The following is a 72,089-nucleotide window of genomic DNA, read 5'->3' as shown; positions in this document are numbered from 1 at the left end:
GTTATTTGTTTTATTTTGGATATTAAATGTAAACTCAAGTCCAGGGCTTAATTTGTAGTTTAGTTAGTACTCACGTTTTGTGTTCAAGTGTTGGCTTGGAAAGATGTAAGCCCGTAGGGCATTTACTTTCGTTATTACATGTAATGTCTTTTAATAAGATTACTCTGGTGAATGGACAAATGTTTTGTTTTTCTTAATTAATGCATGTCAATATTATATATATTATGGGTTTATTTTGAGGGCGTTACAGATTATTTATTTGGTTCTGCTGGCGTCAGGCTGACGTCAGCGGCTCAGTCAACGGCTCGGTCATCGTGGCTCAACTTGGTCAACGACTTTGTCTTGGGCGGCTCGACTCAAGTGGATTTACTCAAAAAAAATTTATTATGTCTTGTCTCCAAGAAGTTTTGAACTCCTAACTTCCAACAGCAACACTTCGACTTTAGCCACTACGCCAACACGGCCCTTTCGTTTAATAGCTTCACCAATATGTATTTATTACATAAAACAGAAGGGTCGTCTTCTTCCCTGGGTTCGCGCATGAAGCGCGTACAGACAGTCGCCGGCGCATGAGAACGACGTCAATTGCGCGTGTGGTGCGTGCGGCATACTCCGACCTCCATTTTTGACGCGGCTTTTTCCTGTGTGCTCATCTTGTCGAGGGCTTCAAGTTGGTGTGATCAAAAGTGGATTTCGACCACTTTGATTTCTGGGCATTTCTGAAAAAATGCACTCTGTTTTTCTGAAAAAGACTCAACCAGTGCTCTGATACCACTTTGTTAGGATCAAACACACTCAGAAAATTATCTCAAACACACACAGAACACAATATTTATGTGGTTCAGCCCAATGCCTACATCCAGGGAGTAGAAAAGAGAATTTCACTAAAATAGAGCAAAAATACAAATACAGAGGAGGGGATAAATTACTCACTCAACTCACAGCTTTCTCTCTCTCTATTTTTTGATACCATACATCCTCTCTCCCCCATCTCTATTTATACACAAAGAGAGGGAGAGAGAGATACCAACCCACCAAACAATTTCTACCCTCTTTAATGGTGAATGGTGAAAATCAACAAGGAACAACAACGTGAATAGAAGAGAAGGTTGATCTTCCAGATGCCCAGCTCAAACCTCCTTCTTTGGAGGTGGAAGTCTTCTCACGCCATCTTCTTTGACTCTCTCATTTGCATGGTTTTGCATGAAATGAGGATCACCCCTTTCACATGGGATGACCTCCAACAAGTTCCTCATATGTCGTTCCCATGTCCACTTCACCTAGCTGTTCCACACCCCCTAAAAAAAATGTAGCTCAGATTTTGACCTATATAACTCTAGAAACTTCTTTTGATTCTAGATGATAACCAACAAAAATGTAAACTTGAAAGAAGCTTTGCATGTCAACATCAAGAACAACAATGCATTAATGAAATAAAATTTGATAGCAGAAGAAATACACATACAAGAAGAACAAAATATGAAGGACAAGAATATAGAAATGTGCTTAATTCAATACCTGGTTGTAGTTGGACCGTATAGGCTCCAATTCAGCAGTGGGGGAAGCAGCTTCAATTTCTGCTAAAGATGCATATCCAGGATGGGTGGCAGCCCATCGCAAAAATCTACGAAGATCATGCTTACTAATATTTCCAATTGTTATATCTGCTGAACTGTAATCATATTTGTTAGGTTTTTATTCTTGGCAACCCCATTTGACAAAACTCCTTTCAGATGTATTTATTTTCGCACTTTTATTTCAGTGAGGCTATGAGTTTATTAGATGCGAATCCAAACCCGAATCGAACCATGCAGAGAAGTTTGTGATGTTAATACTTTCAAAGATTGCCACTTCGCTGATTATTACGGGGGTCGAAGCAAAATGCAAAATTGCATTCAAAATTGCATGTCCGTCGTTGCTCGCTCGAGCCAAGGTGTTCTCGCTCGAGCTAGGGCTTGCTCGCTCGAGCCAAGGAATGCGCGCTCGAGCCAAGGATTGTGTCCATACAAAAGCCTGAAAGAGTGTATTCCTCGCTCGAGCCAAGGATCCGTCGCTCGAGCCAAGGCACTAGTAGAAATCATGAAAAATACACTCCTCGCTCGAGCCAGTAAATCTTCGATCGAGCGAGCCTCAGAATCCGGATTTCTCAAGGAGTTTGTTTTCTTCCCAATCTAGAATTACTTTTGGTTCTCTATAAATACTTGGTTTTCTCCCAAAACTAAGGGATTGATGGAACTCCTCCAGATCTTCTTTTTGGTTCTTAAGGATTATATCTGGGGATATTTTGTTAGTTTTCTTTGATGTTTTTATTGAGTATTCAACTCATGATTTAAAGAGAGTACATCAAAGGTTTGGTTTGTTATACACAAAAGAGAGAGTTGTTCTTCGGTGAAGTCTGAAGAATTCGAGCCTGAAGCTTCGGTGGATCCTGGAGTGGCTCTTTGGAAAGACAATTCCGAGGTGAAGATGGGGTTGGAAGAGGCACATAGAGGTTGGTTCAATTAGGCGTTGTGGATTCGCTAGGTAATTGAGAGTATACCTGTGTAATTCCTTTAAATCTTCTTAGTGGATTGTTCTTGTGGCTGTTGCCCGTGGTTTTTTTATCACAGTTGGAGGTGTCCAATTGTGGTTTTTTCCACGTTAAATCGTTGTGTCTCTTTGTCTTGATTGTTTGATTGGGATTGTTATATTCTGCTTAAAATTGATACATAATCACAAATCAACATCTAGGGGATTTCTAGATTTTTCAATATTGAACCAAAAAAAAAAGAGTAAATAATAATAATAATAATGAAGTTCTCATAAGGAAAACAAGTAAATTATAGATAAAGGCTACTAACGAAAGAAAGATGGAACCAGATGCAGTGGAAAAACATAAATTTGCGTACAAGTTCATCGATCTTTCGAAATTGATACGGCCATCTCGCATTGTATAGAAATTGGCGAAGATCAAACCTGTTGTCCTCTGGTGAATAACTCTACATACCGAAGTTCACAAGGGGCCAAAAAAAAAACCTTCACACCGAATAATTTGAATTTTGCATCAAACAAAACATTATCTACAAAACTAAAATCTCTGTAAACCTTGTTACAATTATATAAAAAATAAAAACCCATATCTATTTCATGGATTTGTAACAGACCAAACCCAAAGAATAAAATTTGAACTCAATTTTGAACCCCACAAAAATTCATATTTCAGTCAAAGAATTTTCACAAGCAAAACTTGAAAATTAACAAAAAGTTCACAAGAATAAATAAGTAAATATGAAAATGAAAATAACCCTTCACACCAAATAACATAAATTTTACATCAAACAAAACATTATCTAGAAAATTAAAATCTCACTAAACCTTAAACCCATATATATATATATATTTCATAGATAGACGAAAATGTAAATTCATACCTCAACCATCTCCACATTTCCAGCTCGTTCAAACAACCCAGCAAAGTTTCCGACAAAGAGTTTGAGAGTAGAAGAGAAACTAGGTTCCTCTGCATCACTCAATAGGTCCTCTTCTTGCTCGTACCCGGATGAAACCGCGACATTTTGTACGAACTTGGAAGGCGAGGAGGTTGCTCGATGCCGTTGTTTGTCGCTCCCCGTTGTCTGCCACTGCTCGCCGGAGAGAGAGAGAGAGCCGTAAGAAGAGATTAGGGATTTTTGGTTGAAGGGGATTTTTGGTTTTTGAGATTGGGGATTTTGGTTCAAGAGATTGGGGAGGGAGGGAACCTGAGCGGGAATGGAAAAAAATGGGGGTGGAAAATCGAGTGGGAAATTTTTTTTGGTTTCCATCACAAATAAATATTTAAACAACACAAAATGGCTCTTTTTAAAAAATATATATATATATATTTTTTGTTAAAATAATTTTTTCTTATAGTTAATGAATTTTTTTATTTTTTTTAGTTACTAAGGTTGAAAATTTATTTGTTTCATTTTTATTTTAATGAATAAAAATTTATTATTCTTTTTAAATTTGGTAGAAGTAGGGGTAATATTTTAATGAAAAATATTTTCCATTAAAATAAAGTTAATTTTTTGTGGTCAATGAAAAATATTTTTCTGCGACCCATTTTTTTTTTTTTTGTTACTAAAAATCAAGAACTAATTTTTTGTGGTAGAGGAGAGGGAGTGGCAGTAGTGGTGAAAGTGGTGGTGGTGGTGATGGCGAAGGAGATTAGTGGTGAAGTTGTGGTAGTGGTAGAAGAGATAGAGTAGCAGTGGTGGAGGAGAGGTAATGGTAGTAGTAGTGGTGGCGATGGTAGTAGTAATGATAGTCGTAGAGGTGGAGTGGCAACAGTGGTAGTAGTAGTAGTAGTAGTAGTGGTAGTGGAATGACATTTGCAGTAGTGGTGAAGATGGTAGAGGAGATGGGTGGTGTGAGAGAGATGAGTGAGAGACAGATAGAGAAGAGAGATAAAGAGACAGAGACAAAGTGATAAGTGAGAGAGAGACAAAGTGGTCGCTAAAAGTGCGTTTTCTTGTAGTGTCTTAATAAATCAAGAGGGAGCTCGGTAAATAGAAAAGAGGGGAGGTGAAGAGTGAACAAAGCAAACACAATAAGGGAGAGAGAGACAAACAGACAAATAGACAGGTAGACAGAGAGAGAAAGAGAGAGAGAAGAATGATGAGTGAGAGACAGAGAGAGAAAGAAAGAGAGAGAGATAGAAAAAGAGAGAGAAACAAAAGATAAGCGAGAGATAGACAAAAAAAGAGAAAAAGATAGCGAAAAGAGATGAACGAGAAAGAGACATAGAAAGATAGAGAGATAGAAAGAGAAAAGAGATGATCGAGAGAGACAAATAGAGAAGATAGATGAGTAAGAGAGATAGAGAGATAGAGATAAAACGATGAACGAGAGAGGCATAGCGAGAAAAGAGATGAGAGAGATGAGCGAGAGAGAGATAGAGAGATAGAGAGAAGGGAGATGAGCGAAAGACACACACACACACACACAGACAGACAAACAGACAAAGAAAAGTGATGAATGAAAGAGAGAAAGAGAAGAGACAGAGATAGAGACAGAGAGACAAGAAGATGAAAAAATAGGTGAAAAGAGAAATGCTATATCAAAAGAAAAAGAGGAATAGTTAGGATATGTGTCATCCCAAAGTCAATCTGACATTGAGACTAATCTAACCATCTCAAACCCAATCCTAAAAAAGTTCAAATTCCAAGTCCGGTCACTTAATCCAATAAATATAAACTATTATTTTCTTGAATGTATATTAAATTATTTAAATCTTTTTATATATCATTGAATTCATAATGTTAATAAAATTAAATGGTAAAATGACAATGATTTTTAACAAGTGTCTTAATTTAATTCATACAAAGAAGTATATATATGTTTTTTTTTTTTTGTCTTATATATATTTTTACTCTGTCTTATAATTAAAATGTTATAAAATTATAATTACTATTTATATAAATAAATGAACTTGGTTGTAACTCTATCTACAGTTTTTTTTTTTTTTTGGGTACATCGGAAGATAAAAGAAACACACAAGGACTACATCCTAGATCCCTCCATAGAGACGTGAACAATGTCCTCGACTAACAACGGCCGAAGTTCTGCAGGTGGGTCTTGAACAATAAGCAACTCCGCCGGTTGATATTCGCCTAATTTCGCCATTGCATCATCACAAATGTTGGCGTCCCTGCGAATATGCTGGATGGTGCAGTCACAACCGTGCATGATAATACGAGCATCTTCCACAATGCCTCGAAAAGGGCATCTCTCTCCTATGTCTTCACTTAACAGCTGAACCACTTGCTCCACATCCGTTTCGATAATCACTTGATTGAATCCTCTCTGAAGAATGATGGTGAGCCCTTTGTATACCGCCCAAAGTTCTGCTTCAAGGCTAGTGCATATCTCCAACTTGCCGTAAAACCCACTGATCCATGACCCTCTTTCATCACGAAATACTCCACCAAATCCGCCACCACCGCTAGACCTGCGAGTGCTACCGTCTGTGTTCAACTTAATTTTTCCTGCATTTGGGCAAGACTACCTAGTTAGACTCTTAATTTTAATATGAGCTGTGACATCAAGTTTAAAAGCATGAAAAATCTCTTTTCTATAATCTAAAATGGATTTCACACTCTCATAAATGTTCATAACTTTATGTTCAAAAACCCTTTTGTTACGATTTTTCCAAATAGTCCACAATGAAATGAGAAATAAGTAAGGATTTTTGTGGTTCCCTTTCATATTTTGAGTGATCCACTCTTGCCAAGGTAGAGATAGCATGTTAGAATACCATTCCATGCCAAAGACTTGATACCATATGTGGAGAGCTTGAGGACACATCCTAAGCAAGTGTTCAATGGTTTCGATATTCACACAGTACGGGCATTTGGGGTCATTTGTGAGCCCCCTCATGGCTCTCTTATGATTAGTGAGGAGCTTGTCGTGAAGAACAAGCCACAAAAAACTCTTAAGTTTGGAAGGGGCCTTAAGTTTCCAGATCCAACCCCAATCCCCCATATGGTTTTGTTGATCAACAATTAAATCATACCCACTTGATGTAGAAAACTCTCCATCAGAGGATTTAATCCATCTGGGAGTGTCTTCTCCATCCTTGGTTTGGGGGGGTTGTACTTGTAAAATGCCAGCAACCATATTCGAAGGTAAGGAAGTATGCATAGAATGCAAATCCCATTCACCATTATCATCTAGCAGTGAATCCACAGTGATATCCTCAAAACTTGGAATTTGATTGGTGGGTACTTGCAAAATTTTTTCAAGTGTCCCATCACCACACCACCAATCCTTCCAAACTCTCACTTTAGATCCGTTCCCCAACTTCCATCTAATCCCCTTGATTAGGAGATCCCTAGTACTCAAAATACCTTTCCAGATATGTGATATTTTCTTGCCTTTTCTCTTGGATAGAAAGGACTGTTGTCCCAAAATTTCAATCTACAGCTTTACTCCAATATTAAATGGGTGCAAAATTTCAACCCAGCCCAGTACTATAGGCAAAATAATTTTTTCAAATCCTAAAAATATTGGCCTGGGTTGAGCGGGCCATTAAGCCGATGGCCACCCCTAGTGTAATGTCACAATTTTTTTATTTATCCAAAATAACCTCGCATAATTATCACTTGTAACTAACATGTGTCTTGCAAGTAATTAAAATTATATTACAATCAAAATTTTTGTTTTTATTACACACCCATCGAGCGACTACACACCACTAGTTATATATACCCAAAATCATTTTCCAACAGTTATAGAACACATATGTGTGTACAAATTGAAAACAACAAAACTTTTTGAATCAATACTTGGGCCAAAGGTTTGTGTATGCATGACATTAATGTGAAGGAACTAGAGTTTCGAGATAGATGCATTTAGTAAATATAGAAATATCACCATCAATATAGTTGAAGTGGACAGAGAGAGCAATGACGAGCTCAAGGATCTTGTACAGAGACACAGGAGTAGAGAGAGACAATTGAGGTTGAAAGAGTAAAAATCCAGCGAGAAAGAACTATCAATGTTGGTCATTTGATAATTTGAGCGAAATAAAGGAGTTTGAGTAAGAAATAGAGAGAGCTGAGGCACAACTAGGCCAAATCGAGGGAAAGAAAATAGAACAGGGAAATAAAAGAGGAAAAGTTTGGAAAAAAAATTTAAGAGCACAATGATTTAGTATAAATAAATAAAATCACATCGTAGATAAAATTTTTCAACACATTTTTTATTAAAATTTAGTCAAATTATTTATATGTATGTCTATGTGTATATAGATATTTTATAATGTATATTGTTTGTATATTACCCTTTTTATTGTATTTAGTAGACACTATGACTAAAATAAATCTAAAATAGAGATATGTGATCAAAGTTGGTTATGAGATATGTGGTTAGTGGTTCTGAGTTGGTTATGATCAAAGTTAGGGGTTATGGGTGAAAATGATGTTAGTTGTAAGATGTGATTATGAGATATGTGATGATGGTTATGATCAAAATGGTATGGTTACGAGCCAAAAGGTATTGGTTATGAGATATGTGATTAGTGGTTATGAGCCAAAAAATGTTGGTTATAAGATATGTGATTAGTGGTTATAAGTAAAGTGGTGTGGTTATGAACCAAAGAATGTTAGTTATGAGATATGTGATTAGTGGTTATAAGTAAAGTGGTATGGTTATGAGCCAAAGAGTATTGATTATGAGATACATGACTAATGGTTATGAGATATGTGATGTTAATTATGATCAAAGTGGTGTGACTATGAGCCAAAGGGTGTTATGAGATATGTGATTAGTGGTTATGAAATATGTGATGTTAGTTATGAGCCAAAGAGTGTTGGTTATGAGTTAATGGGGGATTGGTTATAAGATGTGGTTATGAGCTATATGAGTAGTAGTTATGAGATATGTGATTAATGGTTATGAGATATGGGATATTGGTTATGATCAAAGTGGTGTGATTATGAGCTAAAGGATATTGGTTATGAGATATGTGATTATAGTTATGAAATATGTGATATTGGTTATCAACAAAATGGTGCTGGTTATGAGATGTGGTTATGAGATATGTGATGAGAGCTCATAACTAAGTTATGATTAATTTGATTCTAGTTATGAACAAATATGATTTCGGCTCATAACTATAAAAAGTGACCTGTTTACTAGGTCACTTTTAATGATGTGGCTCAATCTGAGCCATTGATTTTCTATGTACCATACATTTTTTAAACAAAATGTACTATAGACTTTCCCTTAACGGAGCAACTTTATTATTTATATCTCACTACAACAAAAAAGGCCTTTGGTGACAAACTGATTTTGTCTCCAAACATCAAATTTTTGTCACTAAAGTGATTTGCGACGAAAAAAATTTGTCACCACGTTCGTGGCCTATACGTCGTCACTGAAAGTACCTGGTGACGAAAAATAGTTTCGTCACTAAATGTTGAATTTTTCGTCCCCTATAACATCAATTTCGTCGCCAAAATTAAATAATATTTTATTTTAATTGTTTTTCGCAATGAAATATTTCGTCACCAAATAGATTTTAGTGATGAAAATTTTCCTCACCAATGATATGGATTAAGGTGACAAAAAAATTCGTCACTAAAATGACCAGAAAAGAAAATTCTTCAATGACAAAAAACATTTTGTCATCAAATATTTCAATTTAGCGACGAAATATTCAGCAAATATGACGAAATTATTTGTTTCATATTATATCATTAGTGACAAAATTATTCGTCATGTTTTTGAAAACTAATAGTGACATTTTTTATTTTGTCACTAATAAAAATTAAAAAATTTGAAACTAGGGGTACTATTTTCTTCCAAATTTTTTTCTTTTCAATAACAATTCCCTACGCATTTCAATAACCTGTTCAATAAAATATCTATTACAAATCATTACAAAAATCTGTTCATTTTTAGAAACATCACAATCGAATTTCAGCACTATTCACAAAAATACAATATGAACTGCATGCGGATTATAAATATGTCTCCTAATATCCACAAAAAAACGTCTACTAATATCCACAAAAATATCATATCAACCGCATGCGGATTACCAAACACATCTCCTAATATCCAACGACAAAACATGTCTACTAATATCAACAAAAGTAAAATATCAAGGGCGGATTAGCCAACATGCCCTGTAATACCAACAATAATATAAAATTTACAATGCAACCAAAATACATGTAAGGTAATATGAACAAAAACACAAAATGAGCTACCATCTGCCCTCCAAATTACCAAACATGTCAATATCAAATCTTGAATCTGCAAAAAAATGAAACACAAAAAAAAAAAAATGCAAGTTAGACAATTATTATCTTATCCATAAAATATACAATTTAACATGCATTTTTCGAATTAATTTTCAAATTGGGAGTCCGGTGCAAGTTTCGTAAGTTTCCACAACTTACATTGGTTCCACCCGACGTGTTTGAGGCGTTTCCCGGGCCGTCCCGTGGCTGTTGCACGATTTTGGCCCCCCGAAGGTCTATTTTCAAGCTTAAGTGTAAAAAAGTGCAATTTTGGACTTAGTTTTCAAACCGAGAGTCCCGTGCTAGTTCCGTAAGTTTCCATAACTCACATTGGTCCCTCCCGAGGTGTTTGAGGTGTTTCCCGGGCCATCTCGTGGCTGTTGCACGATTTTGGCCTCCGATGGCCTATTTTCAAGCTTAAGTGTGAAAAAGTGCATTTTTGGACTTAGTTTTCAAACTGGGAGTCCCATGCTAGTTTCGTAAGTTTTCACAACTCACATTGGTCCCTTTCAAGGTGTTTGACATGTTCCCTGGGCCGTCTCGTGGCTGTTGCACGATTTTGGCCTCTGATGGCCTATTTTCAAGCTTAAGTGTGAAAAAGTACATTTTTCGACTTAGTTTTCAAATCGGGAGTCCCGTGCTAGTTCTGTAAGTTTCCATAACTCACATTTGTCCCTCCCAAGGTGTTTGATGTGTTCCCTGGGCTGTTTTGTGGTTGTTGCACGATTTTGGACCCCGATGGCCTAGTTTGAAGCTTAAGCGTTACAAAAGTTCATTTTTTGACTTAATTTTTAAACCGGGAGTCCCGTGCTAGTTCCGTAAATTTCCACAACTTTCTTTGGTCCCCCCCGAGGTGTTTGAGGTGTTACCCGGGCCGTCTCGTGGCTGTTACACGATTTTGGCCTCCGATGGCCTATTTTCAAGCTTAAGCGTTAGAAATGTTCATTTTTTGAGGGATTCATGTAAGTGCAACTGTTTAATGACTAAGCGTTAGAAACTTTGGAGTGTCACGATTCAAATAAATTGATATGCAATTAATACAAAGAATTTAAGGGATTCATGTAAGTGCAACTGTTTAATGACTAACTTGGTTTGACACGAGTACATATACCATGCACATCAAAATATGTAAATTTCTTATGAACTTAATTGTTGAAATACTGTATTTGAACATCTAATAAGCACAAGGTGTAATAAAAAATAATGTGGAACAGTAAAGCATGTAATTTGATTAGTATAAAATTAGTATAAAGTCCTATAACAGATTTATATTGAATGGGAAAAAAATATTAAAGCCATAAACTTAAGAATATTACATTTTGAAGTCTTTCATACCCCTACTGGCTAAATTTTGTGATTTCTGTTTGCTCACCAAGAGCTGCTTGAAGTCTCCAAACCTGACATGCAAGAGAATCAAGATCAAAACAGGAAAGAAATACAATCAAACTCGAGCACTGTGTAATACAATAATTGTAATGAACAGAGAGACTTGATCATTTGGGAGACCCCTAAAAAAAAATTATAACGAAAACCAAGAAAATAATGACTTAAAACAAGTAAAACGTTAAAAGTTAAGAGTACAAATCAAAAAAAGTATAAAGTAAGATCAGGAAAAAAAAATTCTTAGAATTTGTTTGTTTTTAAATACGTGAAAGGATAGTAAATAACAACTCCATAATGTTAAAAGTTTTCTTCATGGAATTCATCAATGAATGAAATTCAATAAGTAGACTCACAAAGTTGTGGGTGAATATCTGCTTTGAAAAGGTGATAGTCAACGAATCAGAGGAATTAAATAAAGAGAAGTGCAATGAATATATGCTATAAAGAGGAATTAAATAAAACTTACATGGCCACCCAAAAGTTACATATGCATCTTAGTCAACCTTAGTAGTCCCAAAGACTCGTTCATAGACAGTACGACCATACTTAATAGATATAAAATGGAAAGGGGATACTATGAGATATATGATCACCTCCTCTACAAGATCCTTCTTAGGCATTTTCTTCATTATTTTAGGAGGATAGCCACAAAAAGTGTTATAACTGCATATATAGGACTTAAGAGTGAAGGACGCCTATTACAAACTACATAATGACTCCCATCTAAATCCCCATAACTGACAGATCCTTAAAGAACCCATCTAAATATTACAATAAGGAACCAAAAACCTACAGGAGACTCGAGCAAAAAAATATGGATAAATTTAAGTTGGAAAAGTATACAAGGACAGCAAGATATGGCAAATAAACTAGAATATTTGGATAACTTCCTAATAGCCAATCTCCATCAAGAAAACATAAATACACTGTTAATGAACAAACTTAATTCAGGGGAAGGTCAACAACAAGAAGTTTAGGGACTAGGTAGATTCATTGCTGTCAGAAGCAAGAAGTTTTCACTCAACAACATATCAAAGTAGAGAAAATCTGATTAAGTTGGGGACTTGGGTCACACTAACCATGGTTGCAAATAATCACTATGATCAAATATGATACATATATATATATATATATGGAGAAATTAGACTCCTCAATTAGCATGACTACTGTCAAGAAAATTGCCATGTATAAAAAAGCACGAAAATCTGATGCTCTTCCATGCACCACGCATTTTTTCTTTCATCATAAATTCAGCTACAACTAATAGTGATAATAATCAATTGATGTATCATAAATATTTCATATTTGAATCTGCAATCATATATCCCACAACAATCATAGCAATCTACACATAGAATGATATCACCAGGTCCAATTACATCAGACTCCATAATTATTTAACAATAAATAAATAAATAATTCACCAGCCAATCAATTTCCCACTCTATCCGTTAACAGTCAATGCATTTACACACGCATAAACATACCAATGCAAACATACATATGTAATATTCGACTTCATTAGCCAATTTCACAATGGGAAAAATTAACAATTAGCGATCAAGTTGGGAAAATTAAATAGGAAAACCCATCAACATTGAGCATCAAACTCACAAAACTTAAAATTTTAACTCACAAACTTCAAGATCGCTGCTGCAGAACTCATCGGTGCGACTGAGACAAGCGAAGAGGCTGGAGTCCCACTGAGCTCGACGCAGAGGTTCGCCCATAACGCTGCCATGCCCTAGCAGCAATCCGTCGGTGGTCCAATAGGGGTTGCCGGAAGCTGCCGGCGGAGAATGCTTTTCCGCCGCCGCAGCAGGCATAGGAGGAGGAGGAGGAGCTGCGATTGGCTTGGTGGCTCTCTTCTCATCGTCGTCTACGCTGAGTGCCTATGAGTAAGGGGGCTCGATTCCTCTGGATTTTCCATTGAGAAGTAGAATGAAACCCTAAAAAATATAAATTGAGAGAAAGAGGGAGAGGGGTTGAGAAAATAGAGAAAGAAAGGGTCAAACGCTTTTATCCCCCTAAATATTTTATTAAATTTTTTTTAATAACTGAAAATTATTTTTTGACAATAAAAAAAATTATTTTTAATTCGGCGACTAAATAATTTTAGTGGTCAAAACTCATTTTTTGGAGACTATAAATTTTTTAATAGCTGAAAATAAATTTTTATTTTTCATTCGATAACTAAATAATTTTAGTTGCCAAAAAATGAGTTTTGGCAACTAAAAATTTTTTTAGTCGCCAATTGTGGCATTTTTAGCTATTAAATTTTTTTTTAGTGGCCAATAATCAATAGACCCCGACTAAAAAAAATAGTAACTGGAATTTTTTAATATTTTAATCAATTAAAAAAATATTTAAAATATTAAAAAAATTAACAAAATAAGGATTGAAACTTGAAAAATAGTTTTCGAAAACTGAAACCAAATGAAATTGATTCAAACTCACCTATTTAATAAAGGGGCTTAAATGGGTTTGGTGAAGGTAGAGTGCTAGTGGTGGTGGTAGTGGAGCGGCGACGGTGGAAGTGGAGTGGAGTGGCGACAACGGTAGTGGTAAAATAAAAGCAGTGGTGGTGTAAGCAAAATGGTAGCGGCGGCAGTGGTAATGGTAGTGGTGGGGCAGTGGTGGTGGTGGAAGTAGTAGAGAGTTGATGGTGGTAGTGGTGGTGATGCAGTGGCCGGGGCAGCGGTGGTGGAGTAGCGGCGGTAGTAGAGTAGCGGCGGTGGTGGTACTAGTGGTGGTGAAGCAGTAGTGATGGTGGTGTAAAGGTGATGGTGGTGGTGGTAAAGTGACAGTGGTGGTAGTGGTGGTATTGGTGATAGAAGAGAGTTAGTGGTGACAATGGTAGAGTAGTGATGGTGGTGGTGGAAGATAGGTGGTGGTAGTAGTGATAGTAGTGGTGGAGTGACAACGGTAGTGGAGTAGTGGCTACAGTGGTTGTGGAGTAGTGGCGGTTGTGGCGATGGAAGTAAAGGAGAGGTAATGGTGGAGTAGTGGCAGCAGTAGTGGCAGTGGTAATGGATCCGTGGTGGCAGAGATGGTGGTGGTGTTGGAGTGGTGACAATGATGGTAGAAAAATCCATTTAAACAAGTACTCATGCCTAACCCAAAGAGGGCTTTGCAAAATAGGAACTGATTTAGGCAAACAAAGAAGGTTTCTCACTTATAGGATGAAACTACGTCGTTTTGCATAATAAAACTATAGGAGACGAAATTATTTCCTCACGGAAAATTATGTACAGTGGTGACGAAAATTTTCGTCTCTAAAATGGCGCCAAATATCCTGCGAAATTTTCCAAGGGCGGGAATTTTTTTTGCGATTAAAAATAAAATATAGAGACGAATAAAATTTTCGTCACCAATTGTTTTATTGATTTTAAGCATTTGGTGACGAAATTTGGTTTTTCTCTCTAAAAATACTACAATTGGAGACGAAATCTTACTTTTATCTCTAAAACAAGTATATTTGGAGACGGAATTTTTTTTCGTCATGCGTTTTCCTCACCAAAGACCTTTTTTGTTGTAGTGTTTAACATACATTTCAATATTAAATAGATGCTAACATTATTTTTTTCCTTTTTTGTTCACAAGACTTGTGAATTATTGATAAAAGGAGGTCAAAATATTATGTGAAATAAAATCTTAAATGAGCTCAATGTAACTATGTCAAACTTATGGGGCTTGATGTATTTTCTTCAAACTTAAAGAGGTTAATGTAATAGAGAGGTTTCTCTCCAGTTCGTGATCAAACTTGAGGGTGTTGTCCCATTTCGATGATTCAAATCATTCAATTTTTAGAATCCATTGAGTACATCATCTTTGCAAAAAATCACATTGATCCGATAGAATATAATACTTGCACTTGTTTGGCCTACTTATGGAGAATAATCTAGCCAGGTTTGAGAGGTCCTATTGAGGATATAAGTAATAAAGTTATCCCTCTACTAGCTTAAGCTTTTAGATGAGATGATCGTTGAAATTTTAACAACTACAACAGAAAAATAAAGAGAAAACGGAAAAAAGGAATTCTCCATGAAAGTAAAATGAATATTCAATCCACGTATCATATTGACTATTCCCAAGTTATTGCCTCTTGAGGAGATGACAAATGAGAGGTGGGAGGGAGACAAGAACCAAAACAAAAAATGGTGGAGGTAACATATATTTTCCAAATATATAGCATTACCATTTCAAAGAACTAGTTTTCAACTTTAATTACATTTTTTTTAGATTATGCATACTTAGGCCTTGTTTGTCATATACTAAAAAAGCCAAAAGTTAAAGAGTCACTATCCTATTTAAGTCACATCACCTCTCTTCCACATCGCTTCAAACCCAACCCATATTTTGTAAAAAGTCAAAAAGTGCACTTATTTAGAACATCCCAAACAATCCCTTACAAGGACATGTCTGTTAGGAATTAACTCTTCCTATCTAAGATCGGTGAGACACGAAATAACAAATAAGAAAGATAAAATGAATCAAACAAATTACACACACACACAAGAACACAAGGATTTACGTGGTTAACCTCAAAATAGGGCTACGTCTATAGCTGTTCTGGTTTTTACTATGATCAGAAAACAACACAACTCTTAACGTAAAATACAGGCCCCCTTTATAGGAAAATGTTTGGGACCCCTACAAAAGATGACCCCCACTAATGTATTGACCATTGATGTGTTTAAATTTTTTTTGGGAGTTGTGTCTGACAGTGATATGAATGGTTCAGATTATTTTGGGGGTTGTGGGGGTTGTATTTTGTGGGGGTCTCTATTGTTTTTCCAATCTTTGCTTTTGACCACCATGTCATCTATGTAAGCCTCTATTGTTCTGCCTAATAATGGTTCAAACATTTTGGTGACCATCCGTTGGAATGTAGCCCCTGCATTCTTTAGACCAAAGGGCATGACCTTGTAACAGTATAGTCCTCTAGGTGTTCTAAACGACGTGACCTCCTGGTCTGGTTCGTACATAGCAGTTTGATGGTAACCCCGATACGCATCGATGAAGCTAAGTCGGTTATGCCCTGCTGTCAGGTCCACTAGTTGGCCTATCCATGGTAGGGAAAAACTGTCTTTTGGGCATACTTTGTTAACTATTTTGTAGTCCACGCAAACGCGCCATTTGTCGTTCTTTTTTGGCACAACTACAGTGTTAGAGATCCACCTAGGATAGTGTACTTCTCTGATTGCTCTTGCCTCTAGTAAGTTTCTCACTTCCTCCACTACTATCTCTGTGTGGTGGAGTGCCGATCGGCGAGTTCGCTGTATAATTGGCTTAGCAGTTGGATGGACATTAAGTTGATGGCAGATGAAATTAGGGTCAATGCCAAGCATGTCGTACGGTGTCCAGGCAAAAACTTCAATGTTAAAGGTTAAAAATTCCATGACTTCTATTCTCTCAGTGCTGGACAAAGACGAGTAGAGCAAAAAGAACTTTTCTGGGTTCTTTTCATCTATCCTTACCTCTACCAAGTCTTCCATTGCCTTATGTTCGGATGCTTTGCCGACATTTGCAAATAGTTCATTGTTTTCTGGCTCCTCTACCATTTGTACAAACCATTTTGCAGCACGATTGTCATTTACCGTGACGAAGCACTATTTCGACATGATTTGGTCTCCTAAGACATCTTCAATTTCGTTAGGGAACCGTAGTGCCTGATGATAAGTTGATGCCACTGAATGCATGGCGTGCAACCATGCTCTTTCCAAGATTATGTTATAAGTGGAAAGGACCTTCAATACCCAAAATTCCACCTATTTTGTCATTGTTCCTGCCTTGACTGGCAGAATTATCTTGCCCACTGGCCATTCTGACATTGAGTTAAAACTGACGAGGGGAGATGTCGCAGGCACCAAGTCTTTGTCCTCCAATTTAGTTGTTTAAAGGTCTCGTAGTACATTATCTCGCATGAGCTTCCTTGGTTAATTAGAATCCATTTGATGTCAAAATTCTTGATGCGCAAAGTGACCACCAGTGCGTCATTGTGAGGGCAATGTAGCCTTGCTATATCCCTATCTGAGAAGGATATGGCATTCGTTGCCTCCGTTTTTTCCCTTTTGACGAGAGGTTGTGCACTTAGTACCTCCCTCAAGTGCTCAGCCTTTTTAATCATCCCTCTGAGCTCACATACCCGCTCAGGTTCGAAAATCCCATGTATAACATTGATTATGCCTTGGGGTGGACCGTCGATCGGCATCCCGCTCGGCCTGCTGTGGTGCTGGGGGGCTGGCTATGTTCCCCCTTCTATATACTGGTCCAGGTGACCAACGACCACTAACTCCTCCAAATGTTGCCTCAATGGTGTACAATTTTCAGTGCAGTGCCCCTTTTCATCATGGAAGGTGCAACGGTACCTCTTATCGTAACCTCTTTGTGCTTCTCCCAACTTGGCTAGCCGCCGAACGAAGGGTTCATCGCGTATCTCGCTAAGAATCCGGTAGATAGGTTTGTTGAATACTATGGTAATGGCAGTACGGACTCTCAACTTTCTTGTTTGGGGGTCCTCTCTATTGGCTCGTCTGCCTCACCCATTCTTGCTTGGCTATTCTGCCGTGTTGACTTTTACTACAATCTTTTTATTCGGCATCGCTGTTGTGCCAGATTTTGCTTTAGCGCGGGCGCTATCTTCTTCTACCTGGATATGTTGATGCACTCTCTCTATTAGGGCCTCCATCGTAAGGGGTGGCATCATCGCCATTGAATCCCTCAACTTGTTACTGACTGGTAAAGCCCGTTTGTTCTGTACGATGGCGAGGTTTGTAGGGCAATCCCCAATCTGGTTGAAAGTCTTCTAATCTCGACTGTTGTAACACCTTAATGTTTCCTTCTCACCCATGTCAATAGAGAGTAGCTAGTCAATCTCCACTGGTGTTTAGGTATTTGTTCTGAATCTAGTCACAAACGCCTCTGCCAACTGCACCCATGAGGCTATGTTGCATTCTGGCAACCTTTTGAACCATGTTAAACCCAGGTCACCAAGTCTAGAAGGAAACAGGATACACATTAGAGCCTCGTTTCACCGGTATACTGCCATAACCTGGCGAAAGTGGTTTAAGTGCATGTAGGGATCTGACTTCCCCTCATAAGTAGTGAATTTGGGTTGGTGGAAGCCTGAAGGTAGCGATGCGTTCTCAATTTTCGGAACAAACGGCGAGCTCTGTAACCTTGCTAACACTTTATCTGCTGGTTCGTACGCAAGGCACGGCATTGGCATCCCTACCTCGACACTCTTATGTGTCCTAGGGGCCAATTGCTGTAGGGTTGAAACCCTACGAGGGTCGTGAGCCCTGGCCTGGTGTCCTCCTTCCATCGGGCCCTCTCCTTAAGCATTGTTCGCAGGTCTGCTGACCTAGGGAACTCCGTGTGCCTAGATGTCATTTGGTGCATATGTGAGGGCCGATAGCTACTTCCTTCCATATGCGACCTTTTAGTCCTTATTCTCTCAGACCTGGAGTAACGAGTCTTGGAAGTCCTTGATTGAGTGTCACTTGTTCCGAGCTCCTACTTTCAGCTTGTGATAGTGTGACTAGTCTGTCACGATCTTCCGAGTGGTAAGAGAGCGTATTGCCTTTGTGCCCTCTTCCGTCGCCACCCCTTTACCCTTTATCTGGCGCTTCATAGTCTCCATGTTTGCCGTCATCCTCCTTATTAATTCGTCTTGCTCCCTCACGCGATCCTCCAGAACCTGAGGATCCAACTTCCACCTCTGCCTTTCAGGACTTTGAGAGCGACGAGGACCGGTGCCCCATCTCTCCTGTGTGTCCCTCTGGGAGTTCCGTTGCTGGGGGTCTAATTCTGCCATGGGTGGGATAGAAGGTAAACCTTGGCGCCTTCCGCCCCCCTCCAGGCTTTGCCCATCAATAGCAGATTGTGGCAAATCTTCATTGTACGCCATTGATTTCAACTAATGAGGAAAACTTGATCAAAAGGTCTTGTTCTTTGTTCTTCTCACAGATGGCGCCAATTCTACGAGCACAAAATAATCTTCTCGTATAATCCTGTTGATCAAGTTTGCACTCCTTCAAATGTCGTCGCTTTACTACATGAAAACAAAAGCGTGAGCTAGCCGGCGGGTGTGTGTCGGAAACCTGTCCGATGCCTAAGTCAGCAAATAGACAATAGACACAAAAACTCTGTGTATTTGAGAGTAAAAATTGTGATACCTGTACATAAGTCCTGTCATGAGCTTTTATAGATTCCGCTTGGCACAATCTTAGTATGACTTCAACTCTCTTTAGTAGAGTCCTCCTAGGAATCACAAAGATAATGCTTATCTTTTTACACCCTCCTCACCGCTTAACCATGTGAGACGGTTTAACCATGGTCTGGTAGCAGTACAACCGAGCTATCACTGCCTTACTTTACACCAGTTTTAATTGTGCTCACTTAGCTCGGTGTTACCTTGGGCATACAGCTCGGTTCTCCTTCCACCTATATCTCGGTCCAGAGCACCCAGACTAGGCTACTAGCAAACATCCTTGACCGAACTAACGGGACCAAGGACAAAGCTATGCAGGGCATTACCTCGGCCCATAGCTCGGTCCATTTTCCATTTGGTTTTAGCTTGGCCCAAGTTCACACAAAAATTACCCTCTCATATAATAATGGTGTTGGGTGATATATAGAAAAATCAGACCTCTCTAAAAGAGGATAGGTTAGTGGAGAAGCCCTGTAAATAGAGCTTGATGTGCTCACATTTTCTATGTAAGAAATCTAGACTTGTAATCATTTGCATTAAACAAGTTTTATCATATTGGCACTATTATCCTACTTTTCTTTCTAAATTACCTTCCTAGCTTGCCCAAACTCTTATCAAATATACTTTGCATCCCAACAGAAGGTGTATATGAGGTCTCTCTCTGAGTTTCATACATAAGCACAAATTTTTTTCTTTCTTTTAAATTTTTTTTGTAATTAGTCTCTTAAATTTGTCCCCAAAAAACACATGGCTTTTTATTATTTAGATTGAGAAAAGAAACTAGTATAATTTACTTTGAGTTTGCTACAAGCGAAATTTTGATAAAAGTGTAAAAAGCCTAATTAACAATAGAAAATCTTAACAATAATGCAGTACACCTTGATTCTATTGCCAAATTGGAGTTAAATCTTTTAAGCTTGTCTAATATAGTTAAACGTGATTCAGATTCAACTAAAAAATAATGGGATGCAACCCATGGATCATCAGAATACCACAATAGGTGACAACCAAGAGAACAATACAGATGCAAACAAAACGATCCTCGTCACAAAACAAGTTAGGTTAGTGGGATTCAGGGATATAGTGACAACTACTATATTTGCAGCTCTTTACGCTTTGCCTAATCAGCATGCTGGGTATGAAAAGCTCATACTCAAAGTTAGAGATATATTGCACCGTAACATGTGGTCATCTCATTTCTTTTCGTTCATATTGTTCACATTTGGGTTTTCATCTGGTTTTCTTGCGGCAATGATTCCACTATGGAAAATGGTTATGGAATGGTCATTTTATTTCCGAGCTTTTATGCTTGTTACTACGATTGGATTCTATGTCATTTTTTGTGTTATATTGAATGAGAAGTTGCCAAATTTCACCTTAGGCAACATTCTAGATTTCTTGGTGGTGTGGCTGCTTGGCTGTTCTTTGGTCTTCTTGGAAGTTGCAACATATGCTATAATATCGAAGGCCTCCGGTCAAATTGTTTCTTCATATTGTCAATAAGAATTGGAGCTAGCTTTTCTCCTTTTGGAGTGAATTTTGGTTCAGTTTAGATCTAACTAGACTGACACTAGAGCCCCCACTACAAAAGGTATAGAAAAAATGTATGTGTTAACACTAGAGTCCCTACTATAGAGGTATCCTAATTGACTAAAGGTAGCACATTGTTTTCACATGGGTCCTATTGTGCTCACATAATGAAGAAGATAACAAATGACCATGTTTTTGTTTTGAGAGAAAGAAATGCAGCTGATGATTTATTGGCTAACCTTGGAAGCCTACCCCAGTCTAGATTTGGAAATTTATACTTTAGTCATTTGTCCTAGTCAAATATTGCTCTTCTGTCTTGTTTGTTTGTTTGTTTGCTTTTGTTGCCCATGTACTGGGGGAAAACATTGCAATCTTCACTTGATGTTTGAGTAATTTTTTTGTTTGGCAAACCATATAGTGCACAGGGTATGTATCATATGCCATATAAAGATTTATGGTCTTAATAATCACTCATGTTAGTCTTTGGTTATGTGATTTTGTGGTGTTAAATCTGTAGTATAACTCGTTATGACACTTTTGCAGTAGTTGGCTATGATACTTTTGTGGTCTTCTTTTGTTATCACCCAAATTTGTTTTACTTATACCACTTTGTAGTATTTGTTTATGAGACTTTTTTGATGTTTTTGTTATGAAATAATTTGGTTTTGTTATCAGATACAAACCATATGTGTCTTTTCAGGGGTGTAGTAGTTGAGACTGTTTTTGTTTTGTAACTTCTTTTGTTTTCAGCAATGTTACAATCCCCCCAAAACAAAAATGATGAGTATTCGTTTGAGTTGGTTTTAACTGTCAATGACTAGGGTTGGCTTAAGCCTAAATTAAACAAAGTAAATGTGATGTTTTTGTAAGTAAATTGAGTCTACCATTTTTTTTTTTTAATAATTTCGAAGGCCCTCAAGTTTTAACTCTCTTATTCTCAAGGCCCAAAAGATATACTCCTTATTTAAACTTTGTGGTGATTGATATGAGATTTTTGTGACATAAATGATCTAAATTAGTTTTAGTTATAAACCCAAGTCATTATAGTAGGCTTTGTGTCGTTTTGTTAAGAATCAAAGTTATACATTAGACTTTGATAATTTCGTTAGGAGGCTTGTATGATATTTTGTTATGAACTAATTTGATTTTAATTAAAGTTTTGAACCATCTACACATTTCATAGGTGTGTATAATAGCATTTTTCAATATCTAATAGAGAGATAAAGAGAAAGAGAAATATGTATACATTACATTGAATGAGACAATTGACAATACAATAGAAGAGACTTATTTATAGGTTGAGAAGGAGTAACCTATAAGAAAGTTAACTATGGTAATGCACAATATATGGCAACACAACTATGTATAGCTAACACCCCCCTCAAACTCAAGGTGATAATGTAAATATCAACTTGAGCTTGGAAATAAGGCAGAAAAGTGTTCTGGAAGATAAGCCTTAGTGAAGATAGATATTATTTTATAGATTTTGATGATAGGATTCTAAAAATACCAATTTTATTAAAAATCGATATTTAGATCAAAAGTTATATCATTTTAAGTTTTTAAAATATTAAATTAGCCACTAAGAATATTCTGATAATAGTGATGTATGCTGAATTTTTCAAGATTTTTTTTTAATATTTATCCTTAATGTATTAAATTTTATTATAAGGGGATTTGAACTAAATTTTCCAAACACTTTTGGCACTAGGTTTTAATAAATATGTATGTAAAGTTTATCATATTAGTATACTACCATACTAGGTAATTATGTGGATTGAGTTAAAAGAAGTTGTAAAATTATAAATTGTAAATTGCAAAAAAAAAAAATATCTATATAATAAAACAGAACGATTTTTGAAAATATATAAAATGTATCAAAGATACATTTCGGTTGAACAACTGAGATGAATCCTAAATTTATATTAATGGTTCTGATCAACAGTAGTTCCCTCCCAAACATTTCTCTCCTAAGCTTCCCATCTACCCACGTCTCCTCACATTCCTTCTCTATCTCTCTCTCTTTCTCTGTTCTCACCCACGTCTCTTATCATTCCCTCTTTATCTCTCTCTACCTCTCTGTTCTTCTTCTTTCCTACCCTCCATCTTTGCTTGCTCCCGAAACTGCTCTCCAGTCCTCGATCCCTGCCTCTCGAATTCGTCTCGCAAGGTAAGATTCTCTCTGGTGGGCTATGTTTGTTTTTTAATCGAACCCTCCCTCTTCGCTCGCTCCTAACGCTTCGAACTCGGCTCGCAAGGTAAATCAACATAATCAAACAGGTTATTTTAGGGTTTTGTTTACGAGTTATATATTTGTAATTTCTACCAAATCTTGTGAACATATCTGTTCATGTTGTGGTTATCTTCATCATAGAATGCTCTATTCCAAGCATAAATTGGGGTCTCTCACTCCACTACAACCAAGACAACAATACAAGTTGAAAATCTTTCTTCGTTAAGTCGACAGCTCCGAAGTGAAGGAGATTCCAAGATTCAAAGTGAAGAACCCTAATCGTGAGTGAACTAAAACCTTAATTTCACTTAATTTTGAAGAATCCTTGACTACTACTAAATGTTTGATTGCTAATGAATAGAGTTTGTTGATTCTAATTTCATGATTGGCATATATCAGCTCTCAAATTATATTCTTATATTCTTATTTTTTTTTAATCCATAATGGTGGTTATCACTTGGCTAGTGATGTTTTTGAGTTTGTTTCATGGTTGCTCATGGTTGTTCTGATTCAAAAAATAGTATAATGATTTTGTTTTTTTATAGATTGGGGTAAATAGTATAATGATTTCTTAATGGTAATGTTTTTTTTTTTTCCAGTTAAATTCTCAACCTTAGAACTTTCTTTATTTTTTTAGAAAATTTGTGTTAGAATGTTTGGTGCCACTTCTGCCAATAACTTATTAGATTTTGCTTAATTCTATTGTATGTGTATTTTTTTTTTGGTTCTAATTTTGTTTGCACATTATATCATTTAGTTTTCACTACTCATGGATTGCAATGTGCGACATGGAAATTGCTCTCATTGTTGTTATTATTATTGTTTTATTTCGTTTCAGGTGTCGTCTGTTGGTTTTAATCGCAATCTGAATTCTGCAAAGTTTCAATCAAGCATTTTTGGTACTGTTGTTCTTGGCAAGCCATCTTCCTGTTTCTTCTGTGTGCAGTTGAGTAGTGTTTGCTTATATTGTTATGAACACAAAATGATTTGGTCCAAACCATACAGAAAATGTATTGCTAAGAGTATGCAGCCTATCAAAGCAACTGCAATACCTTCTACAGTTGTTCTTCAACCAACATCACGTACTATTCTTTGTTTCAGTTGTTTATTGACTATGTATGTAATTTATTTTCCTTCGATAAAAATTTGACCTTGTAAGTAATTGTTGGTGTATGATCCATAGCATCCTTGCTAGATTAAGAAGTTATTTTGACTAACAAAACCAAACTAACTCAAATTGCTTACTTTTTCAGGTTTTGGTCAGATTTGAAGATTGGTATTACGGATAGCAACATCTAAGGATGACATGGATGTTGTAGCTGTCAATGATCCTTTTGTTGATGCTAAGTACATGGTAAGAAATTGTGCTTTGCTTCTATTTTCTTTGGGTTCCTCCCCAGACATCTTGAATTGTTTTACACGTAATGTATTTTCAGTAGTAACATAATCTCCTTCCAGTTGTTGGGCTGTAAGCTAAACTTAGCAGTTCTTGGCAAGCTCAAGTTGCTAAAAGATAATTGTAGCTCATTTGATGACCCAAGTTTGAATCTGAATTGTACATGTTGTTCTTGGTGTATGATCCCAAGCATCTTTGCTAGATTAAGAAGTTTTTTTGAGGGATGAAGGATGAGAAATTGTTTGAGGAGGTTTTTTGGGTTCATTAAATCATTTGGAATTTTAAAGTTTTTTTGAAGGATAAGGATGAGAAGTTGTTTGGGTAGACATAACTAATTAAGTTAAGAAACACAAATCTAATTAATTGTATCATCTCTCTCTTACTTTGGTTTCCATGAATGGGTGTTTTCTATAGGTTTATTTTCTCTGGTGTATCTTTATTTGGGGTTTTATGAAATGGTTCTTTTAATACATTTGGGGTTTTATGAAATGGTTCTTTTAATAAATTTGGTTCAATTCTGGGTAACATCTACTTTCGGTGCAATGTTTGGTTGCTAAGAATTTAAAGAGAAAAAAAGGGAAAAACAAATAGGGAGAGTAAACAAGTTATCGTTACCAATTTAGATTTTGGGTAACAGTAAAAAGAATTTAATCACCGAAATTCATAGTGATAAAGGCATTAAACGTTTGTATTTGTAACTAAAGGTGTAATGTGGTTGCATGTGCTTCAATTTATTATAGTAAATATAAATTATTAGATGTTATCAGTTGAAGTTTCTAGCGTATTTTTGTTGTTTTATTTTTTTTATTTAAAATTTTTCCCTTCAATTTTTTTTGTTTAACTGTTTCTTGAATTCTTCTTTTCTTTTTTTGGTTTATTTATCTGCTTGCTAACCACATGTTTTGTTGTTTCAAAATAAGGTATTCGTGCATATTTATGCATGAGAAATGTCCCATCCCAAATTTCTCTTAGGCGAATGATTAAAGGTAACCATAGAGGAGAAATTCTCTTAGGTGATCATAGAGGAGATATTATATAAATTTTTCTTTCATTTCATTATTTTTTGAAAACCAAACAAAACCCAAAGTAATTGTAACTAACAAGTTGTGATAAAATGTATATATCTATTGTTACTATTTGGTTGTTACTGCCAATGATGTCATGATAATGCTAGCTGTTTGGTAGACCCAACTTAATGATGGCCACACATGAGATCGCACAAGATCACTTCGATTATGAGTCGGGGGATGCGAACATAGTAGCTTTCTTTGTACCATCTTGATTCAAATATCCTAACAAAAAATTAGTTATAGAGAAATTGTGTTGCAAGTTTGTTGACAATGATTGAGGTAAGTTTCATTAAAGAGCTGCAATCAGTGATGGTTGTTGTGAATTTACAGTAGATTACTGCCTTCGACAAAGTTGAAACTTTTTATTGTTGTTTTTTAATAATTTTTGGTGGTATTAATATATTGAGAGCCATGAATTAGAAACCTAATTGTTAATGCAACTTGTGCAATTGTTCCTAAACCATGGGTCTCCAATTAATGCTTATGTTTGGTTATATTTGGGTGGTAGTGGGCTGCCAAAGGAAAAGTTCTTGCAACTTCTCAAATAAATTGTGCACAATTTTAGTTTGGGTATCATTTTAGTTTTCCCTTATTTTGAAGTTGTTCCTTAGCAAGGATGCTTTTATTTTTAATTTTTGTGTTGATATGAAATTTACACTTTAGAGTCATAAAGTTTGTTAATAAAATCAAAATGTTTATAATCGAGTTACTTGTCGTACTTTAAATAACTGATTAGGAAATGTTTATTTTTAAAATATACAATTAATCATATTTTCAACTTTAAAAAAAAAAATCTTTTCAAAATTAACCAGGCCTTAATTCATATTTTGACTTCAAATTTTTAACAACAAATTGGATAAATTATATTTTAACTCAACAATTTTATATTTAATTACATTTTGATTTTATCATTATTTACGTCGTGTCTCTACGCACGAACATACGCTAGTGTATCTTTATATTTTGTTGTAACCAAATCAACTCACTTATATTCATCTTATAACCCACCAAATTCAATCTATCAATTATCTCAGATTATCTGCCCGGTTAGATTGGCGGATTAAAACTTATTATAATAAAAACATAATAAACTTGTAAAAATAATATTAGATCAATAACTTTTTTTTTATAAATTTTAATAATTAAAATTATAAATTTTTTATAATAATTATTTTGAACATATTTGACTGGTATGTAATTCGTCCTATTCTAATTATTTTTTATTCCCCTAGTGTGTTATAATTTTTCCAAGGTCTTGTTTGAGTTTTCTGAATTAAATTTTTTAAAAATTAAATTTTTTATTTTTTTTATTTTTTTTTGTTTTTAGTAAATATTTTTAAAATTTTAAGTATTTTTTAATATTTTTTTTAGATACATCTTACTTAGATGTGTCTAAAAAGTAAAATATTTATAAAAAAATATTTTAAAAAATTAATAAATACACAAAAATATGAAAAATATACTAAATTTTATTTATTTATTTATTTATATTTTTGGTATTTAGTAAATTTTTAAAGATTTTTTTCATAAAAATTATACTTTTTAAGTATATTTATGTTAATTGTGTCTAAAAATTTTAAAAATTACTTAAAATATTAAAAAAATTCAGTAAAAATAAAAAAAATATGAAAAAAAAGTAAAAAATTTTAAAAAGTATTTTTAGAAAACTCAAAACAAGCAAGGTGAATTTTATTTTTAGTTTTTTTTTTTTTTGTAAGTTTCTTCCTTTATTTATTTATTGGGCAAATTACATATGCCCCTCGAAATTTAGCAAAATTACAGATATTCCTGAAGTTTGAGAAATTACAGATACCCCTGAAGGTACTATTTGCATAACAAATTAGACGACAAATTGTTATGAAAATATAAACTTCATGGGATAATTTATTATAAAAATATAAACCCCAAGGCTATCTATAATTTCTGAAACTTCAAGAATATTTGTAATTTAGCTAAATTTCGAGGGAGATATATGTAATTTGCCCTTGTTTATTTGATAAATTTTCGTTTTCCAGCTTCATTGTACATTTTTTTTCTTGCCCTTTTTTCTTCTCACCTATTTTTTTTCCTTTGGCAAAACCCTAGGCCACCATCACCGGCATGGCAGCTGCACCACCAGCCTCTAAAAAACCCTAGAAGGAGAAGGAGAAGGAGAAGGAGGTCCTCCTGAGGGGGTGAGAAACCAAATCAAGCGAAGATGAGGATCATGATAAAGGGTGGGGTGTGGAAAAACACTGAAGATGAGATCCTGAAAGCGGCGGTGATGAAGTATGGAAAGAACCAGTGGGCTCGCATCTCGTCCCTCCTCGTTCGCAAGTCCGCCATGCAGTGCAAAGCTCGCTGGTACTAGTGGCTCGATCCTTCCATCAAAAAGGCGTGTCTTTTCTCTCTTTCTTCTTCATTCAATTTCACTACATTACTTGTTACTTGCCAATTCTGTTGCTTGCGTGTATTGCTGCTAGCAAATTGAAGGTTTCAATGTTGTTATTTCATGTTCTATAGTTCTATAAATGTGATAAACTTTCACATAATATACTGTAATATATATATATATATATATATATATTCGCAATGCTATTGCGAAAGCAATTCAAACTTCCAAATTGCATGTACAACAAGATTTAGAAATATTAATATCCTATTGCTACAACAAAACTGAAAAGAGTGAGACTGTGATTTTTAGGCAATTGAGCAAAGAGAGCAATGACATAGACAAGAATGAGCATCTGCCATTTTTAGGATTAAAAGTACAAATTCAGTATAACAGTGATATCGATGATGCGGTATCAGTAACACACAATAAACCCCACATGTGGAGGCTCAACCCCCACTTTCTAGGTGCCACATATACATTGGAGGGTAAAGGTGAAATTATTGGATGGTGATACCGATGACGTGGTATCACCGTTGCATTGAAGTTTTTTCTCATTTTTAGGCCATTGAGCACAGAGAGTGAGAAAATAGACAAAATTAGTCTTCACATTAGGGTTTTAAAAAAACACCTTGTAAACACATAAGAATCCTGTACTTCAATAAGGGTGACTCTCAACAAGGTTTTAATTAATTAATTTATTTTTTTAACAATTTCAATGATGTCAAATTATTAAAACCTTCTAAAATTTTTACATAATATACTATATAATCCTTAAATAAATAAATAAAATCAAAGTTCAATGGGTTCGAGGAGCTCTGGCCGTGGAGATAACGCTCCGTCTGGTTGATGGAAAATCATGTGTACCTTGCTTTCGTGCTCGAAAACTTATCACTGTTCTTGGACCTTTTCTAGGATGACTTGTTATTTGTTTTCTTTGTTGGTTTGGTATTTATGGGAAATGGGAGGTTTTTTGCCTATGAGACTGCAGTAATGCTTTGTTTGGTTGCTAAGATAGTGTAAAATGAAAGAAGAATCTTATGTTTGAGAGAATAAAATGTCTTTTTGGTACAGTTTACATTTTCAATGTTTTTGTTTTTCGTTTTTCATTTTTTAAGACAAACAACGAAAAGAGACTGAAAACACCCATAGCTTTAACCCCAAGCGGTTGGCCTGGTGGCACGGCCTTGTGTTTTGCGGGTGTGCTCCCTCCAAGGTTCAGGATCTAAACCTCTTAGGTGCTAACAATTCCTTAGGGTTGTCAGACTGGAAGAAAACCCTTGAATTAATAGTAGTATACTTGTGGGAAACTCCTTGCTGAGGGTCTGTGCACCTCTGGGGATGGGATTAGTCAGGCTTTGATCCGAACACCCCGGTGTCAATTAAAAAATGAAAAAAACACACCCATAGCTTCCAGTTTTGTGAGAAAATAATTTTTAAAACAAAGTTCAAATTGTTTCTAAAAAAATGGGGTGTTTTCGAAAAAGTTTCTTGGAATGCTTGGAAGTTGAAATCACCCTCATCATTATTGTTGGACATTTGTATTGGTTTGTTATTTTACGATTATTCCTCGACCATGAAGCACGGATACCTCTCCGATGGCTATGTATTAGTTTCCAGCACGTGTCGGACACCAACACATTAGCCCAATCTCTTCTTTTTTTTTTTTGGGTTCTGGTATGCAAATAAATGAGAAACTCTTTTAAAGCAAGCATAATAGTTGTCCTATACCAAATTTATTTATTTTTTTAATCTTTTTCTGATATGCAAATAAATGAGCCCAATCACTTTCATAAGCCTTTGGTTTGTCTCCATGATTCTCGACTAACGAATATTCTAAGTTGTGATAAGCTATTTGTAAACTTTCTTCTGAAAGTGAAAATGAAACTGAAAGTAGGAAAGAAAATCATCGAAATATTCTTTGTCCATTCCATTGCTGCATTACATTGCTACATCATCTGTATATATATACATACAATGTAAGAGCTCTAGAAAGATCTAAACTAGCTAACGTACTGCTCTAACTAACTGCTAGGTGCATGACAAAAATTAACTACTGGACTTTCTGTTGCAGCAGATCTAATTGGCTAACAGTGTCTTGAGAAAGAAGGTTGATTTCTGTATAGATATTAGCTTGCTGAATTATTTCTTTTGCCTTTCTCCCATTTTGTGCAGCAATGCTGTGAAGGACATCAGTCAACATTTTCTGACATTTTATTTGTCTTCTGATTTCTGTTCTAAATTACAGTGCAAGCAATTTTTTGTAAGTGAGAAAACTAAAATTTGTTTTATATTATGTGTAGACTGAGTGGACCAGAGAAGAAGATGAAAAACTGCTTCACCTTGCTAAGCTCATGCCCACACAATGGAGAACAATTGCCCCAATTGTGGGTCGTACTCCATCTCAATGCCTTGAACGCTATGAGAAGCTCCTTGATGCAGCCTGTGCAAAGGATGAGAACTATGAAGCAGGTGATGATCCACCCTTGGAGAGATTGATCCAAACCCAGAATCGAAGCCTGCGCGTCCAGACCCTGTTGATATGGATGAGGATGAGAAGGAAATGCTTTCAGAAGCACAAGCTCGGTTAGCCAACACTAGGGGCAAGAAGGCAAAAAGGAAAGCCCGGGAAAAGCAGCTTGAAGAGGCCAGGAGGCTAGCTTCTTTGCAGAAAAGGAGAGAACTAAAGGCAGCTGGAATTCAAACTAGGCAAAAGAAGAGGAAGAGAAGGGGTATTGACTATAATGCTGAAATTCCCTTTGAGAAGAAGCCTCCTCCAGGCTTTTTTGATGTCGCTGATGAAGATCAACCAGTGGAACAGCTCAAGTTCCCTACCACCATTGAAGAACTTGAGGGTGAAAAAAGAACTGATAGGGAAGCAAGATTAAGGAAGCAGGATATTGCAAGGAATAAAATTGCACAGAGGCAGGATGCCCCATCTGCAATACTGCAAGCAAACAAACTAAATGATCCAGAAGCGGTCCGGAAGAGGTCAAAACTGATGCTTCCTGCACCACAGATTTCAGATAATGAATTGGAGGAGATTGCGAAGATGGGTTATACTAGTGATCTCCTTGCAGGGAGCGAGGAACTCATTGAAGGGAATGGTGCAACTCGTGCTCTACTTGCAAATTATGCTCAGACACCACGACAAGGAATGACCCCACTACGGACCCCTCAGCGAACACCTGCAGGTAAGGGTGATGCTATTATGATGGAAGCTGAAAATTTGGCCAGGTTGAGAGAGTCTCAGACACCGTTACTTGGAGGAGAAAATCCAGAACTGCATCCTTCAGATTTTTCTGGGGTCACTCCTAAGAAAAGGGAGATCCAAACGCCAAACCCAATGTTAACTCCTTCAGTGACTCCCGGAGATGGTGGTATGACACCAAGACTTGGCATGACTCCATCAAGGGATTCATTTGGTCTTACTCCAAAAGGAACTCCAATTAGGGATGAGCTTCATATTAATGAGGGCGTGGATATGCATGAAAGTGCAAAACTTGAGCTCCGTAGACAAGCTGATTTGAGAAGGAACTTACGTTCTGGTTTGAGCAACCTTCCACAGCCCAAGAATGAGTACCAGATAGTTATCCAACCAGTCCCTGAAGATAATGAAGAACCAGAGGAGCATATTGAAGAAGATATGTCTGACAGGATGGCTAGAGAGGAGGCTGAGGAAGAAGCGAGGCAACAATTGTTACTTAAGAAGAGATCGAAAGTGCTGCAGAGGGAGCTCCCTAGACCTCCCGCTGCTTCATTGGAACTAATTAAAAATTCTTTGACAAGAGCTGATGAAGACAAGAGCTCCTTTGTTCCCCCAACTTTGATTGAGCAGGCTGATGAAATGATAAGAAAAGAGCTTCTATCCTTATTAGATCATGATAATGCAAAGCTAAGTTACGCGGGTGCAGGTGCGAGTGTGTATCTAAGGGTCGGACACTTCAAAATTAAAAATGAAGGATACGTGGATATGTATCCAAATTTGGATACGGGTACGGGGATACGTTAAATAGTTTGTTTTAAAAAAAATATATTTATTATATGAAGATGAGTTATATTATATAAATAGCAAATAAAAATTATTTTAGATATAAAATAAATTATATTATATATGATAAAATAAGTTATTTTTTATTTTAGACATAAAAATTATATTATTTATGATATATTGTATTATATAATTTTTTTGGATGAATAATATTATACATTATTATATTAATGTAATTTATACTATACGTTAATATAAATGTAATATGAATAATGGATGAATAATATTATATGATATGAATAATATTATATTTGAATAAATAAAAAAAAAGAATAATATTATATATTATATTATTATATTTATATTATCTACTAATATTATATACTAATAAATATATTATTATTATTATATACCAATATATTATTATATTATTATCTACTAATATATTACATTATTATATTATCTACTAATATTATATACTAATAGGGGGAGATCGAGAGAACAAAGAAGAGAAGAAAGAAGTCGGCGACCGAGAGAGAGAGAAGGGAGATCGAGATCGAGAGACGAGAGGAGAGGAAGAGAGATCGAGAGACGAGAGGAGAGGAAGAGAGATCGAGAGACGAGAGACGAGAGAGAAGACAGAGAAGGAGATCGAGAGACGAGAGAGAAGACAGAGCAGGAGATGGAGACCGAGCATCGAGCATGTCGAAGCAGTCGAAGCAGCGACCGATGTCTTCGCCATTTCGACAGGTGACCAGGTTCTCTCTTTCTCTCCCTCTTTCATCTCTTTTGCTGTCTGTAAAGAGCCGTGTCCAAGAGAGAACACGCGAATCCGACACAGATCCCACACCCGCACCCGTGTAATGTCGTGTCGACACGGGTATTTCGCCCCAAAGTGCCGAGTCCCTGTAACACAGATGCAAAGTATCCACTTGACGAAAAAGCGGACAAGGATAACAAGAAAGGAGCCAAGCGGGCTGCAAACAGAAGATCTGTTTCTGTCCCTGTGATTGAAGACTTTGAAGAAAATGAGCTGAAGGAGGTATGCTTTTGCTACATATCTATCTATTAATACTGTTAGTTATTCTTGTCTGTCATGAAATCTTTTTCTCTTTGTTTTCTTATGGTAGTTTAATCTTCAACCACCTTAGCATACCTGTTCATATTTGCTTCATATAAAAAAAAATTTGCTTGCTGATCAGAGCTGGTCATATGTTGATGCAATCATAAAACGTCAGGGTAAGTTAATTGTTTTAACTTTATGCAAGTTCTTCAAATTATAGATAAGTGGTGATGCTCCTCTCATGGTGCCATAATTTCATTATCCTAATTATGAACTTTCCATAAGACCCAGTTTTTTAGAATGAAAAAAGTTAGTAGAATGGAAGTACAAGAAAGTAGAGCAAATGAAAGGAAAATAAAAGCAAAAGTAAAAGTTCAACATACATATGGTTAAGTAGAAAGTTTTCAGAAAGATACAAGAATAGAATATTATTTTAGTAATTATTTTACTCAGTCAATTGCAATAATTAGCATGGAATTAGAATAATTATTTTAGTAAAACGCTTTGTGTACGTTCACAAATTCACATGGGAATTTTGGTTGTTGCCATATGCCATATTTGGTTTTTGAGTTCCATGATATGCCATTTTGTTCAATTCCTTTTACTCTGGAGATTTATCTTTAGTATTACATTTATTTCTAGTACTATACTTAAATTTCAGTAGTTTAGTCTTGAAGTACACCTTTGTATCTGACATGTTCTCGAGTCATCTTCATATCTCATTTACCACGCAGGAAGAAGTAAGCTGATTATTAAACGAGCAAACACTATAGGAATAATGGATGTTTGCTCGTTATATTTGGCCAAAAGTATATGGATTATGGCCTTTTATAGCAATATGATGTTCTTGTGCAAACATTTATATTATTCTATTGGCCTTTCCCTCATCATTGTAGTTCCAATTCTTGAAACAAACATGACCATTGTGTCTTTTCCCGATTTATGCATTACTTTTGTTTCCTGAAAGTTAGAAGATTCAGAGCTCATACTTGTTTGATCTTGAACATCAAATACGTTATTTTGTGGCATACTACTGCCTTTTGTTACTACAGTCCTTCAGGTGAAACATGTCATAACTTAATGTGATTTCATTGACATTTGATAGATGATACACTATCATAATCTATAAACCCCAAAAAAATAAGGGTGCCTAAAAGTGTTGTTACAAGTCAAGAGAAATAACCTCCTCTCCTTACCTCTTGTGTTTTTGCAGGTTGGTTATTTCATTAAGGAAGAGGTTCAGTTTCTTCGCTTGGCAATGGGGCATGAGAATGAGTCCCTTGATGAGTTTGTTGAAGCACATAAAACATGTTTAAACGATATCATGTATTTCCCTACTCGTAATGGTTATGGTCTATCTAGTGTTGCCGGAAACATGGAGAAACTTGCTGCCTTGCAGAATGAATTTGAGAATGTAAAGAAAAGGATGGATGATGATACTAAGAAGGCACAACGCCTTGAGCAGAAGATAAAACTTCTTACTAATGGTTGTCAGGTATGCAGAGTTTCTTGGTTGACTGTCAATTTATCATTAATATTAGTTCTTTTTCTTTTATAACTTAAAACATCATAGCAAATTTAAAACATTGAGATTGTAGTACAAGTTTACTTAATAATTTCCTTCCTTTTGTATTTAATTGGTATTTGTTGCTTTTATGTCCACAGCGTAGCAGCACATTAAGTTGTTCCTTTTGCTTGCTTTTTTATCCAGGACTTTTTTTAAAGATGAATAAGATAGAGTTCCTTTCCAATTGCCTTAAATATTTTTAAGTATTTTTAGTACGGATTTTCTTTGATCAACAAAAAGATACATGTGAAGGTTTTTATGTTTGCACAGTTAGCACAATTGACTTATTAATGCACTATTGCTTGTTGCAACTGCCACTAGTTAAGTGAATAGATCTTGACTATGATTTGATGCAATGAACCTGTTTATATGAGCCGCAAGTCATGATGCAAGAAATGCATGGAAGAACATACACGTGTTCATGCATACACAAACAAATTCACAATTCTTGCATTTTAATGCAAGAATACTCAAAATTTACTTTATTTAATGGCATATGAATTTTTATATCACTGCAAGTGATGGATTAGTTGCTGTTTGTTTTAGATTCAAGTTGTAATGGTTCTGATAGATGGACATTGTCAATGATCAGATGCGAGCTGGGAAACTTTGGTCACAAATTGAAGCAACTTTTAAGCAGATGGACACTGCAGGAACAGAACTCGAGTGCTTTCAAGCTTTACAAAAGCAAGAGCAGCTGGCAGCATCACATAGGATCAATGGCCTCTGGGAAGAAGTTCAGAAGCAGGAGCTTGAGCGAACTTTGCAGAAACGCTATGGGGATCTTGTAGCAGAGAAAGAAAGGATCCAAAGCCTCGTGGATGCTTTCAGAGTACAAGAAGAAGTTGCAGCAAAAAATTGTGCTCTTGAGTTGGCCAATGCTGCAGCAAATGAAACTGCTGAGCCTCCAGCTGATGAAATTCCAAGCCAAGAGATAGATGCTGCTCAAGTACAAGCTAATGCAAGTCCAAAACAGGACATGGATGCTGATGGAGTGGTCGAGAATGCAACTCCAGTCGTGGATGTGAGCTCATCTGACATCATGCCCTCTGTTTCTGCTGATGATGCTACTCAGCTCAAGAGTGTGGATGAAAATCACTCTAGTGACATTCCAGATCAAAATTCTGCTGCCAAATTGAATATTAACTCTGACCTTACTGATGGAGACGAGATTAGTATGTGTGGTGACACTGTCAATGGTACTATTGGTGAGAATTTAACGAGCCCAGAAGTTGCTGGGGGGAATTTATCAGCTAAGGATCAGCAGAATACTGGGGAAGATGGAATCGAGGATAGTATCCTGACCAGGCCAGAAGACATTGTCCCAGAAACAGCTGAAGATGGTAATGCTGATGAGGACAGACAAGTTTCTATCGAGGTGGACGGTGTAAATATGCAAGATGCATAAAAAACTGTCAAAAAAGTTCGAATAAACTTTGGAAGCTGATGAAAGACTATATTCTCCTAGTGCGCTTGCTTCTTCTTGATTGTGCTGCTTGAGGCTGCTCTCTGATGCTGTTGGAATTACTGTTTGCATTCTGTTGTCTCCTTTTATTGCTGATTATTTAATGCGAGAACAAGGAGATGTATTCATCCGGTTTGTGGAATCTCTGGAAAAAGAGACAAATCTTGATAGTAAAATGGCTTGCACGCCTGAGATTTTATCCCAATGCCAACCACATTATTGGTTATTATTGGCCTTAGGTTTGCGGGGTCCTAACAGAGGATCAATGATAGCCGAGACAAGATGAGTCCGGTCTTGTTCTGCGATTTGGTCTAACAAAGCATTATTCATCTTGATATGTGTTTGGTATAAATGTCATCACATTCAGGAACTGTAATATATAGCATGTTCTTTTTGAAGAATACACTGTTGAGCCACTCTTTTGCATGGAGTCCTGGATTTTGTATTTGGGGCTTTTATAGTGGTATTATTGACTTTATATAGTTGTACATAATGGCAGCTATACTGGGGGTGTAGAATCTCTATATAGCTTACTGAATTGGACTATTTTTTATGATATATGGATAATCATTGTTTATATTATTCAAATTTATTTAAGTAATTGACAATCAAGTCATCTTTTAGGTAGATTCTCACAATAAGAAAGTAGAATTTATTTTCATCATAAATAATAGTTTAGGAGTTTCTATTTTTGGGTTTGAATTTCGAATTAGAAGCGATACAAACTTGATTTATTGAGTAGTATTTAACCAAACTTGATTTATTCAGTAGTATTTAACCAAACGTATATCATTTAAACAAATTAGTTGTGTTCGACCTCAATTAATCAAATAACTTTACTTTTGGATAAATTATTTAAAAAGTCATTAAAAAAAAATTTTGTAAATTAGACTTGGTATTATTTTGTATGTGATTAACATGATATGGTCTTGTTTGGGAACAAGTTATTTTAATAATTTTTTGATTTTTTGGCTAAAATATGAGGTAAAAAAAATTAGTATGTTTTGGATGACTTTTTAGTTTTTTACGAAAATGTGTACAAAAAATAGAGAGAATGAAATTTTTAATTTTTTAGTAAAAATTGTTGACTTTTTGATTGTTTTAATAACTTTTTGACTTTTAGACTAAAATAATCACTTGCCAAACGAGACCTAAATTTTGAATTTAGGTTACATATTTCATTTTTGAGGCCCTACCAAAAGAGCAAAGTAAGAGAAGAATCAGAAGGGCAAGAAGTGACAAGCAAGAGAAAAACAAGAAGCTTATTTATTTATTTATTTATAAAATCAATCATTCGTTATGGAGGCATGTTACGTGAGTGGGTTTTGGACTCTTGGACCGTTCGTTGAGAGATGTTTTTTTCTCTCGGTTCAGTGTACAACCCACAAATCGATTGAAATTGAATTACGAAGATAAACAGGGTTGCATTTGGGGATTAGAATTCCAAACTTTCTTCACGTAATGGATTGTGTTTTGTTGATGTTTACAACTCTCTCTCTCTCTCTCTCTCTCTCTCGCTCTCTCTTCCAAAGTTACTAAGAATTTTCTTTTTTTGGTTCTGCGTGTGGTTGATTTTCGTTTCTTGTTAACTGTTTTTCAACGCAACCTGTTTGATTTTGTTGAAAATTTTGTGGGTTTTGTGCGCAGTTGTCCGAAACTTCAGTGAAGGAGACAGTGATAGTGAAGAATAGCTTGCAAGAGGTATGAGCATCTCTCTCAGGCTCAGCATTGGATTTTTAATTTCCTTAAAGATTAATTCGATAAAAAAACAACGCACAATTAGTGGAGAAAGATTGGCTATACAATTAGCTTTTGGCATAGTGGATAAAGTGGTTGCTCCTGACTTGAATCCATAACCTGAATTTTTTTATTTTTTTATTTTTTAACTGATAACCTCAAGTTATTAGGTCAGGTTTTACCATTAAACAAATGGTCACCCTTAGAGCATCTCCAATCCTTCATCATCAGATATTTCATTAAATTTGAGTAAAAGTTTGAATTGATACTATGCACTCCAACCTTTTCATCAAATTTGACCGGTCATCCGTCTAGAGTAAATTTTCATCAAATTCATTTCAAAATTGATTGTCTAGGAGGATGTCCGGGTAGATGTTTGACCCAACAGTCACCTAAGGATGTCCGGGCGAACGTCTGACCCAACAGTCACCTACAAATTTGATAAAAGAATAAATGCTCTATTCATTTAATGGAAAAAAAGTACTGCTTCTTTCATTTGATACCAAACTGATGAAACGGTTGGAGTATCATTTTCATCAATTTTTCATTAAATTTAAATTTGATGAAAGATCTAATGATGAAGGATTAGAGATGGTCTTAAAGATTAATTCAATATGATGTTTTAATTCATTTTTTTAGTCATTTACTTTATCTGTAATCACTTTGATCAATTTTTATTAATAATTCTACTCTGTACACAGAAATCAAAAAAAAAACACAAAATGAAGACAGAATACACGTGTATATATATATGAACATTGTTATCAAATTGCAAATCCAATGGTGAATCCTTATGCTAAAATAGTGAATAGTGATTTGTGAATTGTGTGGAAAATAGTAAAATTTACTTTATTTAACACAATATATAACTTTTTATGTGTATACTATATATAAAAATATACACAAGTATTATTTATAAAGATATGAATGTACATATAAAAGCATGTATATCAATATAATTAATTGATCTATTTTTATATTTTGTAAAAGCAATGTTATATCATACATTATGCAATGAATCGCATGAATCGTAGCAAATCATAGTGAATCGCAACTGAATCGTGCGATTTACTTAATTTAAGATTCAACAACACAAATCAAATCTTCTTGGTTGAAACTCCTATCCAATCATACGAATCGAACCGTGAATAGTAAAGTTCTAATAATATGCACATGAATGAACTCAACATTTTACAGGAGTCACTAGTGGTCCCACTTTTGAAAACTGTCTATGGTTTTGTGACTGAATTCTATGTTCTTAGGCGGCTTCATTAATTTTCTTATTTGTTGGTGTATTTTCTAGTTTAAATTCAACAAAAATGGTGACCAGAGCGGTGGATCTCCGCTCCGACACAGTGACCAAACCAAGTCAAGTAATGAGGGCAGCAATGGCAAATGCTGAAGTTGATGATGATGTACTGGGTTGTGACCTAACGGCCTTTCACCTTGAAACAGAGTTGGCGACAATCACAGGCAAGGAAGCGGCCCTTTTTGTCCCTTCGGGGACTATGGGTAACCTAATCAGTGTGCTTGTTCATTGTGAGGTTAGGGGTAATGAAGTCATTCTTGGAGACAATTCTCATATCCACATCTATGAGAATCGAGGCATTTCCACAATTGGAGGTGTACATCCAAGGACAGTGAAGAATAACAGAGATGGGACAATGGATATTGATCTCATTGAAGCTGCCATTAGAGACCCTAAATTGGAAATTTGTTACCCAACTACTAGGCTTATCTGCTTGGAAACCACGCATGCAAAGTGAGCACTTGTGTCTTCATGAATGCATTTGAAATTTTGATGGAGAATTAGAAGCATGGTTTGAATCGTTTGATCATATTCACTTCTAATAAGCTTGCCACTTAAGGCTCCATTTGGATTATTTTTTATTTTTTAATACAAATATTATCAGTAAGACGTGAACTGATATCACAACTGAATAAGAAAGCACCTGATCTACTAAATCAATGCCTTGCTCTCCTCCACTTGGATAAATGTAGATAGAAAAAGAAAAGAGGAGGTTAAGCAAGGGACCTTTTGATTGACCTGTCCCATATCTAATGCAATGCTTACTGGTGGTAGCTTACTAAATGCAGCTGTGGTGGTAAATGCCTTCCTGTAGAGTATATAGACAAAGTTGGGGAGCTAGCAAAGAAGCATGGGCTGAAACTTCACATTGATGGCGCCCGTATATTTAATGCATCAGTTGTGAGTAAAAATATTTCCAACCTTCTACTTGTCATTATACAGTTGTATGCTACAAATTATGGTGTTCACTGGTCAGTAAAGAGAGATATTTGGAAGAATGATTGCTTATGTAGTTAGATTTTAGTGCTTTATGTTGGAACTGTTCGAGGAAACTAAGAAACCATTTGTTTTTTGAGGATTTTGAATTGAAGGAAATTTGCACTACTGAATGCATTTATGATGGCAAGGGGGAGTGCTACAATAGGTTAATATCGTGGAAACTTGATTGAAACTTTTTTACTTTCTCGTGGTTACCAACACCTGCGACCTTTTTAATTTGGAGGTGTTGAACATTTTTGTTGTTGTACATTAGCAACAAGTTTATTTGGATTGAAGTGCAGTACTTTAATTTTTGGTATCAAGAATTAACTTGCTAAAGAACTATAGTCATGATAATCTAGCAGTTTATATGTTGACTAATATTCGTGTACGTTGACTCCGGTGTTTTTAACTAACAGGGATCCAAATATTGAAGGTCTTTATTGTAGTTTGCATGGCACATGAGGTTGAAATGGTTGTAATTGAAGTGACTTCGGTGTTTTTAACTACCAGGGATCCAAATATTGAAGGTCTTTATTGTAGTTTGCATGGCATAGGAGGTTGAAATGGTTGTAATTGAAGTGGCCACGTTAAAGATGGAAATTTCTAAACAAGATAAGGAAATTAAATTATTTCATTCTGTTTTTTTTGTCATTGGAGGTGATTTTCATTCCATAGATAAATCTACTACCAACTTGGTGAGATTTGATACGACTGTGTTTCATGTTATCTGCTTGTGTTTTACAATTATGATTTGAGTTAAATTTGAACAATTTCATTTCCATCCGGTGTCAAAACTTACATAATTTTTTGAGACTCAGTGGAGAGTTACTCATAATTCGTCCATGATTATTTTGAGTTCTGTACTTCACTATATTTATTAATAAATACATCTATGAAAGGATGCCCAAGTTTTCAACTTGATTAAATTTGTTCTCCAGGCACTTGGCATTCCCGTTCATAGGCTTGTGCAGGCTGCTGATTCAGTTTCGGTAGGGTTACATGGTGACTGACATTTATATATTTTTTGGTGTTGTGTTTTTACAACTTAGTTCTTAGTTGGACCTTCTTTTTTTTTTATATTTATTTGAAGCTGGCATGAAGAAAATTAAATTACATACTTGAAGAAGTTATCTTCTCTATTTTGTTATATTACATTATTTCACATAATGTAATCCAGGTATGTCTATCAAAAGGATTGGGCGCTCCAGCTGGAACTGTCATTGTTGGTTCAAAAGATTTTATTACTAGGGTATTACTGATATTTTTGCAACAATTAAGAATTCTGTTTTTCTCTCATTGTAGAAATTTGATATCTCTCACTCTCTCTCTCTCTCTCTCTCTCTCTCTCTCTCTCTCTCTTTTTCTTCTTCTTCTTCTTCTTCTTCTTCTTTAATGGTTTTTGCAACAACCCTCATACTGTTTACCGATTTATGACTGATTGAGTACCGATAAACATCGATTACCGTTAAACTGAACTGATTAAGACTGATAATTGGACTGGTTAAAGTACTGAACTGACTAACTGAAAACTGGAACTGAATTGACTGAGTGTGTATGTTAATTTGTATTCTATCTGTTTGATTGATTATTTGATCTGTTCGTGTTTTATGTTTAAACTGCTAATTGAAGGCCTTATCGGCGGCCGAACCGGGAATTGGTTAGTGTTTTATGATCCTTAGAATTAATGTGATTTTATGGTATAATTATCTGAAAACTGTTAGGTATGATTAAATTAGATTAAATATTGATCAATTGCATAGTTTGATTTATTTACCAATTTGACACATGAGTGGCCCACTCAATACATATACTTGAGCCTTATTATACACCTGGATCAAAACACTCCTTCAGCCACATTTTGAGCCTACAACCGACCTTGAGAGAGAGAGACTTGAGGATTGGGAGTTCATCTTGAATTGCTTGGAGAATTGCTTGGTAATTGAAGTGTAGATTGTTAATTTAAGCTTCTAAATCTTGAATACAAGACTAAGGTAGGAAACTCATCTTCTTATTGTTGCCATTGAGCTAGTTCTTGCATGATTCATGTTTCATTGTAGAACTAAGTCATGTTTTAGCTCATACATGTTGATATAGAGCATAATTCATGCATGCATGTTTGTAATGTAGAAGTTTGAGTCGTTTTCATGGAAAATTGTCACATGCATGTTCATGTCTTGAGTGTAGTCCATGATTTCATCATGTTTTGGAAACAATTGGCTCCTTAGAGCATCAAATTGAAGCTTTGAATTGATTTGAATTCATGCATGTTTGCATGTTCTCCATGTTCATGAAAATGGTTTGAAATTGGGTTTGAATTAAACACCCTTGGGCTTTGATTTCTCAAATTGAGCTTTGAATCATGTTTAACTATGTGTTTACAAATGTTTTCTGGAAATTCAGCCCAAGAGGTCGAGTTTTGAGTTGTTAAAACTTGAGTTGAGCTTGGAGGTACAATCTGGGATTTCCAGATTTTGCACTCCCGCTCGAGCGGGGGAAGTGGCGCTCGAGCGGGGAATTCGAGCATCCAGCATCTCTGCACTGTTTTACAATCCGCTCGAGCGGAGGACTGGGCGCTCGAGCGGAGTCTTGTGTCTCAAGCTCGAGCGGGCGTCGAGCGTTCGTCGAGCGGAGATTTCACCCATCCAGTACTTTTACAGTACGCTCGAGCGGGAAAGTTAACGCTCGAGCGTGTACCTTTGTTGCATGTCCGCTCGAGCGGGACTCTGTTTTTCTGAAACTGCTTTTCGAGTACATCTTTGCATCCTCATCCCATTCTAGGCATTCTTAGGCCTAGTTTAAGACATTTTATTGAGGATATAGATGTAGAACACATCGAGGAAACTTAGGGATTAAGTTATTATCTTTCCCAGCTGTGTAGCTTAGTGTGTTCAATCTGTTAACTGTGTAGGGTTGGCGACTGGGGAGGCACGCTCTAGCATACTGTAGCCCGAACTCTGTGAGTAACGATTGTGTAAAGATATGTTCACAAATGATTATTTTCTGAACAACTGAACTGTACTGTTTCTGAACTGATTACTGTTAACTGAATGAATGTATGTCCTATATTCTGAACTGTATTGTGGCATCCTTAGCACCTACTGTTACTGTTACTGTTACAGAGATCTCTGTCGGTTCCCTTGTTGGAACCACTACTGTTTACTGACTGATGGCCATCATTACTGTTCGGTCTTCTAGACCTACTGTTTACTGTTATGCTAAAGGATGTACCACATATGACTGTTTACTGTACTGAACAACTGAAAGACTGACTGAAATGAACTGTTTTCATACTGTAAGGACATTCATTCTTAACCTCTTTACGCACTATGTTATTCACTGGGCTTTAGCTCACTGCTCATATATATATGTAGGTGTACAGGCACCAGACCGCGGCTAGGAGCGTCAGGGTTACTCCAGTTTTGTCAAGCCAGCCTATGTGCCTCACTGCGAGGTTCCGAGCCTATCTGTTAAGGCTTAGGGGTGTTTTATATTTTCCCCTTCTGTACTGTCTTACTGTTCTGTATAGACTGAATGTTTATCGTACTGTTATGCAGAGATTAAGTCCCTAGTCTGAATGATTGTAAATATTGTGCATACTGTTCTGTACCGTTTATGTCTGAATGTATGAAAAGTCTTTGTGCATACAGACTGTCACAGCTCATTGGGCATTGTTTCTTTACTGTATTGGCTTCCGCCAGACCCTGTACTCTGTTTTACTGTACTACTGTTCTGCAGGCCTTCGGTAATCTCGGATTACTGGCCGGTTACGGTGCTAAACCATAGGGCCGGGTTTGGGTCGTGACAGAGTGGTATCAGAGCGATACTTAACCACGAGTTATACCGCACACACGTGTCCAAATGAGCTATAGGGTGTCCTAGAAAGTAATTAGGGCATCTCATGAGCATGATAAGTGTGTGGTTATGTCATGACTGAATATATGCTACCGTGTTAAACTGTGAAACAAATGACTGCTTATGTTTAAAACTGTTATAACTGCTTATAGTGAAATGGATAACGCAAACACTGCAAATGAACCTGAATCCTCATCTACCGAGGCAAGAATGGAAAGAATGGAAAGAATGATGGAACTGATAACTGCTAGACTGGACCAACAACTGAATCAACAGCCCCTACCTCCTCCGGCTGTACCGGAACAAAATATGAATGTGAATGTACAAAATGTGAATGTAAATGATAGGGACATAATTGCACTGACCCATAAGTTCAGCAAAATGAAACCGCCGTCCTTTCAGGGAGGCCTAGAACCGTTGAAAGCTGAAGCGTGGGTTCTGGAGACTGAAAAATTGTTCGAAGTTTTCCCGTGCTCTAAAGCACACAAAGTACTGTTAGCCACCTTTACATTGCAAGAAGAAGCTAGAAGGTGGTGGATGCTCATCCGTGATGAAAATACCGTTCTGACTTGGGCTCAATTCAAAGGAGCCTTCTTTGAAAAGTATTTCCCTCAGTGTGTTAGCGACAGAAAAGTAACTGAGTTTGAACAGCTGAGACAAGGAGCAATGTCTGTGGCTGAATATGAGACGAAATTCACCGAGCTTGCTAGATATGCACCGCATATGGTGGATACTGAGTATAAGAAGTCCAGGAAATTTGAAGGCGGCCTTAATGTTGCAATTCTTGACCGAATAAATGTTCTGAAACTACCGAATTATGTAAATGTTCTTGACAGAGCCTTAATGGCTGAATCAAACATTGAAGCATTGAAAACTGAAGCGCCATTGTCTGAATGGCGTGGTAAAAGGCAGGGCTTTAAATTCAAGAAAGGCAAGCACAACCCGGCCAACAAAAAACAGAATACGGGGTCGACAACTAGCCCCAGCCAAGGGAGTGGGTTTATACCACCCTGTTCTGAGTGTGGCAAGAAGCACAAAGGGGTCTGTTACAAAATATCTGGAGCCTGTTATAGGTGTGGCAAAGTGGGCCACATGGTTAAAGACTGTCCCTCTGCTCCACAAGCTAGTAGTAAAGCTGCACCAAGTGCAGCAGCGTCAACTGTAGCACCAAAGCCTAACCCCAGAACTACCGGGAAAGAGCCCATGAGGCAGGGCCGAGTGTTCGCCCTAGTACCGGGAGACGTCCAGAATACCGAGACCGTTGTGTCAGGTATTCTCTCTATTTGTACTCAGAATGCTTATGTACTGATTGATTCGGGGTCTACGCATTCTTATGTGTCGCATGCTTTTTCGCGTAAATTGAATAGACCCTTAGAACCTATGAATTATCTGTTAGCTGTATCATCACCCGTTGGGGGATCTATGACCTGTGCATACATGTACCCTGCTTGTGAAATCATTGTTGGAGATGCACATCTATTTATCGATTTACTGCCATTGAACATTGACCATTTTGATGTAATATTGGGGATGAACTGGTTAACGAAATATCATGCCACCATAGACTGTGTAACGAAACAAGTAGTTTTCCATCCACCTGGTCTACCTGAGTTTGTGTTTAATGGGGTTGGAGTAGTACCTCCCCCGTATCTGATTTCGTCAGTGAAAGCTGTTAAATTAATTAGAAAGGGGTGTAAAGGATATCTGTATTCTGTGCTGACTGTGTCTACTGATGATAGTGTTAAAACTGATGTGAATTGTATACCTATAGTCAGGGAATTCCCAGATGTATTTCCAGATGACCTGCCAGGGGATTTGATTGACAGGGAGATTGAATTTACCGTTGATGTGATTCCGGGTACACAGCCGATATCGAAAGCTCCTTACAGAATGGCCCCAACTGAACTGAAGGAACTGAAGATGCAATTACAAGAACTGTTAGACAAAAAGTTCATCAGACCTAGTACCTCACCATGGGGTGCACCGGTTTTGTTTGTAAAGAAGAAAGATGGCTCGCTGAGACTGTGCATTGATTACCGTGAATTGAACAAGGTAACTGTGAAAAATAAATACCCATTGCCACGTATTAATGATTTATTTGATAAGTTACAGGATGCACAAGTGTTTTCCAAGATTGATCTCAGATCGGGGTATCATCAACTGAAGGTTAAACCGGAAGACATTGATAAAACTGCTTTTAGAACGAGGTATGGCCATTATGAATTTTTAGTTATGCCTTTTGGAGTCACGAACGCACCAGCTGCATTTATGGACCTTATGAACAGAATCTTTAAACCGTACCTTGACAATTTCATTGTAGTATTTATTGATGACATATTGATTTACTCCAAGAGTATAGAAGAACATGAACATCATCTGAGACTTGCCCTACAAACCTTAAGAGAACAGAAACTGTATGCTAAACTGTCTAAATGTGAATTTTGGCTTGACCATGTTATGTTTTTGGGGCATGTTGTTAGCAAAGATGGAATTTCTGTTGATCCGCAGAAAATTGAAGCTGTAGTGAACTGGCCTAGACCAACAAATGTGACTGAAGTCCGAAGCTTTTTGGGTTCGGCTGGATATTACAGAAGATTTGTCCTAGATTTCTCAAAATTGCTTTACCATTGACTCAACTGACTCAGAAGGGGACATCATTTGACTGGACTGACCAAAGGGAGTCTGCCTTTCAGGGGTTGAAAACTCGATTAGTGACTGCACCGGTTCTTACCTTACCTTCAGGTACGGATGGTTATACTGTATTTAGTGATGCTTCTCATAAGGGTTTGGGATGTGTTTTAATGCAGAATGGGAGAGTCATTGCTTATGCTTCCCGACAGTTGAGACCACATGAAAAGAACTACCCGACCCATGATCTGGAACTTGCTGCAGTAGTATTTGCACTGAAAATCTGGCGTCACTATCTGTACGGGGTGACATGTGAAGTATATACCGACCACAAGAGTTTGAAATATTTCTTCACACAGAAAGAATTGAACATGAGACAGCGGAGATGGCTAGAACTGATTAAAGACTACGACCTACAGATTTTGTACCATCCGGGAAAAGCCAATACCGTTGCCGATGCATTCAGCCGGAAATCGATTGGAAACTTAGCATGTTTGCTTATAGGACAGAAAGAGTTGCTTTGTGAAATCTGGAATTGAAATTGTCTTACGAGAACAAGGTGGAACCTTAGCTGCTATTTCTGCTCAACCGGCACTGATTGAAGAGATTAAAGAGAAACAGCAACTGGATGACTTCTTGAAGAAGATCATCGAAGAAAGAGAATCGAAACTGAGACCGGGATTCAAATTTGAGAACAATGTACTGAAATTTCATGAAAGACTGTGTGTACCGAATGATACTGAACTGAAAAGAAGAGTTCTGCAAGAGGGCCACAATTCAAAATTGTCTATCCACCTGGGGAATACGAAAATGTACCAAGATCTGAAACAAAATTTCTGGTGGCCGGGAATGAAGAAAGAAATTGCTGACTTTGTGTCAAAATGTCTTCATTGCCAACGAGTTAAAGCCGAACATCAACAACCCGCAGGCTTGTTACAGCCCTTACCAATACCGGAATGGAAGTGGGAGCATATCACCATGGATTTTATAGTGGGATTGCCTCGCTCCAATAAAGGTATGGACTCGATTTGGGTTATTGTTGATAGACTGACTAAATCTGCTCACTTCTTACCTGTTAAGACAATCTATAATGCGGACAAATTGGCTATACTCTATATTGATGAAATTGTGAGACTGCATGGAGTACCTGTGTCTATTGTTTCTGACAGGGATTCGAAGTTTACATCGAGGTTTTGGCAAAGCCTACAGACTGCATTGGGTACTGAATTGAGGCTGAGTAGTGCCTATCATCCTCAAACAGATGGACAGTCAGAAAGGACCATCCAAACTCTGGAGGATTTACTGAGAATATGTGTCCTTGATTTTCAGGAAAACTGGGAAAGCCATTTACCTTTGGCTGAATTCGCCTACAATAACAACTACCATTTGAGTATTGGCATGGCGCCTTTCGAGGCATTGTATGGCAGAAAATGTAGATCTCCGATTTGCTGGGCAGAAGTTGGAGATGGGCCTTTGCTTGGGCCCGAGATTGTTTATGAAACAACTGAGAAAGTGAAACTGATACAACAGAGATTGAAAACTGCACAGAGCAGACAGAAGAGTTATGCTGACGTCAGAAGACGAGACAGAGAGTATGAAGTAGGTGATCACGTATTTGTGAAAGTGACACCGATGAAAGGCCAGACTCGTTTTGGAGTCAAAGGCAAGTTAGCACCGAGATACGTCGGACCATATGAGATTATTGAGAAAATCAATCCGGTGGCGTATCAAGTCGCGCTCCCTCCTGAAATGGAGCACATGCATAATGTTTTCCACATTTCGATGTTAAGGGATTATCTCCGGGATCCTTTCCATGTAATAGAGCCTACTCGTGTAGTGCTGAGTGATGACTACACTTACGAGGAACGGCCTATACAGATTGTAAACAGACGGATCAAGAAACTGAGGAAGAAGGAGATCCCGCTGGTGAAAGTTGACTGGCAGAACCATGGTGGTGTGTATGCCACTTGGGAAAGGGAAGATGACATGATGAAAAGATATCCTGAACTGTTTCCACTGAACCCTGTTTTCTTCCAGAATGAAGGTAACTCGAGTTTAGAGGACTAAACTCTTTTTAAGGAGGGGAGACTGTAACAACCCTCATACTGTTTACCGATTTATGACTGATTGAGTACCGATAAACATCGATTACCGTTAAACTGAACTGATTAAGACTGATAATTGGACTGGTTAAAGTACTGAACTGACTGACTGAAAACTGGAACTGAATTGACTGAGTGTGTATGTTACTTTGTATTCTATCTGTTTGATTGATTATTTGATATGTTCGTATTTTATGTTTAAACTGCTAATTGAAGGCCTTATCGGCGGCCGAACCGGGAATTGGTTAGTGTTTTATGATCCTTAGAATTAATGTGATTTTATGGTATAATTATCTGAAAACTGTTAGGTATGATTAAATTAGATTAAATATTGATCAATTGCATAGTTTGATTTATTTATCAATTTGCCACATGAGTGGCCCACTCAATACATATACTTGAGCCTTATTATACACCTAGATCAAAACACTCCTTCAGCCACATTTTGAGCCTACAACCGACCTTGAGAGAGAGAGACTTGAGGATTGGGAGTTCATCTTGAATTGCTTGGAGAATTGCTTGGTAATTGAAGTGTAGATTGTTAATTTAAGCTTCTAAATCTTGAATACAAGACTAAGGTAGGAAACTCATCTTCTTATTGTTGCCATTGAGCTAGTTCTTGCATGATTCATGTTTCATTGTAGAACTAAGTCATGTTTTAGCTCATACATGTTGATATAGAGCATAATTCATGCATGCATGTTTGTAATGTAGAAGTTTGAGTCGTTTTCATGGCAAATTGTCACATGCATGTTCATGTCTTGAGTGTAGTCCATGATTTCATCATGTTTTGGAAACAATTGGCTCCTTAGAGCATCAAATTGAAGCTTTGAATTGATTTGAATTCATGCATGTTTGCATGTTCTCCATGTTCATGAAAATGGTTTGAAATTGGGTTTGAATTAAACACCCTTGGGCTTTGATTTCTCAAATTGAGCTTTGAATCATGTTTAACTATGTGTTTACAAATGTTTTCTGGAAATTCAGCCCAAGAGGTCGAGTTTTGAGTTGTTAAAACTTGAGTTGAGCTTGGAGGTGCAATCTGGGATTTCCAGATTTTGCACTCCCGCTCGAGCGGGGGAAGTGGCGCTCGAGCGGGGAATTCGAGCATCCAGCATCTCTGCACTGTTTTACAATCCGCTCGAGCGGAGGACTGGGCGCTCAAGCGGAGTCTTGTGTCTCAAGCTCGAGCGGGCGTCGAGCGTTCGTCGAGCGGAGATTTCACCCATCCAGTACTTTTACAGTACGCTCGAGCGGGAAAGTTGACGCTCGAGCGTGTACCTTTGTTGCATGTCCGCTCGAGCGGGGAAACCTGCGCTCGAGCGGGACTCTGTTTTTCTGAAACTGTTTTCGAGTACATCTTTGCATCCTCATCCCATTCTAGGCATTCTTAGGCCTAGTTTAAGACATTTTATTGAGGATATAAATGTAGAACACATCGAGGCAACTTAGGGATTAAGTTATTATCTTTCCCAGCTGTGTAGCTTAGTGTGTTCAATCTGTTAACTGTGTAGGGTTGGCGACTGGGGAGGCACGCTCTAGCATACTGTAGCCCGAACTCTGTGAGTAACGATTGTGTAAAGATATGTTCACAAATGATTATTTTCTGAACAACTGAACTGTACTGTTTCTGAACTGATTACTGTTAACTGAATGAATGTATGTCCTATATTCTGAACTGTATTGTGGCATCCTTAGCACCTACTGTTACTGTTACTGTTACAGAGATCTCTGTCGGTTCCCTTGTTGGAACCACTACTGTTTACTGACTGATGGCCATCATTACTGTTCGGTCTTCTAGACCTACTGTTTACTGTTATGCTAAAGGATGTACCACATATGACTGTTTACTGTACTGAACAACTGAAAGACTGACTGAAATGAACTGTTTTCATACTGTAAGGACATTCATTCTTAACCTCTTTACGCACTATGTTATTCACTGGGCTTTAGCTCACTGCTCATATATATATGTAGGTGTACAGGCACCAGACCGCGGCTAGGAGCGTCAAGGTTACTCCAGTTTTGTCAAGCCAGCCTATGTGCCTCACTGCGAGGTTCCGAGCCTATCTGTTAAGGCTTAGGGGTGTTTTACATTTTCCCCTTCTGTACTGTCTTACTGTTCTGTATAGACTGAATGTTTATCGTACTGTTATGTAGGGATTAAGTCCCTAGTCTGAATGATTGTAAATATTGTGCATACTGTTCTGTACCGTTTATGTATGAATGTATGAAAAGTCTTTGTGCATACAGACTGTCACAGCTCATTGGGCATTGTTTCTTTACTGTATTGGCTTCCGCCAGGCCCTGTACTCTGTTTTACTGTACTACTGTTCTGCAGGTTTTCGGTAATCTCGGATTACTGGCCGGTTACGGTGCTAAACCCATAGGGCCGGGTTTGGGTCATGACAGTTTTGTAGGGAAAGACTCTAAGGAAGAGCTTAGGTGGTGGGATGAGACAAGTTGGCGTCCTTTGCGCTGCTGCTTTAGTTGCAGTGCAAGAGAATGTTGGAAAGCTCGAGAGTGATCACAACAATGCTAAGTTTTTAGCACGTAAATTTTTTCTCCTGTTTAATACATTATCATATACATACAGTGGCAGACCCATAAATTCATGTGTTATTTTGGCTGATGTTTCTCTTTTACATTTTTATAAATTTGGTTTTCAGAAGGACTGAATAGAATTGAAGGACTAAAAGTGGATGTCAATTCAGTGGAGACCAACATAGTAAGTAACCTGAAATTGACATATGGTAATATACAATGTAGAATAAGTAGTTTGTTTGGTTAATACATGTTTTCCCCCTCCATTTAATCTTTCTGGGACAGAGATTAGAATTCAAATCATATTTTCTAGTTTAAACTAAGTTGTAAATACCAACAGTGTGGCAGCAGAAATTTTCATACTCGAGCATGCAAAATGCTCGAGTTTTAGGGATCAAATCCCATTCGAGACCTTCCCAATTCCATTCAGCTTCTGGGTAATAGGTTGTTGCAACACGTTTGGCTCAATTATTAGCAATGGATGAGAACCAAATTCCCCCAAACAATAAGAGAGGAATAAAAATCTCCAATGGCATGCGTTAGTTTTGTTTCTTAGCTAGTTGAATGATTGACTTTGGATCATTTCAATTGAATTTGTGTTCTCACAGTCTGTTTACTACATATACTTGAGTTGTTTGTTCTTTTTCTATTCAAATGTGAATCTTAACTCTCCGTTCTTAGAATATAAACAAATTCTAAATTCACTTTCCTTTTCTTATGACCAGTTATATTTTGATATTTTAGAGGGCACAAATATTATAGCCCCAAAACTCTGCAAGAATTTGGAAGAACATGGCATACTTGTGATACCAGAAAGCTTATCCATGTGTGTTTTACCCCAAAAACATTGTTTAAAATCCATCAACTTCCTCTTTTTTCTTAACAAAACATGGGATAATAGATAGTATTTTTTTTGGATTTTACCCCTTGAATATTCATGAACACTGTATAAATACAAAAAGTCAGTGTTAGTATTTTTTTTTAATGCAAGTATTAAATGGTTGCAGAATTAGACTTGTCCTTCACTACCAAATTTCAGAAAGTGATGTGCAATACACCTTGTCATGCATTCAGGTAATGAATTATCAAGCTGGTTTTCATCTTATGCTCAGTTTGTTTTGACAAAAAACATTTTCTGAAAAATATTTTTTGCATTTTCTAGAATTTAGTATGATGGAAAATGAAAGTCAACAAATCTTTTTTTTCAGGATTAAAGGAAAACAAGTTTATTTGAGTGAAAAAAAAATTCACCTTTGAAAGTGGAAAACCTTTTCTATACTAGGCTGACCACCACCATCACCATCACCATCATCGCTACCTCCAACACCCCACCACCACTACCTCCAACACCCCACCACTAATGTTTTTAGTTGAAACATATGGAGGGTTCATGTTACTCATTAAAACTGGCATTGACATTCATCTTATCTAAAAATTGCAGCAAGCTGTAACTGGAGTCCCAGATGAAAATGGTGGCAAGTGAGATGAATATGAAGAATAACCATCATGTCATTTCCATCTGTAGTAAAGATGTTCAAGCTTTTTTTTTTTTTTTTGCCAAAGAAAGAAGAGTTTTATTCATAGAGATAATTGCAATGGGTCTAGCAGCCCAATATCAGATTGATGGGAGTGTAAACACCAGGATGGAAAACAAACATCCCACACTCGAGCCTCATCAATCGACAGAGCATGGTGCGCAATATCATGCGCTACACCATTACAAATACGTGGAACAAAACTAAAACAGACTGAATTGAAAGAAAGACTTAATGTTCGACAGTCTTGTACAATTACAGCAATGTCCTGAGGAGGTTGCATAGAACCATTAAGGCTCTGATATACTGCCTTAGCATCACCTTCAACAATGATATTATCATGGCTTTTAGTTTTATCATATGTTCAAAACTCAGTAAAGTGGAGATTTGAGTCAAACTGAGGGGTTGTTTGGGATGTCCTAAATAAGTGCACTTTTTGACTTTTTATGAAATATGTGTTGGGTTTGAAGTGATGTAGTAGAGAGGTGATGTGACTTAAATAGGATAGTGACTTTTTAACTTTTTGACTTTTTTTTAAGATGTCAAACCAAGCCTGAGTCACCTCTGCTATTGAATTGGTAAGCACTGTGAAATGCTTGGGTGCATATGCATAAAAATAAATAAAAAAATAAAAATAAAGACTCTTGCCCAAATAAATTCAGGTTCTGTTTAGATTGAAGGATTTCAAATGAACAGATTTAATGTTGAATTTTATAAAAATATTAGATATCAAACTATAATAGGTAGATTGAGAAACTAACAGGGAAGATAAATTAGACATAGAAGAGAAGTATTTTATTAGGACCATTTTAAAACTAGATCCCTTGCATGAATGAAGGAATTCAAATGACTAGTTTTACATTGATCATGACCTGACAATACTCTCAAATTCAATATTGAAATCTATATCTATACTATCAAATCTAAATTTGAGCTTCTTTTTTTTCCCAAAACATGAATAACGCTAAATACTTTTATTTCAGTTTCATAAATCCGAATGCAACTTAAGAGTGATTTGGAGACAGAAGATTTTTGGCCTATCAACCTTTGTTGTCAGACTTGATTCATAGAGATGGCATCAAGAAATGGCTCCTATCTCTAGCTAACAAACATATCAACATTTTCATTATTATTATTATTACTGATTTTTCATCAATTTAAGGACATAGTGGTTGTTAGGGTTTGTAGTGGAGGTATAATCCTTTTGATTGAGATAGGAACTGGTACAAGAACTTTGGAGGGGAGTGGGGGGAGGAGAAGGGAATTGCTATGAAGTTTCCTGGATTTGTTGCTTCTTTCTATTACATCTATTATAATTTATGTTTTGCACAAGTGAGTGCTGACTATTTATAATTCGTCTCCAAACATTTCCCACTTTCACTAGTGCCTCTCTTTAACATTCAAATTTGCTTATGAATGTACAAATTAGTAATCAAAGTAACTGAGAGGGTGATTTATGATCTGGAGTTGGGCCGAGGCAACGACCGAGCAGGTGAAGAGCCCAACCGTGCATGGGGCCGAGATGATCGACTATCCACCCGGAGATGGGCTGCCAGATCTTGGGCCGGGCAGAAATTGGGCCAAGTGTGTGCCGCCCCAGACCGAAAAGAAGCTGCTCGGCAAGGCAGTGCTCGGTTGGACCGAGCTGCTTGATCAGGGATGGCTGAAGCCAGACAAGCTGAGTGACCGGCGCCCGGAAAGACGTGTTCAACCGAGGAAACCGTTTGATCGGCAGGAAGGCCGACCACAAGAGGTGCCCGGGCTAGGCTCTGCCGAGATGCCGCCTAGCCCGATCCTCCTTGGGTTTATCCAGTAAGGTGCTTGGGTATGAAGCACAGCACGGCCGTGGATAGAGCAACTCGGCTGCCGAGCTCCGGCTGAGAAGGCAGGCAGTTGGGATTAGGTGATGATCGGCAAGGTTTATGCTGACAGATGGGATAGCGAAGCCACGTGTCAGGAGATGACTGGGAGTGGATATGGGGCGCAGAGGGTGTATAAGCATGTCTGCGCCCCCCCATACGCGACAGACGAACACTCTGTAAGGAATTTCTTACACTCAAACACTAGACTCTCTCTCTCTCTATCCTAAGGTGTGTGCTAACTTGACCGTCAGAGGGTTTTTCCGGCCACACACTGCCGGGTAGCTCACCATTATTTGCTCGCAGGTGATCAGACAGAAACGGAGCTTGGAAGAAAGGAGTACGGACTTGCCGGAATATTTGCTCCCCGTACAATTGGCGCCGTCTGTGGGAAAGTGACAGACAAAACCTTGTCTTCCAGGTTCATCTGATCGCCGTCCATGGCGAACAACGACGAGTTTCCGTTGTTTGCCATCGACGGAGCCACCCCGGAGTATACCCGAAGGAGAGAGGGACCTCCTGCCATCCATCCAATGGCAGACTTGGGGACGCCCACCGGAGGGCAGTCAGGAGACGCGCGGGATAAGCGCGGAAGAAGTCATGGTCATTCACGGAGTCCAGACAGTCACCGGTAGAGGAGAGACACACACGCCAGACGTCTGGAAAATAGGTTGAGGGACCAAGACGCTGTCATCCGGCGAATGGCGGCGGAGATGGAGGACCTGAAGCGGCATGTCAAAGGGAAAGGTGTAGCTGGAGTGGGAGACCACAGTGAGCGCACCCCATCCCGCTGTTCAGGCGGTCAGAGTCAGCGACGTACTCAGTCTATATCTATTACCAGAAGTTACCAGGTTGGTGATTCCGACGCGCATGCAGAAAAGTCTAGCGCGCAAGAAAGCACCTACAAACCCTCACGTCCGGCGACGACGTCGAGGTACTCTTACTCTGCTCAGTCAGAGGATCTACGGGCGGTCTTAAAGGAGTGGGCTCGCCGGCGCGAGGCTCAGAGAATACCGACTTTCCAGCGGCTCTCCTACGGGGTTTACGCCAGCGAAGAGGTCGGAATGCCTCCACCCCGCCAAGCAGTGCCACTCTTTGAAGATTTGGACTTGGCTAGGCTGAGTGCCACCCCTTTTTCCCTGGATATAGAAACAACACCGCTTCCGGCAGGCTTCCACCAGCCTAAGTTCACACTTTATGACGGAAAAACCGATCCATACATGCATGTGAGCCACTTCCGACAGGTTATGGCCGGACATAGGCGCAATGACGGACTTATGTGCCTAATCTTCCCGTCGAGTTTAGGCGAGCTAGGCTTAAAGTGGTTCGAGAGGTTGCCGGAAGGGAGCATACAAAGGTGGCATCAGTTGGCCGAGGCGTTTGTTACACGCTTCAAAACCAACACGAAGTCACCAAAGGAAGTCGATCACTTGCTAAGTGTCAAGATGGAACCGAGCGACACACTGAAGGCATATAATTCAAGGTATTGGGAAACCTTCAACGAAATCTTGGATTGCCCGGTCAACCTTGCAATCACGCAGTATAAGCGTGGTCTCCCGGTCGGGCATAAACTGCGGGACTCGCTTACCATGCACCAGCCGACCTCCATGGGCCAGCTCATGCAGCGCATCAATGAACACATCCGAGTAGAGGATGACGCGTCAGCTTCTACCGTGAAGGCCACTCCGGTAGCAACAGACAAGAAGACAGCCGGCAAAGTGCACGCAGTTGGGCAAGAGTCCAGCCGCTCAAATGACCGAGCAGAGGAATCAGACCGCGGCTCGAACCGCAAAAACCGGGGTAGGGGACGTCGGAATGACCGGGATGACTACCCCCGAGATGACGTAGCGGACGCAAACAGAAGGATGAAGGCAAGGACTGGCATAACCACGGTCTTCAAGATTCCAATCTATCGCATACTTAGTGAAATCCGAGACGAGAAGTATGTCCGGTTTCCTGCTAAGTTGGGCGATGGACAAAAGGGCTATAATCCGCGGTATCGTTGCACATTCCACCGAGAGAGAGGCCACCGGACTGAGGATTGTTTGCCTTTGAGGCAACACTTAGAAGAGCTGGTTGCGGCCAGGCATCTAGACCTTTACATTGATGGCGGCGTGAAGCCGAATCAGGCTCCGGTCGATCCCAGGGGACAGGATGACCGAGACGCACCACCACAGGGAGTTATTAATGTCATCCACGGCATTGTGGAACCGTAGCGTGTTTGCGAACTCCGTGGCATGATAAAAAAGGCAGAGCATATGAGGGAAGTTTTGTCGGTGCAGTCTGCCATCAAAAGGGGGAAGACTGAAGAAAAAGACGTGATTAGTTTCACCTCAAGGGATCTAGAGCGTATCCAGACGCCACACAACGATGCCCTAATAGTAACACTACGCGTCAAGGACTTTGATGTTAAGCGGATCTTGATCGATCAGGGAAGCTCGGTCGAGATCATGTACTATGATGCGTTCAAGCAGCTTAAACTCCGGGAGACAGACTTGGCTCCGGCAACCTCACCACTGGTTGGATTCAACTCACAACCAGAGTGGCCTTTGGGAAAGATTATCCTGCCGGTCAAAGCGGGATCCGTGGTCAAACAAGTTGAGTTTTGGGTGTTACAAGTGCCTTCGACGTACAACCTTATCCTTGGAAGGGGATGGCTACACGCCATGCAAGCTGTAGCATCGACTTACCACCAGGTGATGAGATTCCCCTCGGCTATGGGGGCAATAGAGGAGGTTTGGGGCGATCAGGTCATGTCCAAGCAGTGCTTCATGGCGGTCAATGGAAGCCGGGCTGCCAAAGGATTCGTTCAAATGATTGAGGGACCGAAGGACCAGGGTGTCTTGGAGGATGTGGGCACCAAGGCCAAAGACAAGGCTGTTGTGGAATTGGTTGAGGTGCGAATTGATACAGAATGGCCGGACAAGTTCTTCTTGCTCGGCTCAAGTCTCACGGCCATAGAAAGGACCGAGATGGTTGAGTTTTTAATGGCCAACATCGGAGTCTTCGCGTGGTCGCCCTACGACATGCCTGGCCTCGATCCAAGTTTTATCTGCCACCACCTCAACGTCTTCCCTGGAGCAAAGCCAGTCATCCAGCGAACAAGGAGATCGGCACTGCATCACGCCGAGGTAGTTGCAGAGGAGGTTAAGAACCTGCTTGAGGCACGAGCAATTCAGGAAGTGCACTATCCTCGGTGGATTTCCAACACAGTAGTGGTGCCCAAGAAGAATGAAAAGTGGCGAGTTTGTGTCGACTATAAGACAGTCAACCGAGCTTGTCCCAAAGACAGCTTCCCTTTGCCGTGCATTGACCAGCTAGTGGACTTGACGGCTGGACACAATAGGCTCAGTTTCTTGGATGCCTACCGCGGCTACCACCAGATCGCCATGCATAGGCCAGACCAAGAGATCACCTCTTTCACGACTCCAAGGGGACTCTTCTGCTACCGAGTTATGCCTTTTGGTTTGAAGAACGCCAAGGCAACCTTTCAGAGGATGGTGACCAAAATGTTTGCTTCTTCGCTTGGCCGGACCATGGAGGCTTACATCGATGATATGGTGGTAAAGAGCCGACATGAAGCAGACCATTTGTCCGACTTAGCCGAGATGTTTGCCATTCTGAAGAAGCACAAGCTGCGCTTGAATGCGTCAAAGTGTGCCTTTGGCGTGGGATCTGGAAAATTTTTGGGATTCTTAGTCACGAACCGAGGCATCGAAGCAGACCCTACTCAGATCAGAGCCGTGCAAGAATTGAAGCAGCCCAGCTCGGCTAAGGACGTGCAGCATCTGGCCGGGATGGCCGCCGCGCTTAATCGGTTTATAAGTCGGTCATCAGATCGCTGCCGCCCTTTCTTTCAAGCATTGAAGTCAAAGTTCTCGTGGGACGAAGAGTGTGACCGAGCTTTGGCCGAGCTCAAAGAATATCTGTCTTCTCCGCCACTGTTGGTTACACCAGAGCTGGGTGAGGAACTCTACCTTTACCTTGCCGTCTCCCAGCACGCAGTCAGTGCGGTGCTAGTCCGCGCTGAAGGAATCAAGCACCTCCCAATCTTTTATGTCAGCAAAACTTTGCTACCGGCAGAGTCGCGATACTTGCCGTTGGAGAAGCTTGCTTTGGCATTAATGATGGCTTCAAGAAAATTGGCGTACTATTTCCATGCACATACCGCCATCGTCCTGACCGAGTTCCCCCTCAAAGCCTTATTCGAAAGGGCAGACTTCTCCGGTCGGATTCTTAAGTGGGCGGTCGAGTTGAGACAGTTTGATGTGAAGTTCCAGCCGCGCACTGCTATCAAAGCCTAGACTTTGGCCGACTTCGTCGCCGAATTCTCACCTGGCACTCATCCGGTATGCCCGGTCGATATTACTGAGGCAGATGATGAGATGCACGCAAGACCATCCGAGATACAACCAGTTGGTGGAGGTAGCGACGCGGAGTTTGCGCGCACCGTTGAAGCGCCCTCAGTTTGCACGGTTTTACCACCTGGTGATGCGATGACGGAGTTGAGTATCACCCACCCATCTGCTCTGTCCGGTCCCGCATCACCAAGGGGGGAAGAAATAGATCCACACAGCTCAAAACCTGCGGCCGGCATAGCACCGCAACCTGATGATTCGCTTACGAACTTGAGCATTACAGATCAACTTGCTGAGTCCGGTGCCGAATCCTCAAAGGGGACTGAATTGGAACCGGTCAACACAGAACTTGAAACCGCGCAGCCGAGCAGTTGTGATCCCATTGCCCTTCGCAACTCTCAGGACCCATCAGACTGCTGGAAGCTTTTTGTGGGGGAAATGTGGAAGCTCTTTGTTGATGGAGCGTCCAACCGTCATGGTGCCGACCTAGGTATCGTTCTTATCTCCCCGGATGGCCTAACCATTGAACATTCCATCACGCTTGGCTTCCCAGCATCTAACAACGAGGCTGAGTACGAGGCCCTTCTCGCCGGGGTCAAGAGCGCTATTCAAATGAAGGCTGCTGAGCTCCTGGTGTACAGTGATTCCCAGCTTGTGGTTAACCAAGTCTCTGGGATTTACGAAGCTAAGGACGACAGGATGGCAAAGTACCAAGCTCTGGTCAGGGAACACATCAAGCAGTTTCAGGCAATCAGAGTCCAACAGATTGGCCGTGAAGAAAACAGCCGAGCTGATGAGCTGGCCGGCCTCGCTTCCATGGTAGATTGTACGTCTCCAAACCCCCTATTAATTGACTTCCTTCCACAGCCAAGCATTGAAGACACCGGGCAGACGGATGTACTCTGCGCCGCGCTGGGCCCTTCCTGGATGGACCCCTTGATCTTATTCCTCAGAGACCGGACTCTACCAACTGAAAAGAAAGAAACACACAAAGTCCGGGTGAAGTCAAAGCGGTTTTGGCTCTTTCTATCTGGTGCGTTGTATAAAAAGTCCTTCACTGGTCCTTATCTAAAGTGCGTGCACCCGAACAGTGTGGAGGCCTTCTTGTACGAAATTCACGAAGGCATTTGTGGCAGCCACATAGGGGGCAGGTCCATGGCCTACCGAGCTATCTCGCAGGGATACTGGTGGCCATGCATGCAGGGAGACGCACAAAAGTACGTCCGCAGGTGTGAAAAATGCCAGAAATTCGCCCATTAGATCCATCAGCCTGCTAGGGAACTTCTTCCCCTCACCAATCCTTGGCCCTTCGCCATGTGGGGGCTAGATATAGTGGGACCACTGCCAACAGCACCGGGCAACCGGAAATTCTTCATCGCGGCCACAGATTACTTCACGAAATGGGTTGAAGCTGAGCCCTTGGCAACCATCAAAGAGAAAGACGTGAAGCGGTTTGTCTGGCAGAACGTGGTCACGCGGTTTGGCGTCCTCAAGATTTTGATCTCTGACAACGGCACCCAGTTTGATGGTCGCCTATTCAGAGGATTTTGCGAAGATTTGAAGATAGAATTCTACAACTCCACCCCGGCTTACCCGTAGTCCAATGGTCAAGCCGAGGCATCAAACAAGACTATACTGGATGGGTTGAAGAAACGGCTGGAGAAGGCAAAGGAAAAATGGGCTGAGGAATTACCCAGCGTCCTTTGGGCATACCGAACAACCCCGCGACGATCTACCGGGGAAACTCCATATGCTTTGGCTTATGGCATGGAGGCGGTCATACCCCTGGAAGTTGGCATGCCCACCCTAAGAAGCCAGAGTTTCGAGCCCGAACTGAATACCGAGGCTATTGCCTTGGAGTTGGACCTAGTGGAAGAGCATCGGGAGAAGGCCCTCATCCATGTGGCCGCCTACCAACAAGAGCTCTCCAAGAAATACAACAAGACGGTTCACCCCAGACCATTCAAAGTTGGTGATTGGGTTTTGAGGAAGGTGATGGGCAACACCCTGGTGCTAGGAGAAGGCAAACTAGGGGCAAATTGGGAAGGACCCTACAAGATCACCGGTCTAGCGGACAAGGGGGCTTACCACTTGGAGGATTTAGAGGGAAGAGCAATACCCCGGCCATGGAATGCGGCCAACTTGAAACTGTATTATTTTTAAGCTTTTGCTTTCTTTTCTTGTGCACAGAAATTTTTTGGCTTGCACTACAGCATGTAATTCTTTTTGTCAAATCTATAGAAGTAATTTTGCTTTAGCACTTGGACTGTCGTTTTAATATTAAGGACCGAGATGATTCACTCCAGTTGGATGAGTTGGTGTTTTGTCCAACTTCGGATTCCCAACTGAGATGATTTACTCTGGTTGGAAGAGTTGGTGTTTTGTCCAACTTCGGATTCCCAACCGAGATGATTTACTCCGGTTGGAAGAGTTGGTGTTTTGTCCAACTTCGGATTCCCAACCGAGATGACTTACTCCGGTTGGATGAGTTGGTGTTTTGTCCAACTTCGGATTCCCAACCGAGATGACTTACTCCGGTTGGAAGAGTTGGTGTTTTGTCCAACTTCGGATTCCCAACCGAGATGATTTACTCCGGTTGGAAGAGTTGGTGTTTTGTCCAACTTCGGGTTCCCAACCGAGATGATTTACTCCGGTTGGAAGAGTTGGTGTTTTGTCCAACTTCGGATTCCCAACCGAGATGATTTACTCCTGTTGGAAGAGCTGGTGTTTTGTCCAACTTCAGATTCCCAACCGAGATGATCTAATCCGGTTGGAAGTGTTGATGATTTGTTCAAAATTTGTTATTACCAACCGAGATGGTCATTTCGGTTTATGAATTTGTTGTTTTGTTCTGCTTAAGTACTTCAACCGAGTTATGAATTCCGATCGACGAGGTGTTTTGTTCAAACAATGATTTATACCGAGATGTTTTGCTGAGGATAGAATGGATGACAACCATGCAAACACTTGGCAAAATTTGAATTTTTCATTGATAAGAAAATCAATACAAAAGGTGGGGACAGAGCCCGGTTACATCAGAAGTGTTTGAAAGCAAAAATACAAAAAAGAAAAGAAAACTAAACTAGGGGGGAGAGATTGGTAAACTCGTCCTCGCCGGCATCAAGGTTTATTGTTGGACTTTTGTCTTGGGCACCAGGCTCGTCAGTGCCGGGCTGCTCTTGCACCTCGGCATCCTCTGCCTCAGATTCTGTCTCGGTGCCTCCCTCTTCAAGTCCTTCCTCGGCCTCAGCTTGCAAAGCGCTGAAGACGTCATTTGCATAAGGCACGAGGTAGACCGGTAGAGAAGCTGGAGGAGGATTGGCAAATACGTCGGTGTCGGAGCCCTGGCCGAGATGCTCGCAGGCAGACTTCCAGCCGGCTTTGAAGTAAATGTCTTGAGTTGCAAAGACTTGTTTCTTATAACTCTGCTCGGCTTCGTTGAAGCCGGCGTTGTTAGCAGCCCGGCACTCTTTTTTCTTCGACTTCTTGAGCGCGCTTACCTCGGTTTAGAGCTCATCCCGTTTTTTCTCGGCCGCATCTAGCCGACCGAGCAGTCTGTTGTTATCCGCATTTGCCATCTCGAGCGAAGACTTAGCCCGGCCGAGCTCGGCTTGGAGGCTCTCGACTTGGCTGGCAGTGTCATTGGCCTTTTGCCGATGTCTATGGATGCGCTCCAACACGAGGTGTTGTTTCTGAATGGCCTGCAAGAAACAAAGTTGATTAGAAGAGGAACCGGGCAAACACTTGTGAAATTTTCAGAGGAACATTGACTTACCCTAGCCATAGACTTCACTGATGATTTGACCAACCGAGTGTCAGGGACGTGGTCGCTGCCGACCACGTCGCTCGGTAGTAGAAGAGCTTTGGACAGATCGAAGGTGAGCAGATGCTCTTTGCCAGCCTTGATCGAAGCCGTTGCCGGGATGTCTTAACCCCGGTGCTTCAACTGTGGACGCCAGGCCAGCACTGGGACGGGGGCGTCAGATGGATGCACGGTAGTCAGCTCGGTGACTAGCTCGGCAGATGGGTCTGCCCGAGCTCTTTTACCGGCACGTCGTGTAGCGGGTTCTCGGCTGGATTGCCCGGCAGATTGAGAGGCAAGGGCGACCACAGCGCCACTGGATTGACCGGCGACTGGCGAACGAGTTACGACGCTCGGCATCTCGGCGGTTGTGGCGGTGAGCAGGTTCTTGATTCTGCTGCGCTTAGCCATTTCTTGTTCCTCTATCAGGCGAATGAGGGGAACGTCTGGCAGAGTTGGATCTGGTGGAGGTGTTGGAGCTCGGAGGAAATCAGTGACTTTACTCCGGCGGGGAGCGGAGTATCTGTACGTGGGACTGTAGCTGAGCAATTGGTTGCAATCTCGGTTGCGGTAGCGAAGCGCGGTCCTGATTGCCTCTACGTTGGGGAAATTATAGTTGGCTTGCAAGGCTTGGATGGCTGCAAAAGAAACAAAGAAGAAAATGATTTAAGGTACAGAAACATCAAGAAAGTGTATTTACCGAGGTAATTTGCGCGGCTTACATGTGCTGCCAAAATTTTTGCTAATCATCCAGCCCGGTACCTCGGCTGTCTCGTAATTGCCTGACACCCAGAAGAAATCATCGTCGTGAAGATCCTTGTCTGGTGTGCCGGTCACGATTTTCTCTCGGCCCGGGCTGATCTTGAGATAATAGGCGAGGCCGTCGCCGGTGTGGCCTAGGGTGTATTGGCGCAGGATCTCGGCTAAACCTAGGCTTATGCCTAACCGGTTGTTTAGCTCGTGCACTCCGTTTATTATCCGGTAAGTGTTGGTGGACACTTGGGTGGGTGCTAGCCCGGTTCGACGCAGGAACTCGGTAATCAGTGGATTGAGTGGGAAACGAAGTCCCCCTTCGACGATGGACAGCACGGTGAAGGGGCATTCCTTCCTGCCCCATGGCGTGGTCTCAATTTCTGCAAGTTCAAGGTGGACATCGGCCGGGATGCCGTACTCCTCCCTGAATGCAGCCAGTGCAGCCGGAGTATCTACGAGAAATCGAAATTTCCCCATTTATGGCCGGCCTAGTATAGCTCGGCTGAGGGGTTTGGCACTGTGGTAATGGGTTGTTTCTCGGCCTGGAGAGCCTCAGGAATGGACAGTGGTCCCCTTGGACTCTGCAGGAAAATGATGGCAAGTGTAAGTGTGAGCGCGGTCGCGCGAAAGGAGCTGGACTTTAGCTCGGTCATTAAAAGTGCCAAACCATCTCGGTTGTCTATCCTAACTAAGGAGCTCGGTCGCCCAAGCAGACCAGATGTTAGCCCGGTCGAGCGGCCAAGTCCTTTTGGTTATCTCGGTTTTTGTTGGGATTGAGACAAACAGTTATTTGCTTGGTTAGATTGGTTTTTTGGATCGAATGAAGACCAGGAGCCCGGTCCGACCCAGTTCTTCAGTGTTCTTCAGGAAAATAAAGAACACCAAGAACAGTGGGAGGTTTGGGACGGTTTCTATGGCCTGTGTCCTAGGAATTAAGTTTTAAGGCCCTAATGTGTGTAATATTGAAGAAGATAGCAACTCAAGAGGGATCGAAGGTCTTACCTGTGAAGGGCAGGAGCTGATCTTCCAATCACGAAGAATGGCAGTCGAGGCTGAGAGGAAATGGCTTGAACTCTGAAGCGTCGGATAGAAAAGAAACAGTAGGAAGAAATTGTATGAGGGGGGTCTTGTATATGTAGGCACGAGAGGCCGCCCAAATTCAAATTCTAGCAAAAACGGCGGGTTGGCTGCTCGATGACCAATGGCAGCCCGCCACGTGTCCCCATTTATGGCGACGTCAGGACTGAAGCGACGGGTTGAAGAGTCGAAGAGCCAACCGAGCTACTTTCGAAGAAAAGGATGTCAGCCGAGGAATATAACCGGGCAAGTTTGCAGACAGTTATGTTAACTAGCCCGGTCGAGTTTGGCATCTTGAAGACCGAGGAAATGTTATCTCGGTTGAAGTGAGTAATCCCAGTCACGCTTTCGCGAACGGAATTAAGGGGCAATTGAGAGGGTGATTTATGATCTGGAGTTGGGCTGAGGCAACGGCCGAGCAGGTGGAGAGCCTAACCGTGCATGGGGCCGCGATGATCGACTGTCCACCCGGAGATGGGCTGCCAGATCTTGGGCCGGGCAGAAATTGGGCCAAGTGTGTCCCGCCCCAGACCGAAAAGAAGCTGCTCGGCAAGGCAGTGCTCGGTTAGACCGAGCTGCTAGATCAGGGATGGCTGAAGCCAGACAAGCTGAGTGACCGGCGCTCGGAAAGGCGTGGTCAACCGAGGAAACCGTTTGATCGGCAGGAAGGCCGACCACAGGAGGTGCCCGGGCTAGGCTCTGCCGAGATGCCGCCTAGCCCGGTCCTCCTTAGGTTTAGCCAGTAAGGTGCTTGGGTATGAAGCACAGCACGGCCGTGGATAGAGCAGCTCGGCTGCCGAGCTCCGGCTGAGAAGGCAGGCAGTTGAGATTAGGTGATGATCGGCAAGGTTTATGCTGACAGATGGGATAGCGGAGCCACGTGTCAGGAGATGACTGGGAGTGGATATGGGGCGTAGAGGGTGTATAAGCATGTCTGCGCCCCCCCATACGCGACAGACGAACACTCTGTAAGGAATTTCTTACACTCAAACACTAGACTCTCTCTCTCTCTCTATCCTAAGGTGTGTGCTAACTTGACCGTCGGAGGGTTTTTCCGGCCACACACCGCCGGGTAGCTCACCATTATTTGCTCGCAGGTGATCGGACAGAAACGGAGCTCGGAAGAAAGGAGTACGGACTTGCCGGAATATTTGCTCCCCGTACAGTAACAATTTTTTAAAACTTTTCTTAATCATTTAGACTATGTTTGAATCATGAATTTGGATAGAAATTTGAAAAGAGAAAATGTGGATGAAATGTGAAATAGTTTTTGGATTCATTTAATGAATCACACAACTTAAGCCGGTTACTAATGAAATATTAAAACATTAAATGATAATCATGACATTAGTGTTAAAAGTTGTGTGACACGGGCTACTCATAAAGAAGTAAACCCTAGTTCTTGATTCCCAAGAGCCTAGTGGTAATGCATACTTTTTAATCCCATTAATAATAACTTTGTAGGTTTGTTTGGGGGAGAACCCAAATGCAGGAGGTTTGTTTGCTTATGCAATTGCAGTTTTAGGTAGTTTTGCCTAAAATGGAAATATTATTGTAAAGTTTGTTCCACACTTGACAAATTTGTCACTTCTCTTTTTTTTGATCAGCAAAGAAAAATTTCATTTAACAGCATGAAATTAAAAGTACAGGAAGATGACATGCATCGAGAGAGATTCGAAAAGTACAAAATACCCCTACTACTGCTACTCGCATCCATACAACCAACCCCTTAGCCTCTCGATTTTTTTCTTAAAATAAATACATAAAAAAAGTTAAGAAGGACTTAACTAGAAAATAAAGTCATGAATCCCCACATAATCAACCCACCAAAACTCCAAAAATAAACTAAACTCAACTAACTAGCCGAACTCCCAAGCTGCCGAACCACCCAAACTAAAGTCAAATCACCACCCACTCTACCAAGACCACACCTCTGAAGCTGCCCATGCCTGCTGCCCACGCCCCACACCTATGCTGCCCGCACCACCCTATGCTGCAGCCCACACCTACTGCTCACGCCACCCCTAAGCAGCTGCCAACACCCAACTCCCAAAGCCCACACCGCCAGAGCTACTGCTTGACCGGCCAACCACACCTAAGCTGCTAATCCGCAGTCACCACCGGCAAACTCCCCTGCTGGACCTTGACATTCAACTTCAACATTGCAGCTCCAACATTGCCGATCATCACCCACATTACAGCTCCAAACATTGCAGATCAACACCCACATTAACTCCCAACATTATCTCACCCACAGAACAGCTCCCAACCGTTCTTCTTACCCACTGCCAAACCGCTGGGACACCAACCACTGGGAATCCAAACACAGACCAACCAGCAGAACATCTTCCTTCTCCAGTTCTTCTCCTAACACCTCTCAAACTCTCCCACGAAGAGGAGCGCTCGAATGAAAACCAGACAGAGATGGATCAACTCCGACACCCAAGTTTCCGTCCAAACCAAGCATCGAATCTTCTCCAAAAATCTGAACCAGAGTTCACCCCTCAAGCTCCAACTCGCAAGAGAGTGCTCGAGTGAAGTTCCTGGACGTCCCCTACTGAAAACACCACACCAAAACCCCCAAAAGATAAGCTAAAACAGCCCGGAAGCACCAACAAAAAATACCGCAGCACACCAAACACTCCTAGGTGGGAAAATAATGGGGGACTCAAGTTTATTAACGGGAAGACAACAAACAAACACAGAGAAAGCTAGCCCAGCCGACCGCCATAGTCGAAGGCGGCGGCCGGCCGGCCCAAAAAGAGGCCCGGGGAGGAGATTTTTAGAAAGAGAAAGAGAGAATATGTTTATCGCGGATCAAATTATTTATTTAAAATAAATTTTTTGCCTAACCTAGACTAGCTCTTAGTATTTTAGTTATTAGATTTGTTCATGAGCATCTATCCATACACTTGGATGATGGGAGCCACGTTTATGTCAAAATATGTTTAACATGACAAATATTATATATATATATATATATATATATATATATTTGTGTTAGATACACTTTTTTTTTTTTTTTAAATGTGTTGTGAAAAATAATTTTTTAGAAACATTCTATGCTGTTAGTTGAGAATTTTCTTAACTTTTCATATATGGGAGAGTCAAATGCTGGGCAAATTCAAACAGTCATATTAGAATGAATTAAAATGATTCAAGAAGAAATAAATAACACTGATCATTCTTGATATTTACCCTTAGAAAAAATACAACAAGTATTACAAATTTGATGTCTTTTTTTTTTTATTTATAATAAAACTAAAATGACTGAAACTAATAAAAAGAATAGGTAGACACAAGAATAAACATAAGTAATATATAAATTTTAATGTAAAAGTTATTATAATATTATTATTATTTTTTTATCCATATAACTAACAAGTTATTGATAGAATGAGGCTAAAAAGATTAGTGCAATTTACTCTTTAAATAATTCGATCCCATAAGTTGGGGGGTTTTTTGGGGGACTTGTTTTTCTTTTTTAAGAGCTTTTTTTTGATTATTTACAACAACAAAAAAAAAAAAGTACCATTCAGGTATATCTAGGCTATACAAACCTTTAAAACAAGAAAAAGAAAATGAAAGATTAGACAGAATTGGTCTTTGTATGATCATAAAAAATTGACTTATATGTCATCGTGAACATAAATTTGGATTACCCAAAAAAAAAAAAAAAAAAAGTGGAAGGTAAATTATAGACACACCCTAGAAGTTTATTTAAATTATGAATTAGTCTTATAATTTTAAAAATTACATTATGTCCCTTAAGATTTTTAATTTCATAACAAATAGCTCTTTTGTTAATAAATCATCAAATTAATTAACAGTTTTTAATAATGTTAAAATTTTATTTCAATTAGTAATTCAGATAATTTTATTGTTATATATGAGAACAATTAAAAATTTCACTTTTTCAGTTAATGTCTGTTAAATAAAAAATTTTGATAAGAAAATATTTATAATTTTTTAAATCACAGGGGGTAACTCATATTTTAAACAAATCTCAAAAAGTGTATTTGCATTTTATCCAAAAAAAAAAAACACGAAAAAAAAAAGTGAGTAAAAGTATAAAATATATTTTTTTTTTCATAGTCCAAAAAGAACAACATAAGATTATAATCTTTTGCTACATAAAAAATAACACAAGATTTTCATAAAGAGAATGGTTTGTTTCTAGTTAAAATTTTAACTGGACCAAATAGTTGAGGTCTCTTATCGGTAAGAATCGAACAGTTGAGGTCTCTAATCAGTAAGAATCATTAAACGAAAAACTCTAACCTGTAAGAGTCATTAAAAGGAATATTCTTATCAGTAAAAAATTTTGAAAAAAAATTAACTAGGTCATGTTTTTATAGATTCTTACCAATAAGAAATTTTTGTTGATAAAAAGTCTCAACTGTCTAGTCCAATTGAAAGTTGAAAGCTAAATCTTTTGGGCCATTCTATTTGAACCAAGAAATTATCTCAGTACACCCAACTTAAATTTTAAAATTTCAATTCCTATTATATCTTAATGTGAATTTACTAATAAGAATAACACATATTAAACCTTAAAACAAAATATTATTTTTTCCCATACTACATTCTAATCAATTATAAGTATTCTTCCCATTCAAATCGATTCATTTTCTTCTTCAAGTTCTAATTATTCTCTCTTCTTCTTGCTCACTCTAAAATTTCAATCCACTCCACCAAATTGACTTTGTACAACCGAACAAAATGACCATGTAAAGCTTTACGGATGCAAAATTACATACAACCCAGCTTCCAATTACCCATTTGTCTTTCATACTCAAATGCACATCCAAATTTCGAAAATCAGTATCCAGTCAAAAAATTGAAAAATGAATCAGATTGTTTGGTTTTAGTTTTGATTTTGGTTTCTAGAAAGCACTTTTCAAAAAAATTTACTTTTTTATTTTTCATATATATTTTTTTTTGTTTTCAATGAATTTTTTTAACATTTTGAGCAATTTTTTTTTTAATTTTTAGACACACCTAACATAAATACACTTAAAAAGTATAATATTTGTGAAAAATATCTTTAAAAAATTCACAAATACCAAAAATACAACAACAAAAAAACAAAAAATCAGTATATTTTTCATATTTTTGTGTATTTATTAATTTTTTAAAATATTTTTTCACAAATATTTTACTATTTAGATACATCTAAGTAAAGTGTATCTAAAAAAGTAAAAAAATTGTTTAAAATTTTAAAAATATTCACTAAAAACAAAAAAATATGAAAAATAAAAACTCAATTTTCAAAAAATTAAATTCAAAAAACTGAAATTAAACACTGAATGATTTTCTTGGTCATATACTTGTATTATATTACAGGTTGCTCAATAATATCAAGGTTGTTCAAAGAGCATACAACCCAACAATGCACTGTTTGCTTTGTCAATTGACATGGCCATCCTTATTATATTCCTCACGTCTCTCGTTAATTTCAACTTGGTAAAAGAAAAAAAATGTTGGTGTTATTGAATTTGATGTTGCTAAATCAAGGACGTGGTTGGTATGTTCTTACTTCTCACTTTTTCTTTGTCTGTACCGCCTTGGTTGGTGTCGGATTCCTACATGGACATGAATAAAAGAACGGTTTTTTAAAGGTAATTTAAAATTTATTTTACTTGAGTGTACTTCAAAAGAGTAATTTGAAAAGAAAAAAATAAAATAAATTGAAAATAAGTTATAATCTTAAATAATTTAATAAAATATATTAAAAAATTAAACTCACTTATATATTTTTTTAGGTGTAAATAAAATTCCTCAAACCTTTCAGAGATATGGGAACAGGAAGAGGCAAAACATCATAAGATCTTGCAATCCAAACATTGGAACCAGTACTAGGAAGTGGGGACCAATACGAAACAACATTAATCGACGTCTATTCCTGTAAATAGCAAACCCTATCAAATCCAATTTTGGAAAATTAAAAATAAATAAAGGATATATTACAAATACACTTTTTAATATTTACTTAAAATACAGATTATTTTTTATGATTTAAAAAATTATAAATATTTTTTATTAGAATTTTTTATTTAACAGAATTAACTAAAAAAATAAAATTCATAATTATTTTCCTATACAATAATAAAATTATTTAAATTATTAATTAAAATATATTTTTAATATCATTAAAAACTATTAATTGACTTGATAATTTATTAATAAAATGAGTGATTTGTTATAAAATTAAAAATTTCAGAATAAAATATAATTTTTAAAACTATAAAAAATAATTCATATTTTAATCAAATTTGAAGAATGCATTTATAATTTACCCATCAATAGATAAAATTGTGGATATACCTAATAACCTAGCTACCATTCTCCATTATTCTCTGCTTTTGTACGGAAGATTAGAGACAATATCGTAATGCATCGACGGCTGTAGTAGGTGCCATGTGGCGGTGAATCAGCTAAGGAAGCTGCGGCGATTAAGGAGGAGGAAGGGCTGTGTCGGGCCGATAGTTTGTACGAGAAGCCACGTGGTAAAGTTCAAATGCACGCCTCAGGTCTGGGTCCCACATAGGCACGTGTTGCCACTTGAGTGCCTCCCCACCCCCCCCCCCCGGATTATGGGCATCTTTTTTTTGAGTCAGGAGCCTCTCCTTGCAAGCCACTCCTTACGCTCCGTCCTTGCAGGCCTTCGGGCCTACTTTTACGCCCAATTTTGATGATCTAAATTGTTTATATTTTAAGATTTATTCAGTATATTATACCTGTAAAAAAATTAAATTGATCGGATATCAGAAAGTATGTGTTCGAAAAATTGAACTAAAAACTATTTTTTTAAAGAATTTAATAAACAGTTTTCCGAACATATACTTTCTGATATCCGATCAACTTGATTTTTTACAGGTATGATATACTGAATAAATCATAAAATATGAACGGTTCGGATTATCAAAATTGGGCCTAAAAGTAGGCCCGAATGCAAGGATGGAGCGCAAGAAGGGAGTGCAACGAGAGGATCCCAACTCCTTTTTTTAGTACCCTTCTCTATTTTTATGTACTAGAAAAATTTTAAAAAATATATATATATATATATCTTTTATGAATTAAAATTTTACAAATAAATTACATTGTAATTTATATAAATAAAAATGACTTATTTATCGAATTTATTGTCGCTTAAATCGATTGAATTTGTGTCAGTTGGATGATCATTCAAATAATCAATCGGATGATCGATTTTACTCTCATCTGTCACAATTATCACTCTGTTATTCAGACAACTCACATAAATAAATTCAAATAATTCAAATGATATCAAATTCAGTGAATGTGATATTGTTCTTATATAAATTATTCTTGTGATTTATACTTTTTGAATGTATTAAATTTGTTACAATATGTTATGTGTGTGATTTGAATGTCATGTTTGGAGTAGTTAATTACATGTCTATAATTTTATGTTATTTTTATAATTTAGAAAATTTGTGTGACAATGTCAAGTGTAACTTTTATTTATAATTTGAGC

The 72,089-nt window shown here is 38.6% G+C and overlaps 2 protein-coding genes across 2 annotated transcripts; both read left to right on the top strand.

The window, feature by feature from the left end:
• The first annotated feature begins 27,621 nt into the window (after positions 1-27,621).
• On the top strand, positions 27,622-36,639 carry LOC114268677 (cell division cycle 5-like protein). The gene is given in 6 exon segments (XM_082871903.1): positions 27,622-27,968; positions 30,269-30,449; positions 30,452-31,864; positions 32,874-32,998; positions 34,233-34,514; positions 35,179-36,639. Coding segments are annotated over 6 exon segments (2,994 nt in total). The 5' UTR covers positions 27,622-27,791; the 3' UTR covers positions 35,995-36,639.
• A 2,468-nt stretch (positions 36,640-39,107) lies between these two features.
• LOC145789000 (putative low-specificity L-threonine aldolase 2) lies at positions 39,108-52,721 on the top strand. The gene is made up of 9 exons (XM_082866313.1): positions 39,108-39,550; positions 39,886-39,997; positions 41,017-41,067; positions 41,256-41,327; positions 51,081-51,213; positions 51,330-51,388; positions 51,930-52,030; positions 52,212-52,278; positions 52,646-52,721. The coding sequence occupies exons 1-9, from the start codon at positions 39,108-39,110 to the stop codon at positions 52,685-52,687; spliced, it is 1,080 nt and encodes a 359-aa protein (XP_082722439.1). The 3' UTR covers positions 52,688-52,721.
• Positions 52,722-72,089: the final 19,368 nt, after the last annotated feature.

This window comes from Camellia sinensis, chromosome 1 (genome assembly GCF_055761805.1).
Source record: "Camellia sinensis isolate YWXY chromosome 1, ASM5576180v1, whole genome shotgun sequence".
In the NCBI taxonomy this organism is placed as follows: domain Eukaryota; kingdom Viridiplantae; phylum Streptophyta; class Magnoliopsida; order Ericales; family Theaceae; genus Camellia; species Camellia sinensis.
This window is presented reverse-complemented; position numbering and strand designations above follow the sequence as displayed.

Bases quoted from the DNA above. Each gene is read 5' to 3' on its own strand.
- LOC145789000 (XM_082866313.1), top strand. From the start codon at position 39,108: ATGGTGACCAGAGCGGTGGATCTCCGCTCCGACACAGTGACCAAACCA. The intron at 51,214-51,329 runs GTAAATTTTTTC...TTTGGTTTTCAG, and splicing joins CAATGCTAAGTTTTTAGCAC to AAGGACTGAATAGAATTGAA. The intron at 52,279-52,645 runs GTAATGAATTAT...TAAAAATTGCAG, and splicing joins ACACCTTGTCATGCATTCAG to CAAGCTGTAACTGGAGTCCC.